A 59,936-nucleotide genomic window follows, 5' to 3' on the forward strand; every position below is an offset into this window, starting at 1 on the left:
CTGTTTGAATGCTAATGTAATGAAAATTCCCAAGGGTGGAGATTTTTGTCTGATTTTGTCATTTTCCAACTTCAGCTCTTTAAAAAGACAATAATCCCTCATTTATCGTGGGGGTTATGTTGCATACAAGCCCCGCAATAAATGAAATCTGTGACATAAGGAACACATATTTTAGATATAATATATACACAAATCACCTGACTTAGCGTTTTTCAAGATAAGAGATAATTGAACACAAACAGTGAACCAACAAATGCATATTGACGGACAATATCACAATACAGGCATATATTCTTTATCCTCTCTGAAAAATGACATCGTTGCATCTTACTGAGTCACTAAGAATACTGGCATTATGAACACACAAGCAAAGGAGAGCCACCCTCATGCGTTTGTCTGTATGACTGTGTTATACTGCCCCCGGTGGCAAAGGCTGGCACACTAGAAGGAGCAGCAGAATGAATTGAATCACTGAATCAGATGCACAAACTGTTTAATTATTTTACGTTCTATTTATTTTCTTGTAAAGTGCAATATGCTATTTTCCTCATTACAATTTTTTTTTTTTTTTTTTTTTTTTGCGAGAGTAACGGATTAATGGCATTTCCATTCATTTCAATGTGGGAAGATAATTTGAGGTGTGACTGTTTTGACTTGAGAGCATGGTCATGGCATGACTTTAAGTCATATCTCAAGGCAGGCAGGCAGAGACTAGATTTTCACGGTTGTGTAATTTCACACTTGCTGGGCGAGCAGGCACTCCAGACACTTAACTGAAGGTGCAACGATGAATCCACAACTAGTCAATTATCAAATCAATCGATAACGATTTTTGTTTAGAGACCTTGTTGCACTTAAAATTGTACAACTCCTTTCTGCCCCTCAACAGTAAATACTAATAATTGTATTTATTATAATAATAAAGCCGTAAATATTAATAAATAAGAGGGTTTTCCTGACTTCGCCGCATGTGCGAGCTTCGATGAGGACGCCTGCAGTACCACGTGTAGCCATTGAAGGAGAAAAACACGTTTGGATTTGGTGTGGGAATATATGTTTTTCCGGGCAGAACGTCTGCCTCGCAGTTCTGAGGTTCAATGTTCGTAACATGTCTGTCACATGCTTTCGTCATACTAAATCCCCGCTTACTCATGGTTTGACATTTGCAAACTCGCCGAGTCACTGATTTGGTCAGTTTAAGTCATCTGTTCCCTCAATTTGGTAAATTGAAGGTATAGATTAATTAACTGAAGGAATAGATGATCAATTAATTTAATTTTTAGTCGTACCTTGGCACCATGTGGGTCCCGTAGCTTCAGTTCAAAAGAGGTTGGTTTGGTGGAAACCATTTTGGTTTTTTTCCATGCACTGCCACCATTAGTATGTATTTTTTATGGACACGTTTACAGGCCAGAGGGGATAACTGCGGTTTCATTCTAAAAAGCTCCCACTTTATTTTGTACTGTGTGATGAGTTGAGGTTGTCAAGACTTTCGGATGGATGCGGAAATGTATGTAAAAGAACCTAATAGTTGTTTTATAAATTGTCCTTATGTCGCTCCACTTTCATCTGTAAATTGCACGTGTAAATGGGAGGGGAAAAAAACTGATTTATAATACTGTTGAAATTGCAATCTCTGTTGTCAAGAAATGTCCCAAGATAATGGCTCATAATGATCTCCCAAGATAATAATCAATAAATGTCAATATCTTCTGGATGTACTTGTAATTATTTATAAAACAATGGGAAGAATTTGGCATAGTTGTTGTTTATAGTTTATTCAACCACGGATATACTCGTCCGGCCCGCTTGAGATCGGTAAACGTGGCCCGCAAACTAAAATGACTTTGATGCACCTGCTCTGAATTGTCAATTGGTGCGAATGGTTGTTTGTATATATGTGCCCTGCCATTGGCTGGCGACCAGTCCAGGGTGTGCCCCGCCTCTCGCCCAAAGTCAGCTGGGATAGGCTCCAGCTCACCCGGGACCCCAGCGAGGATGAGCGCCATAGAAAATGGATGGACGGAATGTGTTTTTCTCGGTTGGATATAACTCGGTATCCTGTCCGCCGAAGGTGGCGACTAATTGAGAAATTTTCCGCGCAAGGCCGATGTTTTCCCGCCTCAGGTCTGGACGGAGGAGCCCTTTCGACACCGTCTCGGCCGCTGCGGATCGATAGCGCGTTAGCGTTTTTGTTTGCGGGTCCGCGGCTTTATTACAGCTGAGTGGCGTCACGGGGGAGTCGGGAGACAGAGGAGCTCCCGCTTGTTTGCCAAAAGTGTAATCCTCCATTGACCCGCCGCGACCCGGCCCACTGAGGAAAGCTGCTTAGACACGAGTACGCGTCGGCGTGAGCTCCTGGCGAACCCTCGCCCACCTTTTTTTTTTTTTTATAACTCTGCTGCATGCTCACCTCTGTACTTTTATCTCTCCTTTTTTTTTCCTCGCCACTTTCACACAGATTCTGCAAAATTGCCGCGTCTGAGCCATAACACATCTTGCATTTGTTTGTAGAGCCTATGAAGGCGGAGATTGCTGAAGCAACATCCGACAGTCAGTAATTAGACGTCATCGCCAGCATCTGGTCTGATGTATAAAACACCCCAAAACTGGCAAACGCTTTCAACACAACAGAGATTAGTGTTAGTGTGTTAGTGTTATGGCTCCAATACTATCTCCAAAGGCGGGAAATTGCCTGGTCGACGCAGCAACTATGGAAAATGGCATCCACAAATTTTGGGCAGGTCTTTCTTCCACTTTATTTGTGCATCTCCAACTCAAACTTAGTACGTCCGTGTAATAAGATATAATTGAGTTGGTCAAACTCGTCCTTATCAAATGCAGCCAAAAATAAAAATATAGACAATTATTTCACACTTTGGATTGTGGAAAGAAGCCAGAGGACCTGGTGAAAACCCAGGCAGACACGGTGAGGACAGAGCCCAGATTTGAACCCACGACCTATGAACTGTGCGGCAGATGTGCTAACCAGTGGTGCACTGTGCTCCCAGCACTGCTGCAATTTGCGTGAAAAGAAAAACAGGAGGAACAGCAAGCCTCGTAATGACATTTGTGCGGTTTGAATTGAGTTTGTGAAAGTCAAAGTCAAATTATGACTTCAGTTTAGCAATCGGTGCATCCATTCATCCATTTTCAACACCGCTTATCCTGTTCAGGGTCGCCAGAGCCCATCCCAGCTGACTTCGGGCGAAAGGCGGAATACACCCTGAACTGGTCGCCAGTCAGTCGCAGGGCACATATAGACACGGACAACCATTCGCACTCACATTCACACCGTCACTTGAGTGGCAACTGAACCCACGTTGCTCGCACCAAAGTCAGGCGAGTGTACCGCGACACCATCAGTGACCGATAGGTACAAAAATAGGTCATTCATTTCGGAAAATTAAACTACCAATAAATGTTACATTGAATTTTTTTTTTTTTTTTAGTGCAGTCTATTTTGACATATAAAACACTTGTCAGGCTAGTTTGACATATAAGCTTTCAACACAACAGGGCGGCAGAGTTATGGTTCTGATACTACCATCTGAGAAAACGTTTACACAGGCAAAAAAGGGGTAGAAACGTATTCGAGGCAGCGTCTTGTGTGACCGGAGAGCAACAATCGCTTTCAACGCAACAGGGCGAAAGAAGTGAGAAAAGCCACCCTGGTCGCTCGTTCCACACAAGCGCCGTTCCGCCTCCGTTACTCTTGTCACATTTGGGAACGCGTCGGGTTGACTTTGCCCCGCCATTTAACGCCTGCTGCGCCTCGGTAGTGCCACGTCTCTCAGCGGGGCCTCAACAGATTCGCAAATCACAGCGGGGGGGGGGGGTCGGGATGTTTGGGAGAGCTGACCCCGAAAAAAAGTGTCCAAAACGCCCGGGGGCGGGGGGGGGGGGGGAGCGACTAGCACTCGGGTCAGACGACACGGCTGTTACCATGGCGATGACCTGACTACCCCCATTCCCCCCAACGTGGCGTGTAGGAGCTGACATACTTTGTGAGTTTTTGTTGTTGTTTTTTTAAGGGAAGAGGGAGACATCTATTTGAGGAAGGTGGATAATGCACCGAATGACTTTGTTCCCTCCCCTTGCGACACACTGTGCTTGGCAGACCACTGGTGTGTTGCTACTACTCACATAAATACAATTACTCCCCTTTTTTTTTGTCCTGTAGGGGGGGGAAGCGAGACGTTTCCTTGAGGGAGGCGTTGAATTTGTTCTCGTGCATCTGGGATGCATCTGGGACTTTTTCCAAGCGCACAATTTCACAGCGCCCCTCTGGCATTTATGAACTGAGACACCGAGCGCACCGGTGCCTTGAGACGCGAGTGACTCGACCGACGGGTTTTTGGCGAGCCGAGCCGTCGTTCGACCGCTTGAATTGTGAGCGCGGACTTGAGATGCGAGCTTAATATGGTGGCAGTCAACTCCACTCCACTCACTTTAGAATACGCAGCGGTTTGGCACATAGCGAAGTAATTCATCCCAAAAAAAAAACATAAATAAATAAGAGGCTTCAAGCTGTGTAATGCCACTCCCAAGTGAAGTTCAAGTCAAACTAAACAAAATAAAAAGAATAACACCTTGTGTGTCCAACCAACTGCCCTAAAGAAAGGCCCCGCTAGCTTAAAGCTAATGCTAATGAGCATCTACGTTGCAACAAAATGCTGACAGGCCATAGAACAGTGCTCGCAGTCATGTACTCGCTGTAACCTGTGTAAAATCATATTAGTGGCGTGCTGATGAGCTCAGGAGTTGAGAAATTAGGAATCCCATAAAACGACTCAAAAGAATCATTGGATTCCCTCCAAAAAAAAAAACAACAAAAGATAGAATTGGAATATAAGGAAAAAATAGAACTAGGATAAATACTTGACAACAATCCTGTTCAAAAGGGAGAGGAAGAAGTCTTGAAAAACTTGCACTTCAGGCAGGACACACGCCAGCCATCGCCCTTGCCAACACACGATTTTACCAACTAAGCTCGGCGCACCTCAACAAGTTCCAGGAGAGATTAACAGAAGACTCCGAGGTCAAGACCACACTAATCAAGCTCCTCAATTTCCCGCACTGACTAATGAAGTAGAATGCTGACACTCCCTTGGCCGACCTGCCCCCCCCCCCCCCCCCCCCACCCACCACCTCGCGGACCCCGGCCACCACCAAACGGGATCCGCAGCACAAAGCAAATGGGGATAATCATAAATGTGCCCATAAATCAATCACGGAAAACTCCTAAACAGACGGGCTTTACGCTAGGTACACGGCGGGCGCCTGAACAGCCTTCTAATGATTTAATTAACGCTAACTGAATCGGCTATCTTCCATCAATTAAAGGAAAAGCTGCACACTCATCCATCTTCCAATCAGATATCCCTTCATCCGTCCTCATTTGAAGAACGCTGGCTCGCATAAATTCAACGGCATCCATCCGTGCCTTTCCCTCACATTTCGATTTTATCTTCGGGTGGGGAGAAACTATTCTTCCGCATTGCTTTAGTTTCATCTTGGTGTAAAATCATAAATAAATTGGCAAAAGAGCCACAAATCTGTTTGCCGCCATTTGCCGGAAAGCGACGGGAACATCTGCGAAACGAAAGTTTTGATCACAATAAATCACGTCAAACACAGGCTGAGCCAGGAAGGCTACATAAACAACTACACCACTTATCACCCGCTTCCTGATACTTTATCTCCTTTTCCTGCTCGAGGGCGGCATAGATAGAACTGTAGTCAACCATATTGCGGTAGTTACGATATTGTGACAAAACGGTGTTGCAAGTTGGTCCACAATTTGCACCATATCAAGATCGCATCGTATCGCAAGTTAGTCCGTGAGTCCCAAACTTACAGTCGTTGTTAAGTGCGAGTTGTAGTTACAACATATTGTATCAAAAGTCCTCCGTGATTGTCATCCCATTGTTCAATTCAATACCGACGTCGTTACGAGGGCCGATATGAACCTTGATACTCTTTCGAGGTATCGGGTACTCACGAAGGCCGCCAGTACCAAACACCGATACTAAAAAAAAAAAAAAATGATATTAAGTCCTCCTTGTCGGTAGGTGGCGCTCCACTCCGGCGGTTTGACACATCGTGTGCATCAAAAAAAAAAAAAAAAAAAGGTATTTTTATTCCACAATTATGTCATTGTGTTTATTGAACTTGTATGTATCAAAAGTACTAGTGGTATCGGTACACCGTTCGGTATCGGTCAGTACTCAAGAGGGAATACTCATTCTGGTATCGGTCTGGCAAAAGAAGTAGCCTGAAACATCCCTATTCTACCGTATTGCAAATGTCTCTCATCAAATTGACGCTGTCACAGTCATGATATTGCGATGATATTTCATCACAAGGGACTTCCCTAATTGCGGAATTGAAATCGTCCTGAAACTATCGTCCTGCCTCTTACGGCCAACGCGCAAATCCTGTGATTGATACAGTTGTCGTTACGATCGTACTTGTAGGTACAATACGTCGTTAACTTACTCCTCCTCAATTCCCACGCTGAGTTGTTACATTGATACTTTCGTTGTACGATGAAATATTATGAGTTACGACGCCACGATTTCCACCCCATTTACATTGATACTGTCGTATCTGGGATATCGTATTACAGGTTTTCTCGGAAAATATCCCCCCCCCCCCTCCATTTGTTACACTGATAATGTCATGGATACGATATCACGATATCGTATCGCAAATTGCACCTCTGTGATTCCCACCCGAGCTGTTAAAACAACATTGTCATAGTGAAGATATCATCCTGCCTCTCCCGGAGTGAACTCCAGTTCATATTGCCGACACGCGCCACCTGTGCCTCCTTCAGTCATGCCAGGGAAGCCCGACGTCTGGCCGACAGTCGGCGGGGCCAGCGGTGCGCCTGGCTTCCGAGCGTCTGGCGCAGACAAGTCGCCCATCTGCCCGACACGTCCGTGCGTTCGCCGCTGCTTGTCCGGCGAGGACGGAAATGTGTCACGGCGTCCTGGCGCGGCGCCTCCGAAATGTCGATCTGGCGTGACAAAACCCCGCGCCGCCCGCCCTCCGCCCTTCTCGCAGGGCTGCTGGCGGCTGGCCGCGATTAAACGGGTTAGCCGGGCGCATGCCACGGTCAGCAACAACCTGCGGCGAGAGCATCTTGTCCTGGGCTAAGAGGACGACCGGATGACACAACTGGCAATTAACGAGACAGCTGCCATACAATAACAAAACATTGTTGCGTCGCTGGGTACATTTCAGACCGACTCACAATCTGGAAATCTGTCATACAGATTGATCATCACTGAAATGTTTTTTTTTTGCTTCAATTTCTCTGTGCGGCCCAGAAAGCGATGTTTCATGAACCGGTACCAGTCTGTGGCCAAGTGGTTGGGGGGGGGGGGGGGCAACTGCAGTAAACCGGTTTACTCATACGCCAACCTTACCACCTACTGTTACGTTGTGGTTCAAATCAAGCCAAAATAAATGAATAAACAACTAACGATTTCAACCACAGCGGACGTGGTTGTGATCATGGAAATCAATTCAACTTTGCATCTCGTCGTGTACTGCATAAAAATAAATAAATAAAAGGTCAAAGCAAATTGACTCGTAGGACAAACACATATTTCCTGCGTGATGTATTTCCTGTCGGGGGAGAAAAGGTTATTGACAAGTAGACCGGTAATCGATAGCCACCACCTCCAGCGCGCTAAACGGGACCTTCCACCCGGTTGCCGTGGTCGTTACGGTCCACAGACCTTTGAATGTACACGAATACACAACTGGTTTATATAGGTAGACACAATTTGGCACAAAAGTTACCAATGGTCAAAAATCAAGAGAATCGTAACAGTGAATGTTGAGGGACCAATGGTAAGTTTAGAGCAGGGGTTCACAAGCAGTGGAGATGCACCAAAAAAAAAAAATATATAGTTGTTTTTTTTTACTGGAAACTCCACACAAATTTTGTTTCGCCTAAAAAGCAAAATAATTACAACATTTGGAGATATTGCAAAACTCCAAATTTGGGGATACCTGCTTTTCATTGGACAGTGCCGTTTTACTTGTTCATTCGTACCGGTATCGTTTTTTTGTTCCACACCGGGCAATCCTCATTTATGCCAAGTGGTATCGTTTTGATGATTACATTTTATGGTTTACGTTTCCTAGTGTTCATATTTTGCTTTTACTTCAGTGGTAGTAACACCAATGAACACAGAAGGTATCGCGCTGCTGCGATGTCGAGACATTTTCTATAGCTGTGGAAACGCAAACGAAACGCGGTCCAAATTTCCAAAGCGAACCGTGACGAACGACGTTGCGTGATCGAGAAGTGAGATTGCGAGGGGATTGCAAAAGGAGGAGCGACAGGCAGAGCCGCACATTAGCCGGAGAGCGTACGGCTCGGCGTTACCTGTCATGACGGGCACCAGCGCGACTGGGCCGCCGGAAATAATAGAGACTGGCAAGAGGGCAACGAGGGGTCACGCACGGCAGCGGAGGAGGAAAGGCGGGCGTGACAGGAGGGTGACGGCGGCGGCGTGCGAGGGGTTAAAGGAAGGTTAGGAGCACAACAGCAAAATCAAATCTGCGAGACGTTTTGCTCAAGCGTTTTAGAATTTCACGTTTTATGGCCGATCGTCAAATTTCGCCCACAAGCTCTGTCCACACGCCGTGACAAAAACAAAACAAAAAACACCTCAAATGTTTTGCAATTGAATGTTGTGTATCTGCCATATATGCCAGCTTGATATTTGGTGGCGATCGGACAAGTCCGCCTTTGAAGAACTGCTGGAATTGGGCAAAATGACCCTGCTTAGAATCAATCACATTTACTTCAAGCCAAATGGCAGACTTGCGGTGTCTTTTCAGCTATGAAATCTGCAGACTTTTTTTTTTTGTGGGTCTACTCATGATAGACATGTCGACCAAATTTCACATGGCTTCATGGAAGTGGCTTCAGGGGCTGAATTCTCAAAGAATACCTTAACAAATGAACATCTGTTGAGTTCGATGTCAGGTTAGTCCAACTTTGCTGCCGCTCTCAGTCCACACACGATGCCAAAAACTCCAATGTTCCGCAATTTCGAGTCATCCATCTATGTAAGTATACGTGGTTCAAATTTGGTAGCAATTGGACAAATCTCATAGACGAGTTCGACTTTGAAGGGCCACTGGAAATGACCAAAATGGTCGCTTCGAACCAAAATGGCAGACTTCCTGTATCTTTTGGGACATGAGTTTTTTATCTATTCATGATTGACATGCCTGCCGAATTTCACGCTGTTGAGTGAAAATGGCTCCGGGGGGGGGGGGGGGGGCGATGTTTCAAAAACACCCGACCAAGCAGACATTTTTTGCAAAAAATACTGCAACATTTGGTGAGTTGCTGGCCGCCGCGCTCCATCTAAAGCAATGACAAAAATGTCATTATATTTTTTGGGGGGCAATTTAGCGTCGCCAATCTGTCAATTACACGTGATCAAACTTTGGAAGCAATCGATCAAAATGTCTTTGCAGGAATGCATTCCTCCGACTTTTTTTGTGGGTCTACTGATAGACATGCCTACCAAATTTCTTATTCGGATGCCGAATTTTTAAAGGGGGGAAAAAAAAACTATGGCAGACTTCCTGTCTTTTTGGAAATGGCTTTTAGAGACTTTTTGTCGGAGTACTCATGATGAACAACGTCCACCCGATTTGACATTGCCGAGAGAAAAGCGGTTTCGAGGGTTGACTGTTCAAAATAGGGAGAAAGAAGCGCAAGATTTACAATTTTGTCACCCGGGTTATCGGACGAATGAGGGTCTCGGCCGCCAATTGACGCTTCGGATTAAGGCGTGATTGCCTTTCGTGTCCTGAGGAGGCGCTGTCATTAACATGGCTGCCACGAGCGATGCCACGGGGTCTTAAAAGTAATGGGAACGTCATCGAGCGTAATGTCTTTTACCGGGACCGGGCGAGATTTTATAAAACCTATTGTAACGGGCCACGGGCTGCCAGTGGCGCAAAAAGGGGGGCATTGGGATGGCGATAACCCCCCCCCATCATGAGCAGACCTTCTGTATGCCGTGTGGCGCCCGAGCAGCTGGATTTCATTAATTGAGCGCTGGCAGCGTTGGCGGCAGGGGTGAGTCACTCCCGTCCACGTCAATAATATCTCGTAACCATAACTACAAATAATTATACACTCAAATCCATTACCGGGGGTCAATCAAGCTCCCCAATCAGTTCTCAAGTCCAATTACCAGCGCCGAGGCTCAGTACGTGCCTTTCTTGCCTAAGGGCCAGCTCGGGTAAATTACACACTGGTAACAGCAGTGGCATGGGGGCGTCTAATAAAGCGGAGGTGCACGCTGCTGCCTCCCCGCAGCGTCATCGCCTCAACAGAATTAACGCACGCCGCCGCACATCCTGATGCTTAGTCCATCACCGTAAATTGTATGCGAAGACATGTTGCCGCAAGGAGGATCTGCACACTGCGGGGTGTTTCAAAAGCCACTCGTGCTTTTGTCCTGTTTAGTGAAAATGGAATTGAAGCAGGAACCGGATGAACTCGCAGAGTCGAACCTACTTTAACTGACAACAGGGGCGTCACTAGGTTTAAGGGGTTGGGGCTTCACACCCGGGAGTGTCGCACCCCCAAAGATTATTTCGTCGACGGGGGGGTTAATTTTGGGAACAACCAAATCATCTAGGGGGGGCTAAAGAATCATTTTTCAGGGGCTATGACACATTTTTGACTAAACACAAACAATGATATTTTGGACACTACGGATGGAAATTAGCCCTGTGCTAAATGTGGCACTTTTACAGTTGAATCATGTACTTTGGTTAATTTGTTTTATTAAGGTGCATTGTCCCGTCCAAATTAAGGAAAGAAAAACATTTGCGGGTTGGGGGGCTTAAAACATTTTATTACATAGGCCTCGCGACACCACTGACTGACAGTATTATCTTTGATTTGGAATGTTCATCCATACGTCAGTGGTACTCGACATGTACAAACCCTTTTTTTTTAATTATTATTATTATTTATTTATTTATTTTTTTTGCAGCAATCAAGCCAGCGTTTGCTAAAGCACTTTTGAAACGCCCTGCATTTCAAAAGCTTGCATGGGAGAAAGCCTTATGACCATAATGCCAAATCCCAGAAAACAAAAATAGCAGATTCATCCACACCCCGTGATGAAAAGTCCAAAGTTTTTTTTTTTTCTTATTTAGAGTTGTTTATCTGTTTAGAATACCCACGTTAACAGGGGTACGCGTACTGTAAGTGGTGTGTTACAAGCGCACCAGATTCAAGTGTGTCACGGCGCATTTGCATACAAGGATTTTGCGTGTACTTTTTTTTTTTTTTTTTTTTTAGGCTCGAGTGGTATTGATTCATCCGCGAACAACCCGGACAAACGTACGAATACTCAGAAATATTATTTATAGAATTCATATTAAATAAATATTATTTCTGCATGTTAAGTTTCACTGCGAAGCCAAATTGGTCGTTGTTGTGGTCTATTTAAATAATGATTTGATATTTGATAACTTTAATAGATTTGGATAAATATTCATACATATATGTACATACATACCCTAATAGTACGATTACAAAATTCAGAAGCTTCTCTGCTGGCCTCACCCTTATCAAAGGCACTAACCTACATTTACAACTTCCATAAAATTGTATGAATTTATTTCCAACAGTCTACTCTTGTATTTATTTCATCGCGTGTGTCTTAGCTGAACAACCTCCAGTTGTTTAGGGCTCCATTTTTTTTCGGGGGTCCAATCAGATTTCAGCTTCAAAGTGTGTGGGTTGCCATTAGAATGTACGTAATCCTCCCAGGGCCTTCGGACTCTAGATTGCTGGCCGATGGCAAATGCACGCAATAGAAATGTCAGCTTCTATTTATTTAGTTATTTATTGTATCTCAATCCGATTCCTGATTCAATAAAGAGCGGCAGTCTTTAGGTTTGGGTCATGTTATTCGTAAACTAATGATCGTGAAAATGCTGTAGTGGGAGAGGTTTGTGCTCAGAACCGCAGTAGCACTTTTGCCGGTTTATTAAAAATGTGACCGCGTTGGGCTGAAAAGTGTCGCTGATTGGTTGTGGCCTAACGAACTGCCTTTGAGCAGGATTTCGACAGCAGTGTCGAGAGTCGACCGCACTTTTATACAATTTGAAACAATGACATCATAATTAATTAGCCCGGTCGGCTCGAGACAGACTTGAATGTTTTAATGGAAGATAAACAGGGCTTGAAATGAAACGTTTTCCGCCGCAATTTTTGGTTGTAAGTTTTCCCTATGCAAGTACATTAATCAACGGGGGAGGGGGGGTGTTCTGATGGAATCCCCCCATAGATGGACATCCATCAACGAGGCCCACGTCTGAAACGCAAAATTCTAATCATTTGTTTTTCCTCATAAAGAGGCTCCGCCCATCGCAAGTAGCTTTGTAATAAATATGTAATAATAAATAAATAATACATAATAACTGTAATAGGTCATTAGAGCTTTTGTCAATTTTATTGTACCTCATCTCTCCATTTTCCAAATAACTTACATACTGTACATACTCTACAGTAAGCTTGCTGCCGTCTGCTACACACGGGCACAGATACAGATACACAGTATGTTTTTCTTTGTTGAATACGTCCCCAAACATTTTTTTGGGGGGGGGGGGGGGGGGGGGGATATTTTTAAAAATGTTTTTATTCTATGTTCGCTCACATCCCGCGCATAACTTGGGGGCTAAGCCCCCGCTGTCCATAAAACCTAGTGGCACCCCTGTCACCCTCAGATTGTTATTTGCAACTTGCACGTCAACAACTCGTACATTTGTGTGAGTCCGCAGCTGCAGCAGTGGCAAACGTGTGCCTTTTGTGCCGCGGAGATGGCGGAGATGGCGGAGATGGCTTGCCAGGTCTAACGAGTCCATCTGCATTCACCAGGCACTCTGCTCAACAAGCGACCCGCCGTCCACCCCAAGGGAGTCAAGTTGGAGTAGGTGCAGGGCACTTGTGAATTTCCAGACGAGGTTTGCTCTTGTGCAAAAGGAAAGCCTACAGCACAAGCGCCATTGATAATATGGCGCTTGTGCTGATTGACCCAAATAGAATTGACGGAACCTGGCCGCTTCAGTATTTGGGACTTTGGCTCCATCTCGGCATGAGAGGGGATAGGGTGACCTCTATTTGCAAAAATACAATACTGCTACGGCCAAGGAGCTGCCAGGATCGAATCCGTAATAACTTTGGGGGTGTTTTTTTTCTGCAATTCTTCAGTATTTGTAAGGAATTTCTTCATGTATGATATACAGTGGAGCCTCAAAAAGTAGTACGATTTTCACCAAATCAGGTAATGGAACTCAATGCGGCACAGGAAAGGGCCTGGCTGCTAAGTAATTTATGTATTATTCTCAATGATTCTATGGGGATCTAAATGGGGTTCAGTGTGTTTTAATGCATAGTTAAGGGTGTTTAATGTCATAACCATAGAGCAGATTATGGAATTACAGTTACTGTCAGTGTTGGGAAAGTTCATTGGAACCAGTGGAAACTACAAATCACTTTCTTTTTTCTTTTTTTTTTTAAATGTTTAAATAGAGAGCAGAAAACTAATACCATCAGGAAAAAAGATCACAATCTTATATCAGTAATAGAAAAACAAGACAAGAAAAGAAAGAAAATAATAAAATGTGAAAATACAAAATCAATAAAAAGTTATACACAATTTGCACATCCGCCTGAGGTGAGAGGTCACGGGGTCAAATGTTCTCTCTGTGCCCGCGTGCGTTTGCTCCGAGTTCTCCAGTTTCATCCCACATTTCAAAAACATACACGGTAGCTTCAAGACTCGAATGTTTGTTTGTTTGTCTATATGTGGCCTGTGATTGGCTGGCGACCAGTCAGCAAGGATAATAACAGTAGTTATACTATTTAATAAGATATCAAATAGTATGTTATACTTAGTAAAGACATAATACTATATAACTCTATATTATACACGCTAATTGAAGGTAGTTTAAATACCTGGATAAAAAAATGGTTTAATCCATAAACAGTTGATTTTTTTTAATTCAGATACAAACTTTTTGGCACATTGGGGAAACTAGCACATATAGATTGTGGGGATCACTGTCTCTCAAATAAACAAAAAATAATAATAATAAACGGGAAAAAGATGAACATGAATAAATAACAAATAATAATAAACAAAACAATCTGTCCAGTCTTCATCATTTTGTTATTATTTTGGGGGGCATGATGGCTGTTTAAGATATATTATTGCATTACACTCATCTGAAAATCAGTTTATTAATCGCAACAAGACAATCATGTGAAGTATTCAATGTGAAAATATACATAACCGATCCCATGTTTCATAATTCTCTGATGCCAAGCCTCAAACACGATCTGATGACAATCATCAGAAAATATTAATATTTACACCAGCGTCCACTCCAATCAACCCTGTGGGTTGTAACGTGCATTCTAAGGCGCTTTTGTTTGATGGCAGCAAGAAATGTTCCATTAAATCGTTATGCCGGACATCTATTTGTGTTTACGCGTATCACATTTGTGGAGCTGTCACAATTGAATCCTTTAAGAATCGATTATCCTATAGATATTTTCGAGCACTTGCCCCATGTAATAGGGCTACTCGCACTACAACATGCATTTTGTTTGTCATTTCTGAGGGCTTAAACTGCATATTTTGGTACTGAGTGTATGGTCTTAACTCTGTACAGAATGTGAGACGAAAAAAACCCATTTGCTAAAGGGTTAGTATTTGGAATGAGCAATTACCATTTTAGGTCAAATGGGAGGGGGGGGGGGGGGGAAGATGATTCAGCTCACTCATATACGTCATGTACATTACACATCTAATAGTCTTAAAAATCACTTTTCGATTCTTTGTCGTTTTTGGCAAAGTTCATCAGAGGCCCAACGCTGCGTCCTTCTGCAATAAATGTCCATGTGAAACATTGGTTGCAAACATTGTTCTGGGTGGAACTTCTTTTTTTGGTTGCTCCGGCGCTTGGAAGCAGAAATTGTGCATCGACCTATTTTTGAAGTCGGCTTAGTTGATTTCTTTCCCCGAGCCTACTTTTGCCCAAATACATCAGTGATAAAGAAAACAATGTTAGCAAGTTCGGGTTCAAACCATCAGCTCACCAAGCTGTAGTTAACAATAGTTATGGCCACAGTCGCAGCACACACGGGAAGTCTGCTAACCTGTTTTCCGTTCTTCATATACTGGATTGGTATTGAAACAGTCCTCTTCATCTTGCTGGTCGAATTTTGAACATCATGAGACCAAAATGCCACTTAACATTTGATGTGTGTGTCATCAGCAGGCTGCAACAGAGACACCGGAAGAGTCACAGAAAGGCCGGCTTGGAAGGTTCATGGATTGAAACGCCGCTTGTGAATTGTGCCGTTCAGCTCCTTGTTAGAGAACAACAAGTTGTGCGAAAAAGTACTGAAACATTCAACAGTTGGACATGTGCATTCAAAAGTTTACAGGAGGACAAATTTAAGATAACCCCTAAAGGTCTCATGCATTTTAGCCTCATCCAGAAATGTCACCCAAAAATTGCCCTATCCCTAACTTGTTGTGAGTAGTGTATTTTAAGAGTGTTATTGAGATGTTTTTCCATTGAAATCTCTTTGTTTGTCTCATTTTCACTCTCCAAATATCCATTTGAATAGGCTGTCAAGTATTAAAAAGTTTCATAGCACGAGCGCCCCCTGCTGGAGGAAGGCCTCCACTCCCCCCCACCGACTACAAGGACGACGACAGAAAGGCTTTGAGGAGCAGATCGGATGCCAGGCCGGGGGAGATGTCCCCGCGGGTGACCCTCTCCTCCAGGCGGGGCAGGGCCTCGCGGACGGCGGGGTGATGCCGGAAGTGGGCGAGGACGTTCTCCTGGATCAAGGTCCACATCCACACTTTCTGCTGGGCCCGGCGGCGGCCCTGCAGCTCGCCGCTGGCCAACACGGCCCGGCGGTACGACTGCATCTCCGCCCAGACCTCCGGGATGCCCTCAACGCTGTGCGAGGAAGCGTGGACCACCTGAAGATAAAAGCAGTCTGAGGAGGGGGGATGTCCGCGTGAAATCAAAGCTTCCTCGAAAATCACGGCTGACCGAGAAAGACATAATTGACCCCGACCGACTGGCATATCCAGAAACTTCACTAAACTTTTATTTAGTAGTTGTTAGGGGTGTAACGGTCCGCCCAAAAAGGAATCACTGTTGGATACGTGCCTTGGTTTTAAGGTCACGGTTCACTTTACTTTGTTGTAGTAACAAAAGGAAAAACATAAAAGGGCTTTTCTTTTGTGTTCACAAGTACAGCTAAAATAAATGAACAATTCTCAAATAAACAAAATAAAGTCAATAAAAAAATTACACATTTAGTAATAAATAAAAGCGTAAATGTTTGCGTTATAGAAAACGAGACATCAATAGTTTTCTTGTTGTTAAAGTGCTACATTAATAAATGTGTACCATGTTAAAATAAAACAAAATCCAAAAATAAATAAAAGCAGTACTGTACCTTACAGCGCAACAATAATAATACTTGATTTTTTTCTGTAAAATAAAAAATTGTAATATATGCAATCTGTATGAAATATGTATAAACCTACAACACAACAATAGTCACAACAAAAATAATGCTTTTTTTTCTGTTAAAAGCCGGTGTTTTTGGTGAAACCAACCCATGTTTTACTGTTGTTAACTAAACTTCAAAAGCTACAATATATTTTTTTTTTATTCTGGTGAAAGAATAGAGTCTACTCTTTTCTTTTGGAAGTTTTGGTGCTTGTTGTCATGAAACAAAATATTCATGTGGGTCTTGAAAGATGAGTGAAAATGTTCTAAAATGGCTGGCAGCGTGGAGAACTCGGCTTGGAAACAGCTGCCAGTGAATGAGTTCACGTCCACAATAGTCCATATTTGTGTTTAATGGAGAAAGAAAAAAAAGTTATTTCCTCAAATATTTCAAAAGAATACATTTTAGAGCTGTAATTGCAATACCGCAACACTGTGATATTTCTGCTCAAGGTTAGAATCTGATAGCGGCCCATGCGTACTCCGAATACATGTGTATTCCCACCTTGGGGTTCCAGGACTTGGACTGCCTCCTGAGCAGCTTCATAGCGCTGGTGTATTCCGCCTGGATCCTCCTGGCCGGCACCACCAGGTCGCCGTCCGACTTGGTCACCACCACGAGGTCGGCCCTCTCGATGATGCCCCTCTTGATGCCCTTCATGTTTTAGATCATACAGATCAGTAAAAGCTGCTGTAGAGTTAGAATTAAGTAAGCTAAAGACAACATTAGGATAATACCTGCAGTTCGTCGCCGCCCGCTGGCGGAATTAGCAACACAAACATGTCAACCATGTCCGCCACTGCAAACTCCGACTGGCCGACACCTGACAACAATCACGACACATGCGATGATGAACATTTTTCATGTAATCGGTGGCGGCTGGTCAAAAGAGGGTGCTACCCTACCGCTGCTTACTCACATTGAAAATGACAAAAGGGAATGAAATGCAACGGCATTATTATGTTTATTTTTTTTAAATAAAAACAAGTAGACGACTGTCATTATTATTCAATACAAAAAGTATTTATGCTTAGTCAAAAAGGTTATTTTTTATTTTTAATACAAATATTATGGTTAAACATTATTGTTAAAAAATGCACTTTCAATAACGTATTGGCAAAAAAAAAAGTTATTTTTATGTTGAGGTGATGTGGTGTTGTCGGCATCTGCTGAATGTAACTAACAATGTTCCTTGTAATCTAACTTTGTTACTTTTTCATGGTAACTGTGGCAACACTGCTCACAAGTCGATCGTCACAATAAAAATGACAAGAAGAGTTGACAAACTTTGCGGTGGACCGCTTTAGGTATCTCGGTTTCCAACTGAATCAGCCATATTTATTATCTCTTGTCAAAGAAACGAGCGCCTTGACAATACTCATTACTGCCATCCGTAGGATTGGAGTGGAACTTTATCTACAGCAACTTAATACTGAATTTTGTTCGCCGAATAACATGCATAATTGCCCAAACTAATTTTGAACTCAAACAAGAAGAGTCCAATTGCCTCGATTCAACCTTTGTGGATTACCATGACCCGGATAACTGAGAATCTACACAGAATCAAAGGGGGGGGGGGGACAATTTTAACAAGCACATTGATATTTTGTATTGATATTGTGACAGCAAGTTCAAAATTACTTAGGCAATTATGCTATTAGACGTAGCGATTTTTAAAAATGTACTATTACGGCATAACTGAGATGTCTTTTGTTCCCCTGACATTTGGCATGCCGCTAAGAGGTCGAACTGTACAGCTGTCTAGCACCCTTTTTCGGCCTTGGTTCAGGTCTTACGCTCGTCTGACTGTTCTTGTTCGATGCACCGTGCTCCAAATTAGCGGGCACGTGATGTTTCATTCACCACAATAGAAATGACTAGAAAAAGAGTTTGCCACCGCAATCTAGTTACAAGATACGCCAGCAGGTAACCCAGCGGCTTCGATTTCTTCTTCTACTACTACTAATACTAATTCGGCAGTCTGGATGCCATGTGGCACATTGTTGCCTCTCACAGGTCATTCTTGATACTATGACAGATATTGTTTCGCGTGTCTACCACGCTAAACTCATCAAAATCAAGGCGTAAGAATCTAGCACGTCGTACCCACAGTCTCTACGAGGACGACGTCGTAACCCGCCCCTTCGCAGAGGACGACGGCTTCGTTGGTCGTCCTGGTGACGCCGCCGAGCGTTCCCGACGTGGGCGACGGCCGGATGAAGGCGTTCATGTCACGGGAGAGTTCTGTCATGCGGGTCTTGTCGCCCATCAGGGACCCTGCGAGCAGGAAGTGGACGTGGGCATGGACAGGGAGTACCGAAGTAGGTACTCACTCCTAAACTGGCCATTACTCATATATTACGCTTCCAATTTAGGTGTTTTTGACATAGATACAAGTCTAATGAGTTAAAAGAAAATGTAATGGCATGAAAGGAAGCTGTCTTCTGCTCTCTAGTCTACTCATTCCTGCGTGTTCGCAAAAGTTCAAAGCGGCTTCCGCTATTTTGAAGTCAATGATTGTCTTCCAATTTCTTCTGCCAACTCATCCAACTTTGCCGCACGAACCTCATCTTTGAGCCACTCACATGTAAGAAGAATCCATTGGCGTGAGGTCTACGGAACGTGCGGGTAATTCAACGTTACCTCTTCACCCTATCATACTGTCTTCTAAACTGTCTTTGCACTTCCGTGACGTCTTCGTACTTCCAGTATCACTTTATGACAATGTTTTTTCTTGTTCAACAATTTCAATTGTACGTTTGCCATTATTTAAGGTTAGGCTCAGACATTACCTCCCGTCGTGCAGGAGGACGGGTCGACGGCCAGCACTGACACTTTATGCCCACGTCCCGTCAGCATCTTGCCCACCACTTCGATGAACGACGACTTTCCCGCTCCCGGAGGGCCCGAGAGACCTTTAAAAATTGCGAGGGGCATGGGGGGGGGAAAGCATATTATACGTCTCCTCTATATCTCCTTTATCGAAGTACAGTGGTGCCTTGACGTAAGAGTTTGATTCTCGAATCTGAAATCATCTTTCCCCACTGAAGTGAACTGACATGCCATTAATCCATTTAAGACCCCCAATAAACAATATTTTTGTCATGTGTTTTAATAATAAAAATTGCATTCTACGGTAATGCACTTGATAGAAACATACCGGAATAACAAATATAAAGTAAAGAATTAAACAGTTTGCACATCTTGATTTTCTGCTGTGCACGCCTTGGCCCCTAAGGGGCAGTATAACACAAACATACGACAGTTTTGATGACGAAACAAAGACGATATTTGTCATTTTTCGCACAGGATAAAAAATACTTGCCCGTCGGTATTGTTGTATTGTCTGCATGTGTTACTACCATTTGTGTTGACATATAAGTTGCTTAAAGGCTTATGAATGCACCACTATCAATGCTACTACCTTTTAGCCCATCTACGGTGTTTCTCATTCTGTCATTAAGCTAGCTGACTTTGTAATAAAGTAATGTGGTTTGCTTAAATACACATCATAACACTGGGCGATATGGCAAAAAGGTTTTTGCGGTATCTTATTTAATATTGTCAAATCTCAATTATTATCTTTTTTTATATTGTCTTTAAACTGATCGTTTTAAAACATCAGTACTGAAGACTATAGAAACTAGATACTGAGTACTTCAACATTTTCTTAACATGTGAAGTACTGTAAATACAAAAATGAAAAAGATGAAAATAGAAAAATATTAAAACAATTTTACCCAACATTACAGAAAAAAAAACAATTAAATAACACAATCGGGGAGCGGGCATTCTAGAGCAAAGCAGAGGCACACGCCATAATGGAACAGCGGTGTATAACAACGTTATAAACAAATGCCAAACTTCTGTGTTTTACAGATAAAATATCATCTGAGACAGCCTGAGACAAAACGTTTTTGGACCGCGGTACACTAACAAAAGTGGAGCAGGAAAAGGTTGACTCCGATCGCCTCTTGTCATGCATAATTTCCACAATGGTTGATTGAGTAAATATGCTCACAGCTGATCACCGTGATCAGCCTGAAATTTTTCATGACCACTAATTGCGATCATATAATCGGCCTATGATGTCAGCAAGTGTGTCGTATAACTGCCACATAAGAGACAGACGATGTAGATAGATCGGTCAATAATAAAACCAACCACACACACCTACTCTAAAGGACACCGGCTTCCCATCATTGCGGCTCTCCTGCTCCCTCCTGTAGGCCAGCACCCTCTGCAGCAGCACTTGGGCCAGCTCCTTCTTCCGCGGATGTTGCGTCTCCACCAGCGTGATGGACTCAGCCAGAGAAGCTCGATGACCTCCGATCAGACCCGCGTAGAGTTTATTCAGCAGCCTCTGCTCGGGCCCGCTCAAATCCCGAACGTGCTGATTCAAGGTGGTGCGCACAGCCCGCCATTGTTGGCAGATGTGGTTGGGCACTGGCTTGGCGTGACAAAGACTGTGGCCAATGAAGAGCTTGTGATGGAGCGAGTTGGTTGCTGTAATGTGGCGGAAGAGCGGGGAGTGCAGATGTCTCATTTTATCTGCAAGAGTGGGACGTGAGTGGATTTAAAGAGAAACTGAACATGAAACAGAACATTTAACCAAACATACATACTTTCAATGTACATATTTACGACAAGCTAAAATAATTAATCAAGTGGAACATCCAGGCATGTTGTGACGTCACCATATTGATTGGAGAACCCAGCGCCAGTTGTGGCATGTTTTCGGCTTTAATAACAATACAACTTTTCAACAATACAGCATTAGCTGATACTCGTTAGTGTAGCCAACAGTAAAATCTGTATGTAGCCAAAATATTTTCTGTTAATTAAGTGTAAAACTAAATACAACGCTGACCTTACGGCGAGATCCATGGACGTATTGGGCGCATGTTTTTCCTGGTTCCGGCGGTGATGCTTTGTTTCCGGTGACGTATCGTACCGCCTTCGACATGTTTTAATTTTTTTAAATTTTATTTTTTGTCATTTTATAATTTTCAGAAATACGGTGATAAAGTTTTCACATTTTATCATTAGATAACTTGTATGTATTACGTAAATCAAAGACAAAATTTAAAGCTCACCTCATGGAAGCGTTGGGCTTGTACTTTCTGGTTCCGGCAGGGACACGTTGTGTTTCCGGTGACGTAAACACCAAACATGAACATAGATATAATATAGAACACGTGTTGTACTTGTATATCTGTATGATTATGAGTCCCGGGTTCTAAGCAGGACACACCCTACTGCATAAACGCCAGAAGACGTTTTAAAAAGTTTTTTTTTTTCGCCATTAAAAATAGCTGCACGGTGACGCTCGACACCAACAGATGGCAGCAGAGGCTCCCTTTTCTTTGTACTAAAGCGGCGTAATAGGCCCGAGTGTTCATCAAAAACTAGACCGCTTTCTAAAGTATATGTATTATTTGTACTGTAACAAAAAAATTGTACCTGAATGAATGTATGAAAACAGTTTTTGAAGATAAAATGCAAATGTGTTGCATTTAAAAGTTCAATACAACTGAACTGTACTTAATAATTCAAAAATATATATATATATGGACAGTTGAAACATTTAATCCACTGATACCTTTGCGTACCACTAGAGGGAACCGCGTATCACACCTTGAGAACCACTGCAGTACAGTATCGACTTGAAATTTTAAATGTACTCTTATATACTAGCAGTTTTACGCGATGTTTTTTGGATGTGCCATTGTGCATATTTTAAACATAGCTTGTGTCCTTTTCCTGAAATTAAAAACACACGCATAATATACCCTCATAAAAAAAATAAAGACAAGAATACATAGTACTGAAACATTTATTTGAATCCTCCAGTAGAGTCTTGATATTCATGGAATAAAACTGCTTTTCTGGGAGTTTGACCGAGTCAAAGACAATAAGAGGAAAAACAAAAACATAAAAGAGGAGGCAACGTGTGAAAGTGCGGACAAAAATACAAAAAGAATGTAAGGAGTATAACAGTATCAAAGCAAGTAAGAACAGAGTATTTTATTTTAGAAAATTATATAGGTGGGCACTTTTGTGAAATGAATTAAAATCAAGCATTTTCACGTAACAGTCACTTAAAACATCAGTCCACGGTTGTATCTTTACTTTTGCGGAATACATGCCGGCCCATGGCAATGCGACGTGTAGCACTACACAAACCAAACTACGCGTGGCCAAACCGGACAACACTGCACCATAATCTAAAGATGAATATATGTATAAACACTATTTGAACCAAAGTTCATGAGGGAAAACACGAGCATAATACATGATGAGAAACATTTATCCAAACATTTATCTTTTCGTGCAATTACCCGCCACCCCAATCCTAAATTTCTCTAATATTCTCCCAAGGAGATGCTGAAATTTCACACAGATCATCCTCAGTGTCTTTCTTACATGTCAGGAGTAAATTCTAAGCCAAGGTCTTTGCAGCGTGACGGCCTACTGCAATTCCAGTGACCTGGAATGTTGCAAAAAAAATTATAGTAACAACACGTGCGGCGCGTACGGAGACACAGTTCCACCAAGCGGGACGGTTCGGTTCAGACGGTTCGGAACAGTAAACTCTGATCTGGTCTTTTGTGTCGAAAGCAATTGTCGCTGACCATGTTTTCTACGTCACTTCAGACCGCTACCAACGCCTACGTGAGGGAATTGCGACATCAACAACTCAGTTTAAGGTGACATATTATGGAAACATTGACTTTTTAATAGCCATCTGAAGTGCCTGCTGACCCATCTAATGTGAAATTAAACAACCAAGTAAATCTATTGTTAGCTGCACAATTCCCAAAATGTGTCTGTGAACGAGACTTTCTGAATTTCTTCCCTTAGTGATGTTGTAATACAACTAATTTACATAACGCCTCCACACAACGTTTCTCCACCCATTACATGACAGCTCAGCTGGGTGAAAATCCGCTAATTTCCGAGATGGATTAGACAGAAACAATACAAAGTCAAAGCCAAAAGCTACGCGTAGCTGCAGTGTTAGCACACACTAGCATTAGCGAACAGCATTTATCAGCCTAAGTGGCACGTAGTGTTTGCTGCATGTGCAGATCCGCTGGCTACACCAATTGACTGGTATAATTTGGCGGCTCGGTGATGAAGTCTGGCTTTCTCTTCTCGCTTTACTCTTCAGACTCAGGCCCCTTTGTGAACAAGAAGAAGCCCGCTCATCTAGTCGCAATCCCCTAGAGCGGGGTGGGTGAACAGTGACTCGTTTGGTCTGAAGCCGAACTAACCCCCCAAAATGTTGTAATTTCAAGTTGACTATCACAAGTCCATGTTAATGTTGCTGTAATTCTTTATCCTTCGCTATATCTACCAAAAACTGCTGCAAACGATTTTAGTAAGTGATTGTTAATCTGTTGATTATTTTCGCGATGAATCAGATAAAAAAAATCCATCCCTTCATTAAAAAAACAAAACAAAACTGGATATTTCAAATTGACAGTGCAGAAAATGCACAAACAGATGATTTAGTTACTGCTTTGGTCCGTAAAATGCCAGAAAATGGGCAAAAAAGTTTATCATTGTTTTCCAACATAAAAGCAGATGATTGCAAATGTCTTGCTTTTCTTTTTTTTTTTGTTTAGAAAAAGATAGTCTGCTTTTATAGAGGACTACAGAAATCTGAGAATAATTACTTTTGAGAGGCTGAAATTCCTAGTATTTGGACAATTTTGTTTAAATTGTCTCTAAAAGATGAATCGATAATCAAAATAGTTGATCAATTTGATAATGAATTAGTTATTGATTAATCAATGAATTGTTCCTTAAATAAAGAAAATGCGTAATATGTCTCCTTTAAATTGTCAGCTGTGACTTAGTCACGTAGGTGATTAACGCAAGAACAACAAAGGCCACACAAATAACAGCAGTCTCGGGGAATCCAGCATTTCATGTTTTTTCTTCATAGCGCGAAGGTGTCTTGCCACGCTGTCACAACTGGCAAATGGCAAAACCGAGCTGAACAAGGCCGTTTGGTGGTAACCAGTTTTAAAACCTGGATGTCTCACAGAATATAGTATGTGGATGCATGCATGCGAGCAACGGCGGAACTACAGGAACATTTTTTCAAAAAGGAGACGAGTTTGGGGAGGACGCCTACGCTCACCAAGAGTATGACGGTTGGATTATTAGCGTTGGTCACAAAGATCAAGTTTCTTCCAGTTGGATCATGCGCTGTTGCTCGCTCCTCTCCCAGTCTGCGAATGTGCCCACTTCAGACGTCCTTCAAGTAGAAAGCCTATGGAAACAATCTATCCTACCTTGACAGATTCCAGATCAGTCGATTGTGCTTCAATCAGACAGTTAATCTAATCGAGGCAATAAGGTATCAACTGTGCTGGGAGCTGCTCTCCTTGTTATTTAGGCAAAAAAAACAAAAAAAAACGCTGGGCTGACCATGAGGGAGGTCTAGGACACAGACGATATGGGGTTGTGGGGGGAACCCATCTGCGTTAGAACCTTGTCCAACCACTGCAGGGGGCCGTGGAGGTGAATCTCGATCCAGCAGGGGGTGCTGGTCACATCCTGGCGGTGGTACTCGGCTCCCCAGCCCTGAAACATATTGGAATCCTTTTTATTGACTGACTTCATAACAAAATGGACGACTTCTTGTTTGTTTTAAGGCATGAGTTTGAAACATTTTTATATGCATCTCATTGTGATAGACATGCCTACCAAATGTCATGTGTATTTGTTTAACTGATGTCCAGGTACGGTCCTGGTATTTTCTTAATTCCCATGGGTGTGCTTGTGAGTCAATTTGGCGGGCAGGTCACGCAGAATACGTAAATGTTCAACGGGATACATAGGCCAACAAAATTCTGTGAAATTTCGTGTCCAGAGTCTGAGGAGATATGGAGGTCGTTTGAGAAGTGCTGTAAATATCAATGAAATGGTTTAAAGTGATCCATTATGGCGAAAATGAATGACCAAATGAATCTTGCTCGGAATGTTCTGAACTCCCGTTTCAACACTAATCTTGTATTGAGTACAATAATGCTGCCCTGAAGTGTTGCAGAATGGTCATGTCGTTTTTCTTTAGATCGCAAACCACTCAACAATGAACCAACAGTGCCTCTTCAGGTTACAGTGTAGTGGTGCACTCTATTTGAAAATGAGGATAGAATAGAAAGCCTTTATTGTCATTGCCTGGGCAGATACAATTAAATTTGGGTACGACTCTAGGTTTGGGTTTCAAGAATGGAAAAACGAATAATAATAGAATAGGAAAATAATTGAAAAGCTACACTAAATTAATCTATATCCTAAATCATGCGCTGCAGTGACCCAAATTGCACCAAGACATGGTGCAAATTCACCACTGCCATAAACAGTACCCACCTTGACAAAGCTCATGCGTATGGTGCACATCTTGGTGAGCTCGTAGACAGCCTCGAAGCCGTGGTTGACGGACTGGGCGAGAAGCTCGGCGAACTCCTGGTTGTTGAAGATCTTCAGGCTGCAGCCGCTGGGGATCTTGCACACGGTGGTGGGGTGAAAGCCGTGGTGGTAGTTGCAGTTGCGACTCTGGACGAAGATGCTGCTGTCGCTTAGACACTCGGCGTACACCTCACCGCCGACGTAGTACAAGTGGACGCCTGAGAGGTGCGCAGAAATCAGAGATTACATTACGATATATTAACATTCAGTGTGTTTACTTCCTCGCTAAAGCTTTTTTCCTTCAGTTGTCAATAACAAATCGATTTTGTCTCACTGCAGCCATTTGATTGACTTTTGCGCACTGCACCTTTGCCGATGTGCCGCCGGGTGTTCTCGATGGTGGAGTTGCGGTTGACATTGGAGAGAAGGCCAAGGCAGAAGCGGTTGCGGTTGTTGGAGGGATCCGTGAAGCCGTCGACGAGCACGCTGGTGGACGACGCCTGGAATGCCTCGCCCACGCGGTTGTTGAGCTCGTAGTAGACAATGGAGCACCAGTGCTTGGGCTCCTCGTATGCTACGGGCTGCACATCTGCTGTGGGGGACACATTTAAAGGTCATGAGCAGCGCGCATGCACACTCTCAAAACAAAAAATACTATCCTTTCTCAAAGATACTGCTTAACACTTGGCTTTAGAGGCTTTCGGACATCCTTAAAGAACAGCGAAAGGTCCAGTTAGTGTTTCTACTGTATCTCTAACTTCTCAACCTAGCTGAAACCATAACACACATTTTGCCCAAACTGTAATGACCAGGCGCATGCAGACATTTTTGGGGCCAGGTACACAAGCCATAAAAAGAGCACCCGTCGCCAAAATTATTCAACAATTATGAATAAAAACATTTAAGTTGTGTTTATTTCTGTTAAGACAAGCAAGATAGTCAATAATACAAACTATTAATAAAAGGAGTTGAAGTTAAGCTACAATGGATACAAAAAGTAAAATGGCAGGTTTTTGGAAGTAGAAGGAGAGGGCCTGGGTGCAAAGGCAGGAGCAGGTGTAGAATTCTTTCAAGGTCTTAAATAAATGCCCGTCAGATTTAAAAAATTGATGACAGAGAGGGTCATTTTTATTTTTTTGGTTAAGTATTGATGAATGAAGAAAAAATGTTTTTCCATCCAGGGCAAAAGGCCAGATGCCTGAGTACCACGTCATAGCTATGTGTGCACATGCCCATTAACGACTGTAAATTCACAAAGGTAAGAGCTCAATGGTCACTTTGGCTTAGCTCCAGAGGTCCTGAGGGGTGATGGATTAAAATCCAGGATATTGTGAATAACACCAATGTTGTCGTAAATGCAGCCTGCTACTTATCCTACCATGTCACCAGTACAGTTTAAAAGCTTTCAAATGCGGTGAATCTTGGTTCTTGAATTGACCGCTACTGAATGGCCTTCCTAATGGCAGCAGGTTTTATACGTGACTGAGACAAGCTCTAATTACTGCCCCACATATCAAAGCTAATAAGTGACTCTTTATTGTTAAAACCTCATTAACCAAACCGAGGTGACATCATAACTTTTATGAGCTTCATAAAACTGCTGGAAAGCCTGCACCGCAAACACAATCTCATTGCCTAGCCCCAGCCCATGCATGTTTTTATCTATTTTGAGAGCACACTTATATAGAACTCAATTTCCAAGAGGTTTTTGCACTAGCAGAATGAGTAGAGCAGGTGTACACAACACTATAAGTGTATAATATTGCAATTACCAGCCCGGTTGTTACTCTCAATAGGTAAAGGCGGAGCCATGAGGTTGGTCTCCATCGGCAGGGGGCAGTCTTGAGTGATCTGCTCCTCCGGGGGCATGTAGGCAGGAGGGGGCGTCTCTGTGTTATCCCCCGAAGAAAAAAATACATTAGATGTCATGTGGAAGAAGAGGCGGAAAAGTGGCTGCAAAAGACTCACCCGGCATCTGGAATGGGCTGCCAGGCTCGGAGCTGGATGGCGAATGCGGGAAAGTGGCGTTGCTCCCGCCCCCTGGTGAGTTCGGGAAGCTGTTTCCAGGTGAATGAGGGAATGGCACAGGGTTGGCCTGAGTGAAGGACTCAGGGAAGGTGGCGTTCTGCGGCATGTGCGGCTCGTTCTGCTGCAGTGGGTTGCGGAAGCGAGGCAGCATCGTGTGCTTGGCGTTGAACTCGCTGTTGCGCGGTACCAACACGGGGGGCAGCACTGTACACAAAGGTGTCAACGCGGTTGAAACATAAAGTGATTCACTACGACCTCTTCAAAACCGTTTTTGGTCAAGGACTACAGTGGTGGAACGAATTACGAGTTGTTCAGATATGAGCTGTCGCTTGGCCGCTTAATTTCCCCATTTACTTGCGAGCAATGACTTGAGTTACGAGTGCGCTTCAGGGGCACCACTCCTGTGAAGTCAAAATAAAGTCGAACCTCTTAGTGGAACCTCTGTTACTAGCAAATCAGTTTGCTAAGACTTTTTTTCAGAAAAACATTGCATGGTTTCACAAACTGTTTCCTGACATCCATGTGGAAAATTCGTTGGTGCTTTCTTTCACACCGCAGAAACTCATTCGCTCCACGCGCAACATATTTCAGATTGTTGTTTTTTTTTTTAAATGTAAATTAGCCCTAGAAATGGAAAAGTGCAAGTGATTGTCACATAAAACGCTTAAGTTTTTGCAAAATGGATGGATGGATGGATAAAGACAGACAGCAAGTACTGTGGACAGCAGGGACAGAGAGTGGAGCGTGAGCTACAAGGGGAGAGAGTGCACACACTCGGCCACAGCAATTTAAAGGCACAACACACTAATGTACGACAGTGTGTGTGTGTGTGTGTGTGTGTGTGTGTGTGTGTGTTTTATATTCTACTATACAGTGTGATTTTTCATTATAAAAAACATATAACAACAAAATTTAGTTTTTGAGGGTGCTGGAAGAGATTAACGACATTTCCAATTATTTCAATGGGGAAATTTTATTTGTTTTTATATATGTTTTTCATATGAGCGTGGTCACGAGCATGGTCACAGACAGACTTAAACTCCTAAATCAAGACACCACTGTAATCTGAATTCTGTTGACGTATCAAGCCAGGGAATGAAGAGTGCACATAGTCATGGCCAAGGTCGTATCCTTAGGTAATTTCAATACAATCACCTTGACAGATAGGGGGAGTATTATGTCCAACACTGATGCAATACAGTGAAATTACAGCAAGACTGCACGTTCTTTTGAAGTTCTTTGTTCGCTTTCTAAGTAACATCCGCAGTTACACAGAGAACAACACTCATCGGCCACAACGAGGTAACCGGCACAATCTATCCATCCATCCATTTTCATTTTGCATTTGTACTCATTGGGGTTGCGGGTGCGTTGAAGCCGATCCCAAGTGACTTTGGGCTAGAGACAAGGTGCACCCCGTTGTGGTACCCACTCAATCGCAGGGCACTGTCAATTAGAATTACCCGAAACAAATCGCCTCTTTGGAGGCTTTAACCAGTCAAATTTCAATTCACCTGTAATGCATGTTTAATAAATGTGGGATGAAATCAGAGTTCCCATAAACTCCACACAGGAAAGGAACTGAGATTGGAACCCCAAACCTCATAACTGTGAGGAAAAGGTGCTAATCACTCACACCTTGCTGCCCCTGCAAAATCGAATGAGATACAACAGAAGAGTGGTATCAAAGGTGTACAGTTGACATTGTCAATTGCCCTGGCATCCCACCACTGTTATGGCTCTGATGCTGCTAACAAAGGCAAAACAAATTGCAGTGCCAACTTTGTCCACGGCGGCACGGTGACCGAAAGGTTAGAGCGTCTGCCTGGTGACCGACTGGTTAGAGCGTCTGCCTCACAGTTCTGAGGAGTGGGGTTCAATCCCCGGCCCCGCCTGTGTGGAGTTTGCATGTTCTCCCGGTGCCTGCGTGGGTTTTCTCCGGGCACTCTGGTTTCCTCCCACATCCCAAAAACATGCTTGGTAGGTTAATTGAAGACTCTAAATTGCCCGTAGGTGTGAATGTGAGTACGAATGGTTGTTTGTTTCTATGTGCTCTGCGATTGGCTGGCGACCAGTTCAGGGTGTACCCCGCCTCCTGCCCGATGATAGCTGGGATAGGCTCCGGCACGCCCGCGACCCTTGTGAGGATAAGCGGCTCAGAAAATGGATGGATGAACTTTGTCCACCCATTCATTTTCATTGATGTTTTTTCCAGAACGTTGACATGGATGAAAAACAGAAAAATGTTTTGCACTGGTGCGGCATACTTTTTTTCTTGGGTGCACCAGCATACAAGTTAGGTGCACCCCAATTTTTGATCGCATTGCATTACTCTGTCCTTGCTGACAGGCGAAGAGCTTGCTTACGAGACGGCGGAATGGACATGGAAGTACACAAATGTAAGTAAGCATGATTATTGGTATTCATACTAATGACAGTCATGTTTTTATCATTGTAAATGTAAGCCATGTTTTGAATTGTTGTTTAAACGGCTCGTTATGCCGATCTCGCGTATTCTCGCGATGACAAATTCCCAGCCAACACACTTCACTACAATGTACTGCATTGTATGAACGATTAGAAAGAATTATTAAACAGCCACGCTACATAGCTAATGTAGCGTGGCTAATGTCGCTTCTGAGTATACCATAGCCTCATCACTCATGTAATGCAGTATTTCATCGGCGTGAAGCAGTTAGCAGTGATTCCCCGTGAATATCCTCCTCTGACATCGGGTTTACTAAACACACGAGTTCAATGTAATAAATAAGCGGACGCCTTTTCTTTTCAAAGAAACACAAGACAACCATCTTCTACAACTGTACACAACACTCCATAGTGACAAGCCCAGTGCCAAAATGACAACCGTCAAAAAATGGAATTATAAAGTTCCTTTTAGAGCTTTTACAGCTTTACAGTTAAAATTAGATACTGTATTTAAATGTGTTGTTTATCTTTTTAATGTTATTTCTATTTCATATGTATTTATGATCATGTTTGACACTTATATACATATTTTAAAATTTCCAATGTAAATAATCACACTGCTACCATATCATATCAAAATTGTTCAAATGCCAATAACTATATGTTCTGTAAATAAGTGTCTCTTTGATAATTGCATCCTTCTGTTTTAGCTCAATGCTGCAAATTGTGAGATGCCTAATAAAACTCACTGTTCAAATGATAATGTTATTTTGTATTCTATTCTGTCTAAGATATTTTCTTTTGTGTGTGTGTGTGTGTTTACAAATGTTTGGTTCTGTGTTTTGTGATGGTTATCTGTGTTATTTATTGGCTGATGTTAGGCTTGGGTGCACCAGTGCAACCTCTTCATCACCCCCCCCCCCCCCCCCCACCCCCCACCCCCGCCGCTCACCATTGAAAAATTAGGTCAAGTGCGCAAATTGGTCGCACTCTAGAGCCCTGCGCATTGTAAAATCTTATCTGCTTAGTGAGAATCTGTACAACTTTTGAAGCGTCTGCCTCCTCTAGCTCTATTTGGCCTAGATTTTCACAGGGAGAGGACATTCTGAGGCATGCCGTTCTTGAGGAATTCGTCACCAGAGAGGGGAAAGGCGTGAGAGGCCCATTCAATACAGTACACACAAACCAGTACACACAAACAGCGATATCCCCTCTCGCCACTTGTGGCTTTACATAGTAGATGGCTGAAAAATAAAGCCTGTTGCTATAACAGACATGTTCTGCATGGTGTACTTTTTACTCAAAGGCTTCAGATGGAGCGGGATGACAGCTGAGGCGGAATAGCGCAGGGAGATTGACTGGAATGTAGGTGTGTGTAGGCATGTGTTATGTGTGTGTGGGGGGGTGCGTGGACAGACAGGTGCTCTGGGGTTGAACATCTCCAGCCTTCTGCTGCTAAAACAAAAAGTGTGCAAGGCAGGCAGCAACTCTTTCCTCCTATTGTATTGGGATGGTGGCGGGCTTCCTGTTACAGCCATGCTCCAAAAAAAGAAGAAAAAACAAGGGCCCTTATTTTTATGTTTAAGAATCAAACAGTGTTCGATTTGTCTCGCAGATTTGGTCAATTATCTAAATAAAAAAAGCTGTTCATGTTAGTAGTGTGTGGTTTTGCCCGCAAAAGTATTGAAAACTATATACACTGATGCTATTAATGAATGAAGTTGTGGATTTATTCGAAAAAGAATAAGACTATCCATACTGTTACTTGTATATCCACATGACTCGACGTTCTTCATCTCTAAATGTTTTGTCTCGACCTACTGTATGTACTCCTCCTGCATAATGCTCATCGTGTTCAGACTGAGACACCACATAACTGAAATGCCTTGTGTTACAAATTATATGCAGTATAAGTGAAATGTGTAACGAGATACATAAAGATGAAGGCACAATTGGATATTAAAATGTCAGTAATGACAAGTTGTTACACTAAAAAGTGTGATACAGTGGAACCTTGGGTTACGAACTTAATGCGTTCCATGACTCTATCTGTAACCCGAAACGTTTTTTTTTAATACCGAGATAATGTTTCCCTTTGAAATGAAAAGAAATGCAATTAATCCTTACCAGCCCGAAAATTAAGTTACACTTCACTTTTTTTAAATCAGTGTGGTTAAAAATAAATACAGTGCAATATAGAAAAACTAAGTGAAAACACACTATTATAAAGAAATAAAACACTAAATAAACATGATGTTTACTGCAGCTCCTCCATTGAAGAAGAGTCTTTTTCCATAATAACGCGGGGAAAATTCTGATTCAGGTGTTTTTTCTTGTCTGTTTCTTTTTTAATTAGTTGGTTGATTTTGGCACAACAAACCGATTCAGGGAAACTTGCCTTTTTCTGTTAAAAAAAATATTTCCGAAAGTGGGACGTCACTTTTGTCATTTAAAAGAAATTGCTCTGTTTGCCAATTTGCTGCCTTTTTCTTACTTTGGTAATTTTTTGATTGCCTCGCTCACACTATCACCAGCTGGCGACTTTACATTTTTTGTCAATCTAATAATGAGCAAAAGAAAACAACCTCAACAAAGATTCAGTAACCTTACTTGCATTGCGTGCCGCAGAGTCAATGATGGTTACAAATTGCGAGAAAAGCACACAGATCTTTCCACTTATCTATGTGAAGTGCTTTCTAACACTATCCTTAGCAGAACGTCCACAGGCGGAACTTCCACCCCGTGAACACATGCGTGGACAGCTATTTTGACGTGATTACGCCGACAATAACCATTTGTTATCTTAATTAAAAATAATCTACAATTCAATAAATAACATACATACCATAGATAGTATTCTTTGGACGAAAATAAAATGACTGTCAGACTTCTTTTACAGCGTCAACCACAAACACGGCCACTATTAGATTTGTAATTGGATGATCGAGGATGTGGAGGCGGAACGTCCGCCTAGAGACAACATGCGTGGACAGCGATTTTGACATGATTAAGGTGACATTAACCGCTCGGTCTTAATTAAAGAGAATCTACTATTCAATAAATAATATACATACAGTAAATAAATATTTTTTGACAAAAAAAATATTTTCAGACTACGTCAATCACAAATGCTGCAGCTATTAGATTTGTGATTGGATGATCTAGGATGCAGAGGTGGAACGTCCGCCTACATGCACAACAGCTTTTCAGCCTTGTGCTGCAAAACAGACAACTAGTTATCAGCTTACAGTAATGTGTTATGCACAAAGTCAATGAATCATTACGCATCGTAAGAAGAAGCACAAGATAGATTGTTTCATTCGTCCACTCAAAGATCATTTGAAAACCAAAAACAGTAAGTAAATAGCGGTTAATTTTTCGAAGAAAATTTTGGACGGAACCCGAATTGTTACCGAAACATTCAAAACCCAAATTGTTTGTAACCCATGGTTCCACTGCATTTCTGTAATAGTTATGCTAGACTCAAGAAAATTTGCATTTTTGTTGTTGTTGTTGACCAATATTTGATTAAATAAAACATTTTCATCACAATTGCAAGAGGTAATATCAATCAGTAAACGGCATCAGTGAGTATTCAAATGTAAGTGCTTGTTCTTGAACTCGGTCTGGAAAAGTGGTAATGGTGCATCCCTAATTTTGATCTTCTGTGACTGGTATGGTTCATTTCAGTCCATCTGTTTGTGAGGTTAACTGATGTCACAGAATGGATTGTTGTCGACACCTTTGTACAGTAATTTTGCTGACCTATTGTATGGTGCCCATTTCAGACGCCCACTAAAATTACTGAATAACGTTCCATGCCTAATAAATAAATCCCACTTGACTGACATTGTGCATTGGAGTCCATCTGTTTGTGCTGTTTGACAAAGTGACGTGAGTGAAAATGTATACTGCTGTTAGCTCCTAGCGCCGATTGGTTAGCCACTATGTATCCCACTTGTACAAAAAAGGTCGAGATTTTTATGTCTCGCAAATTTTGAAAAATTTTGCTTTGAACGTCAATCGAATCAGAGATTAAATGGACTCTGGTCCACCTATGAGGTACCACTGTACTGTAGTTTTACTGGGTTGACGTATGGTGACTGTTTTAGACACCCACCAAAGACCGTACTGACCTGGGCTGTCCACACGTTTGTAGTGGTAAGGGTTGATGCACACATCCTTCTGCTTGGAGCCGAAGGGATACTCGCAACACTCCAGCGCCTTGAGCTCGTGGTGGGACTGTAGGTCGGGCCAGCGCCACACGCGACAATAGATGACGTGAGGCAGCCCTTTCCTGTGGGACACCTGCAGCCGGCCGTCCAGGGAGCGGGGGATGGTGACGCAGCTGCTGGGCTGACCGGGGCAGCTGAGCGCCCGCTCCAGCTCCTCCATGGCGCCCTTCTTCTTCTTCAGCTTCTTCACCAGGGCGTCCACCGCCTTCTCGGCCCACTTCTCCTCCTCGTCGCCCTGCTTCCAGCCCAGCAGGCGCTTGACGGCCGGGCTGGTGAAGGAGAAGAGCGAGGTGACGTTCATGATGGACGGAGCAGGCCAGACGCCCGCCTTCTCCGTTGGGGCGAAAGAAGGTTGGAGCGGCAGGGGTAGGTCCAGCTTCAGGAGGGAATCACTGGTGCGTGTCAGGAGATAGTCCTCAGATTTTCTGAAAGGAAAAGTTGGAGAAGTTGATCAGCATCTTTTAGTCAATCGCGAGATCACAGTAGACGGGGAAACAGAACAACCAAAGAGGCTGATGATGTCACCAGATCATTGGTTGATTTAGCTACCTAACTAAGCCACCCCCATCTTAAATCATTCTGCAAAAAACAGAAAGTAGCCATCAAACTAACAAGCAAATAGACAAACAAAAATAAATTCACCAGCGAAAGGGGGTGCACAGAGGAGAGCTTTTAACTCATTCACTGCCATTGACAGCTGTTGAATTCAAATATCCATGTTAACATCGAGGACTGGAAGTGAATGAGTTAAAAGATGGTGTGAAGCTCTATCTTTTTTTTTTTTACATTTTCTGCGACTTCAACTGTGTTCATAAATGTACAGAGAGTGACTCACGGCTCAGAGTGCGTCACTGACAGCAAAGCCTGCAGTATATTGTATTTCCCACAGGCAGGAACAAATAGATCATTAAGAATGGCGTTAGTTATTCTTGGTCCACTCAGATTAGGGGATTACATTTCGATTGCTATCTTTGTCAGACAGGACACATGGAGACAATATCGTAATGACAACCAGGGGGTTAAATATGGCGAGAGCAGGTGCTTTTTATGGGTTGTGTTGGTCACTTGCTAAAAAACAACCATCCTGACAAGAAAAGAGCTATATTTAGCCAGGCCTCCAAAATTACTGTACAGTGTTTTATCTAACAGAGTGATGCTGTACAAAATTGCAAGGAGAATGTGTATCAGTAGCCTTGGCAGATGGTGAACATGGCAACAAAATAAAATAAAAGCCGGAGAAATGCTTACAGGCAGTGTGTGACAACAGTATCACCTCCACTGCGAACATCTGACATGTTCTAATCTGCCACAGTGGAGCAACAGGAAACAGACGGCGTAGTTGTGTCTTTGTGTCTGTCATCACCATCAAAACAACAGCATCGTTTCCTTCTGCTGAGTAGTGCAGAATTTTCCACAGGTGCAGGATGATGTGTGGGAGGAGGGGAATGTCCCCCCCTTCCCCAAACGGACCACTGCCTCCCTAGACCAGAAACATGCTTGTACGTCAAATTTTTGTGATACTGCCTCATAACGTCAAAATCAAACAGAGCTGTCCAGTTGCGATCGATTCAATGCCCTGAGAATGAAATGACATGGATGAAGGAGAATATTTACACGCATGCCTCATAACGTTTATCTATTACAGTAAAAAGGACTTCTATAACGAGGAGACCTGGATAAGATTAAAGATGATTTTAATTTCTTGCAAAAAGGAACAACAACTGTACATCAAAAGCAGCATACGCCGTGGTTATTGAAAGAATAGAAAATGTATATGATTGGTCAGCCCCCAAGTGGGTCTGTAACTTTTACAAATTATTGACCGAGTCAAGTTTATTTGTGGCGGCACGGTGGACGAGTAGTTAGCAAATCTGCCTCACAGTTCTGAGGAGCAGGGGTTCAAATCCGGCCTCGCCTGTTTGGAGTTTGCATGTTCTCCCCGTGCCTGCGTGGGTTTTTCCCGGGTACTCCGGTTTCCTCCTACATCCCAAAAACCTGCGTGGTAGGTTAATTGAAGACTCTAAATTGCTCGTAGGTGTGAATGTGAGAGTGAATGGTTGTTTGTTTTATATGTGCCTGCGATTAGCTGGCGACCAATTCAGAGTGTACCCCGCCTCTCGCCCAAGATCGCTGGGATAGGCTCTAGCACGCCCGCGACCCGGGTGAGGATAAGCGGTACGGAAAATGAATGAATGACTGAAAGTATATTTGTACAGCCCTTAATAACAAAAGCCTCTAAAAGGGCTTAACAGGCCCACAGTTGACAAAAATCAGCGATGTCCCCTGATCGAAACCAATTTAAAGTTTTGAAAATAACTTTCTAACCACAGTCAGTATCTTTGGTTTTGGTTAGCCTTTACTCAACACCACCGCAGATTTTGATGAACACTGCTGAGCAGCGCCGTCCATGTCCGTACCTTTTTAATCAAAGACAGTGTACTTAAATTTACGATTAATTTTTTTTAGCTAATTGAATTACTGATGAAACATGATTTTGTGGAAATGTGTTATATACAGTAAGAGCAATGAGTTACAGTATAATACCAACTTCAATGATACAATAATTAGTAACTCGAAAAAATATGCCGTTTTGGAGATGTGAGCATTCCTTACAACAGGAACAATTTGTAGATCACGCCCAATTAGCTTCACTAAACAAGGATTAAGCGCTGAATACCATTGTCTTCCCTCCCAACCCAGGAAGATGCTCCCATCTGATTTTGTCATCCTCTGACTGAAACAGGAAATATCCCCCCCAAACACAAACCTACTCACTCAGTAGTCGCTCACTCATTAGCCAATATGAAGCAAGTCAGAAAGTGTTATGTAAGATTGTACAGAAACCAATCTATGATGTATACATTTCCCATCACTATCCAGGCCGATTATTCTTAGTATGCAGTTGGGGGGGACTACGGGACTGTGGATTTTTCTGTTGTCTCTTAAACTATTTCTTTTGCATGTGACTTATGTTCAGTCATGAGAAATATTCCCAAATAGAATTAATTCATAATAGAGTAAAATTCTTCCCAACCTTTTAAATAACAATTTGAATGCAGTACATGTAATGTTTCAGTGATTCAAGTGACAATTTATTTCTCCCACGTGGCCCACTTCAGATATGCATCACAACAACCCAAGTAGAAAATCCCGCATGGAGGCTTCAGATCTGAATCATATCTTGATCACATTATTAAAAATAAGATAGGAATGGTAAGAGGATAGATCAGATCAGTCGTTTCAAGTCAGAAATGCGTTGAAAGATGGTATATACAGTAAATGCCCGTGTTAAATGAAAATGACAAAGAATGCGCAGTTAGACTGTTAAATCGTGAAACCGATGTAGACTAATGCCAAAGTTAGCAGACTAATGAACCAATGGTATATACTGTACAGAGGTTAAATTGAACTTTTTTAGATACATTCAAAACATTGAGAAACAAATAAATAAATAAAATCTGACAACGGTTTTGGCAGTTATAAAACTACACACCCATAGCCAATCCCAACAATATTGAAAAGGAATAACCCGGGAGTATTACATTCACCGAACTAGGAATGATAATGATTGCCCCGAATCACAAATAGAGAACTATTTAGTTTGGGGAAAAACAACGACCATTGTCTGGCTACCAGTCCAGAGTAAAAACACTAAAATAGAAGTAATTCCTGTAGTTTTCCAGCATTTTTTTGTAAGATAAAAACACCATTATCACAAATCATTGTCGACCAATCAACGGACTACAAAGAGTCTTAACTGTGCCCTTTTGGTTCTTTATCTCTCTGGCTAATAACCCAGTAGGACGGTGACAATTTTTTTTTATTTTTGTACACTTCATGAACCCGTCTAATGTACTTCAGATGGAAGAGCTCAACAAAGGGCTGCACTGTAACATCTGGAGCACACTTCCGTGTCCTCCATTGTCTTGGTGCTACAGCTGGCAGCCATACTCCAGGGACATTCCCACCCGCCCTCAGGCAGTTCATAACATGTGACTGCAGGCTGACGTTTAGGCCCTGATATGGCTTCACGAGTGTTATCTGAGAGGCATTCAAAATGTAAACACGGCATTTTCCTCCTATTCTATAATTAGATAAGCACGTTTGGTAATTTTGTGCTGAGCATTTGACACAGTCACCAGACACCTGAGGGTGGAGATGATCCAAAATTCAGTTTTTCTACATTTTTCATTCATTTCATTTGGTTAGTGCCTGTGAGCCCTTACGTCCTTTAAAACAATACATATTTAACAGCACAGCATGTCGCCTAACATCATCATTCCAAGATGAGTTCATTCCAAGCAATGACAGACATGGTTAATGTAATACAAACCGATTAGCATATTAATCGCTGTTGGGCAGAAACATGTTCAAATTTGGTCAATTTCATATTTTTTCTCCCCACAAATCTATACTTTCAGTTAGTTGCCACGTTTGTCGGAATTATTGACCAATCTTAAGTTTTGAAAATGGCTTGGTCTCTTTGATGATGCAATGTTAATGGTTCAACAAACATGCCCTGACATTATTACTTCCAAGAGAGATTCAAAGAAATAGTTGTGTCATAGAGAAATGTTTTTAATATTGTATCACATGTAGCTAAATAAGGTTACCAAAATAAACTATCTTCTGAGGACCACATTGATAAAATGCACACAAACATCTCTGTGGATTTTATCAATATGATTACAGTTACGCAATGCTATTTGCAAATACCTCTGAGACACACAAACAACTTTGAACTTTAAAATGAATGTAAGCTTGCCTTTAATTCAACTCAATTGTTGGTAAATAGTAGGGCTTGGACTCGCTGTCTAAATTCCCATTCGCTATTTGCATTGACAATAACAAAGGACGAGGGAATCACAATCAAATCGTTACTCCTTGTACTATTCTTAAATAAAGATGTAATCCTCCAACAATTGCAAAATCCAATTTGATGATTTGAAAACTTTATATCCATCTACAGCCCCCTGGTTACGCCCTGGTCGCAGTTTTTTTGGGGTCACAGATGTTGTCAGAACACCAGAAAAGACTGGCGCGTTTAGCAACCACTTTTCGCTCCGGAAAAAAAGCTGTTGCCAAAACGCTTCTTTTTAGTTTAGAATGGCTTACTTTAACCAAGATCCCACACCGTATCGTGGCCATGGTCTGTTGTGCGCCAGTATCGGTGCCGTACAATGTGCAAAGGCCTTTTCACATTGCACTTGTTCAGTGTGAAAGGCCCCCCACCCCTCCGAGTCAAAGCGCAACAAGGACAGCAACGGAGGCGCGGCCAGCCCAAATTTGGAAGTGGTGACGCAATAGCCTGAAAGTGAAAAGTCTTCTTATATTTTTCTACATGTATTTTATTTGCTTAGTAAGTATGCTAATATCATGTTGGGGTGACTGTTTTAATTATTGACTACGGGGAGTGTTGTGCACAAAATGCGTTAATAAAATGTTGAGCTACTTTCTAGCTTCTTTAGTTGTCAGTACAGATGCTTTAAAACTGGCTATTTAAAAAAAGTTTTAAAATAATTTTGAAAAAACATGCTAATTATCGAGATCGGATGGTATGAAAAAATTAATCGTAATAATTTTTTTTTTTGCCAGATCATTCAGCCCTACAACAAACACAAAACAGGTTTGACAGTAGAAGCTAAAAACAGCCAGATAATGTCATAATACAATAATCAGCAGTTTTACTAAGCAAAATCCAAACTCTAAACCAAATTAAATGAAACATTGACAGCCTGATGTTTCAGCCTCCAAGTTGCTTAAAAGTCCTTTAAAATTGTTTAATGATGAAAAATTAAACAGACGCACACGTGCCAGGGAGTAGGATCCCACGGAGGCTGTAATGCTGTTGGACGAGGACTGTGTGAGGCCAGACCTTATGGATGTTAAATAAAACTATTTGTTCTTATTGCTGTTCTTTAATGTTGATGTGACGACTTCGCTCAGTTTGCGTCCAACATAATACTGTATTATAGAAATATGTGTTAAATTAGGGTTGCACACATATACACATAATGCACATGCCATTATCGCGATGACGATATTTCTTCGATATATTGTGCAGCCCAATGTAAAATGATTTCATATTTTGGCTGGTAAAGAGTAGTCTTGCCCGGTGGATTTTTAAACGACGGGCCAATCTAGCCAGTGAGTCAAAAAGTTAATTTCGGACACTGTATTCAAGTATAAATAAAAATGTGTTTTGCCATAAGCAAACATCCTTGCAAAATAGACAGCTCTCCTTGCTCTAATGTGAAGGTATTACAGTACTTTAATTAATCCATAATTGTTGTTGGTTTTTTCCACATCACTTGAGTGGCGGCAAATTTCTATCCAGCAACACAAAGAAAAATTCGACCAAGGGACAGCTCGTAGTAAGTTTCCTATTAAGAGCTGATATTAATTTATATAAATTCCTCTCTTTTTTCCCTCATTCATTACCATTGAAAGTTTCAAACTTTGAAAAATCCTGGGGTTTTCCAACTTCCACATAAAATGGGTAGCTCTTATGCCAAATGCATATAGGTTCTCTGGTCTAAAAGTAGTTCTCAGTTGTACACCGCTTGAAACCACAAAAATTTGCATAGTCATTAAATCGCTCAGGTTTGCCTACTTGCCTCGTGTGAGTAAATGTTACACAGATGCCGACGGCGGCTTTGGCCTTCTTTATAAAAGCAGGAAACACACCGTAGCATTTACTCAGCAGCCTCATAAAAAAAACACTCTGACATTTGCTACAGCCGTGCGCTTTCCCTCTCTTACTACATTTCGTTAGCGGTAGCTTCGTTATGGCCTAATGGTCTGCGACTGCGGCTGATGGGCACGCAGAGCAACACTGCCAGGCGGCGTGTTTCGACCAGCGTGCGAGCTCTGCGGATCACTTTGCGCCGCTACAGTGTCTGCTAATCAATTTAGGTCCAGCCCTGCGCAGGACGAGGAGGCACTAATGATGCTCTGCAGCCTCCCCCCCGGGAAGGGAGGGGACGGACGGAACATTACAAAGAAGCTACATTATTTATCAGCGGGGTCCTGGACAGGGCATCCATTAGCCCCCCCACCCGACCCCCGCTCAATGGGGTCACTGGCTATAAAGACAGCAGAGCAGGAAGAGAGAGTGATGGTGGCAGAAAGGTTTTAATGCGAAGAGAAAGGGGAGGAAAGTGAAAGTGACAGTAATGATGACACACATCTTAAGACACTCAGTGGGAACACTACAGTATCTGGTCTCTGCAATAAAGACCCTTCAAGCATCAATAAACTGTCACACTGAAATGGATACATATATGCCGTATTATGAAAAATGGCTTAGATAAACAGGGGTGACACAGTAAATTATCCAATTCCCTTAATTGGTCCTAAAATTAGTATATATTTAGTAAAAAATATCTATATGTATATAAATACAAATCATGTATCTTTAAGGCTGCTGCTACATTATCGTCTTAGAGCCGGGTATTCTGCCAATTATCCCATCGATTAATCGAGTCGAAATTGGTGTTTTCATTATAATTCAAACTAATCAAAGAAGAAAGAGACAACATGAGCCGGATTAATTGCACATTGTTTACCCTATGACAAGAAACGAGCCCGGTGGAAGGCAATCACGGACGGAGTCAATCGTGCTGAGCAACCCAAAAGCAGCGATTTGTCCACCATCCAAATATTTGACCCGAAGTATGTGCTCACAAGCTGCAAATATTTTGCGGTGTTCGTGGGACATAGTCCTGCTGCGAATAGTAAAAATCTCCAAGTGACTGAAACCATCCGAAAAGGTTTGTAATTACCTACAGATGCCACAAGATGGCGGAAAAGCACTTTTTTTCTATGGGACAAGTCTACCGCCTGATAAATGAACCTCCTTCCCTCACTTCAACACAGTTCCTTGGCCCCAAGGTTGTGCAATGTGTTTTTTAATATTTTAGACAATCCTTTGGCTTGAACACAAAAACAGCAAACTGTTTTTTCAGCAAATAACGCCAAATAGGTAACGGCCCTTATAAAAAAAAAAAATAATAATATAATAAAATTTTAAAAAGTGAATAGGTGAATTTGGGAATGTCGAAACAATGAATATGCAGGGGTTCACAGTATCTTTGAAAGAATTCTTAAGTTAACGCTTAAAAAAAAGCGCTTCCCAAGGTTATTTGGTATCAGGGTAAATAAAGCAAACCCCAGGAGGGGAAAAAAAACAAAAAGCAAAACATGTTCTGAATAATGGCATTATCGTTTGCTTTGGGGGGTAATTGATTAAAATCAGAAAATTACCTGTTTGATTGATGTTCATATGAAAGAGTTCTGTTAAAACAAAACAAAAAAAATGAAATAGAAATGAGCATCACTGGATACCACTTTTTTTCAGACCGATACCAGTACTAGTGTTCACGCACGTACTCACCGATACTACTACTTTTGAGACATACAATTTCAGTGAACACAATGACAGATAATTGTGAACAAAGACCTGTCCTTCTTTCTGACGCATACAATGATTCACCCATGTGTCAAACTGCTACAGCGTAGCGCCAACTACTGGCGAGGAGGACATAATATCAGATTTTTGTTTTTTTCCCCCCCCTAAGTTTCGTTTGTTGGTATCAGCAGCCTTCACGGGTACCCGATACACCTTGAAATATGGCCTGTATCGGTTCAATATTGTATCTGTACTCGCCCGTCCTTTGTATAAATGTCGCGTCTTCTGTTACAGTTCCGATGCAGCGATTTCGCTTTTATCTGTGCGAAAGCAGGACCGAAACACGATTGGCATTGCCTTTGACGGGGGTCGACCGACGCATCAATGCGACACAACAACGGTGCACTGGTGCCAAATCGAGTCATCCCAACTACGCTCGGCACTCAAAGTGGGGGTTAGCCTCGTTTTTGGAAAGGGGACACCGCAGTTCGGCGTAGGCAGTCGTCTGGCAAATGTTGTGACTGCCACTGACCTATATTTACACTGGCTGAAGTACATGTTTTAAATGGTTTCTTTCGGGTACTCGGAGACAACTGATCGTGTTTTGCAATCACACGGGGATGATCATTCGGTCAACGAAGGTCCTTTGGGTAATCTGATCCGTCACCTTCGATGATGTCAGTGCTCACGCACTAATTCAGTGACACATGACGAACACACACGCACGCACGCACGCGCGCGCACACACACACACACACACACGCACACACACGAGGATGTTTTAAAGAGACACACATTAAAACGAGAGGTTACAATTGCCAAAATTCAAAAGTTAAAACTACAATTAAGTGCAATGCGGGCTGTTTTGGTGCATTTGAAAGTGTCTCGCAGGTATTCAAGTGACTTTACACACACACAGTAAGGAAAACCCCGCGTGAATTCCTAGTATTGATGTTATCGTATCCAAATGCCACTTTAATTTTTATTTAAAACCGGGACAATCGTGGGACGACCCTGGGTGGGTGGGTGGGTGCTTGGGGGAAAAAAGTTTCAAGTGCCGCCGCTGGGAACCGTTAATGCGCTACTGGGGTACAAACGACGAGGTAGAGAGAGGAACTGAAGGCTAAACGTTGGCTTCGGAGCGCGTAACGTGAACACAAAAGCATTTGAAACAAAGTTGTGGTTACCTTATGCGAGTGCGGAGGCGGCGGTCTTGTTGTCCCCCTTCACGTTCCCCGAGCTCCTCGCGGCGGCGTGATGCGGCCTGGCGTCAGCGAGTCGCGGGGGCCTCGTCACCCTCCGCCCCAGCGCCAGTATCACGCCGCGGGGCCGCCTTCGACAATAACAAGGCCTACTTTTTTTTTTTTTTTTTACCCAAACGCGTCTTCTTGGTTTCATTCACATGGCGAACGTTTTTGCAACTTTTTACTGTGGCTCTCTCTTCTGGCCAAGTTTTAAGTGGTTGGCCCAGTTTGGGAGTTTTTTTTTACCCCCTCCCTGTTTAGTGGTTAGTCACCGTTTTAAAAAAATACATTTAAATGTGGGATGCGCTGTCTTGTGCGTGGAGCGCCATTTGGTTGTTGTAGTTGCTTTTTGTTATGTTTTTTCCCCTCTTTCAAGGTGACCCCTAATTAAAGAAAATCACATCCTCCACGAATACGCAAGGTGTCCATGAAGTGCAAAATTAAAATATATACAATAGTTTATTTTAATAGTAAAATAATAATTCATTCTCATGTTTTATCAATATTGTTTCTCATTCATTTCATATAATTAACGTAAAATACATACAAATACATAAATATAAAGAGGTGTATGCTAAATTGTTTATTTATTTTTTTATATAAATTAACAAATTATTGAATGGGATAAATGAAAAACTAAAACACATTTTAAAAATATTTTTAACTAACTCATTTTAGGGAAAGAATGGCTAAATTAATGTAACAAATGCAGTGGTGCCTTGACTTACGAGTTGAATTCGTTCAGTAACCTAGCTCGTAACTTAATTAACTCTTATATCAAACCAATTTGAAATCCGTTCCACCCCTCTCCAAAAAGTATTTTCTTGTTTTTTGTAAACAAAAAAAATAGCACTGTATTGTAAAGTAGAAACATAAAAACATAATAAAACATGATAAAAAAGATTGTAAATAAATAAAATCGTTTTCTACTGTATCCATCCATCCATCCATTTTCTACTGCTTATCCGGGTCGGGTCGCGGGGGCAGTAGCTTTAGCAGGGACGCCCAGACTTCCCTCTCCCCAGCCACTTCATCCAGCTCTTCCGGGGGATCCCGAGGCGTTCCCAGGCCAGCCGAAGGACGTAGTCCCTCCAGCGTGTCCTGGGTCGTCCCCGGGGTCTCCTCCCGGTGGGACGTGCCCGGAACACTTCACCGGGGAGGCGTCCGGGAGGCATCCGAATCAGATCCCCCAGCCACCTCATCTGGCTCCTCTCAATGCGGAGGAGCAGCGGCTCTACTCTGAGATCCTCCCGGATGACCGAGCTTCTCACCCTATCTCTAAGGGAGAGCCCGGACACCCTGCGGAGGAAACTCATTTCGGCCGCTTGTATCCGGGATCTCGTTCTTTCGGTCACGACCCACAGCTCGTGACCATAGGTGAGGGTAGGAACGAAGATCGACCGGTAAATTGAGAGCTTCGCTTTTCGGCTTAACTCCTTCTTTACCACAACGGACCGATACAAAGTCCGCATCACTGCAGACGCCGCACCGATCCGTCTGTCGATCTCCCGTTCCATTCTTCCCTCACTCGTGAACAAGACCCCAAGATACTTGAACTCCTCCACTTGGGGCAGGATCTCATCCCCGACCCGGAGAGGGCACGCCACCCTTTTCCGACTGAGGACCATGGTCTCAGATTTGGAGGTGCTGATTCTCATCCCAGCCGCTTCACACTCGGCTGCGAACTGCTCCAGTGAGAGTTGGAGCTCACGGCTCGATGAAGCCAACAGAACCACATCATCAGCAAAAAGCAGAGATGCAATACTGAGGCCACCAAACCGGACCCCCTCTTCGCCTTGGCTGCGCCTAGAAATTCTGTCCATAAAAGTTATGAACAGAATCGGCGACAAAGGGCAGCCTTGGCGGAGTCCAACCCTCACCGGGAACGAGTCCGACTTACTGCCGGATATGCGGACCAAACTCTGACTCCGGTCGTACAGGGACCGAACAGCCCGTATCAGGGGGTTCGGTACCCCATACTCCTGAAGCACCCTCCACAGGACTCCCCGAGGGACACGGTCAAACGCCTTCTCCAAGTCCACAAAACACATGTAGACTGGTTGGGCGAACTCCCATGCACCGTCGAGGACCCTGCCGAGGGTGTAGAGCTGGTCCACTGTTCCACGGCCAGGACGAAAACCACACTGCTCCTCCTGAATCTGAGATTCGACTTCCCGACGGACCCTCCTCTCCAGCACCCCTGAATAGACCTTACCGGGGAGGCTGAGCAGTGTGATCCCCCTGAAGTTGGAACACACCCTCCGGTCCCCCTTCTTAAAAAGGGGGACCACCACCCCAGTCTGCCAATCCAGAGGCACTGTCCCCGATGTCCACGCGATGTTGCAGAGGCGTGTCAACCAGGACAGCCCCACGACATCCAGAGCCTTTAGGAACTCCGGACGAATTTCATCCACCCCCGGGGCCCTGCCACCGAGGAGCTTTTTAACTACCTCGGTGACCTCAAATCCAGAGATAGGAGAGCCCGCCTCAGAGAACCCACACTCTGCTTCCTCATGGGAAGGCGTGTCGGTGGAATTGAGGAGGTCTTCGAAGTATTCTCCCCACCGACTCACAACGTCCCGAGTCGAGGTCAGCAGCGCCCCATCCCCACTATACACAGTGTTGGTGGTGCACTGCTTTCCTCTCCTGAGACGTCGGATGGTTTTCTACTGTAATTAAGCCAAAATCACACACACACATGTATTTATGTGTTGATGTGTGCTTTTAAGGGGCGTGGCCTAGTGAGTGACGTCAGGAGCTGGAGTCAGTCGTGTTGGCCGGCTCTTTTCAGAGTGCACTTGTTTTGCTTTTCATGGTGTTCAAGGCCTTGAGTGTCTTCTCCATGCTCCCTGTGAGTGCTTTCATTTTCTATTCGCGTGGTTCCCATTCAATAAACATGTGAAAGTGTATCAGTGATTGTTGATCTCTTTTGTTAAATTTATTTTTTATTTTTTTCTCGTTACTTCACTCGAGTAGTGGCCTATCTAAGGCTTGTCTGTATGAGCTGCCAGTAGAATATTATTAAAATGATCTGTTAAAAAAAATCATCCCTCTCCGGGCCCATTCTCACCAGGTCGTCAGGTAAGTTGATCACATCTCTTATATTTTTAATCGGTTGTACATTTAAAAAAAATACAACGTCAAACCGATACAATTTGGTTTGGCAATACGCCATCGTTATTAAGCCATGCTAGCGATGTAGCTTTCTTGCACGGTAAGGTAGTGAGCTGGGGGTGTTTCTGTGGGCACAGACGTGAGGGGATCGAAGTGAGAGGACACTCAAATTTTGCTAGCAGTTTGAAAACGACATACTCTACCTTTAAGTCAAGGTACGTTGTATTACAGGACTCTCGATAAATGCTCGGTGGCCCGCGAGCATGGTGGAGGATGATGCGGGCGAAATCTTCCGATTTCAAGAGTGAGACACTTCTTCAAAGGCATCTCATTAATAATGCAGGCTAATGCACGAAAATAGGCTTCAGGCAGCGGAGAGAGCTGCCTAAACGTGTCTCCAATGCCCCCAGAAAAAAGCTAAATCACTCGAGATCCACGCATTTTTGAGACAATATACACTCGCTTTGACATGCTATGTTATTGCTTCTCCAATCGAATAATATGTAAAGAAATATTATTAGCACTGTGCATCAAAAATGTGCATTAGTGTCTTTGTCAAAGGGTAAGATGCATGTGGAGGTGTACCTAATGATATGGCAGCAGCTTACAAAAGTTGAAATACATATTTGAAAGATCGTAAATGATGTCTGATATTAAAAGAAAGACAATGCTTCTTGGGGGTTGACTGCTCTGGGGCGGGGGTGGGGTGGGGGGGGGGGGACTAGTTTCGCTCTCGGGGATGCGGAGGCCGCTGCTGCAGGTGACGTCACGCGGATGGCGACAGCATGTCTGAGTGCTGAGTGAACGAGGCGGGAACAAAAGCAAAAAAAAAAAAGAAGAAGAAAAAAAGAAGGAGGAGAAGAAGAAGGAGGAGGAGGTGGGGCAAGATGATGTTCAAGACGATGACAAGGAATCATTTTCAAGTTTGTTTTTAGAGCTGCATTTTCTACTTGTAAATACTCTGACAATGTTTTATATGTTATTTTGGAGAGTTCCACTGCAAAGGAATCCTTAAAACGCCTCCCAAGATTAACATTAGCACCCCCATTAGACACTGTAATAATAATAATAGTAATAATAATAATTTTGTTGCACCATAGTGTACATTGCATATTGCATAAACGACAGGACTTATTGTGTAAAATCCATGAAAAAATACAAAATATCGGTTGACGAAAAGGACATTACTTTTTACGCAAAATCCAACTAAAGGTACAAAAATTCTGCTGACAAAAGTACATTTATTTTTGTATGAAATTCTACTAAAATGACTAAATATAACACAAGGACATGACTAATCCAACTAAAAGTACAAAATGACTGTCGACTAAAGGACATTACTTTTTGTGCAGAATCTTACTAAAAGTACAAAATGACTGGTGACCTAAAGACATGAATTTTTGTACAAAATCATTATTATTATACAAATTATAATCTTTTTTTCATGCAGGACACAATTTATTTATACCTTTTATTACATTTGCGTTTTTGTTTTTTTTGGGTGTTCATGTTCTACGCGACACACTCCCCCCCAAGTTATGACCCCCATGGAGGGCGGTTTTCCCAGTGTCGCAGTGCAGGGTGGGACACATCTGAGTGACAGCAGCTGTCATAGTCACATACCGGCTGGGACAACAAACACACAGCAGCTGCCATTCAAAGCAGTCGGCTCACGACTTGGAGTGGGGAGCGGGGCGGGGCGGGGGGTGCTGAGTTTAAACCAACATGGGGGTGCGGAGGTGGTTGAGGTCACATGGTGGTGCACCTGTATCGTTAGCAGCTGTCCTTCGCTCTACAGGTGTGTATCCTGGAGTTATCTTTAGTGGTCTACAGACATTTTTCCGGGGATAACATCTAGCCCGAAATGGACAAATTTCAGGGAGTGCATTGGGGGTCCGTAGGCCGTAGGTTGTCCACCCCTGAATTATGGGATCCATCCATCCATATTATCATCATTATTTTGTAATAGTACAATTTAATAAAGGCACACAAAAATTGCATTGTAAAAACAAAACAATACAAACCAAAAAAGGCAGATTTAGTAAGCGATAGTCAACATATTAAGAAATTTAAAAACATAAGGCATAAGAACAGGACACATTTTTTGGCTTATTCTGATGAGTAGTTATTTAAAGGTGTGAAAAATGTGCAAATAAATGCAGAAAATTATATAATATAAAAAAAATAAGGACATGACTTTATATATATATATATATAAAATTATGCAAAAAGACACTTCAACACGTGGGAAAATGTTTTATGGTCCAATGTATTGAAGTCAGTTACTGTTAGCAAAAAAAAAAAAAAAAAACTAGGCTTCTGCTAGAAGGCAAAAGAAGGTCAAGAAAAAGGCTACTTGAACAGCTGAACTTTATTTGGGTTCACTCAGGGGCACGTTAAATGGTGGCAGGTGTGTGCCGACTCCTTGGTTAATTGTGAACACAGCCACATCCCAGTTTTTAGAGGGTGTGCACACTTGTGCAACCAGTTATCTCAGTTGTTTATTTTGACTTCCCCACTCTAAAATTTGTTCTTATTATTATTGAGTCGTACAGGTTGTAGGTCAGTTAATGGTGGAAAAAGCTTTGAAATTATTTATTTTGCTCCAATTGTCATTTCAACAAGGGTGTGTAGACTTTGTATATCCACCATAAATATAGACCGAAAACGCCCCTTATTGATCTGACAGCATTTGTAATAGTATGCGATACAACGGACAGTCGTAACGTGCTGAGTAGAAAACAAACTCTTGCAATGTTTGACATTTAGCAATTGTATTTCTACTACCACCACACGGCAAATGCTGGTCGAAGACGTGATGGGCGGGGCAACAAGGGCTGACGACTGATGGTGACGTCACACACAGTCGGCGAAACTGCGCCCGAGATCATGTGACCAGAGTGGACGATTGAGTGGCATCTTGTCGACGCGCAAGTGCTTTGTGCTGTCACGTGTTGCTGCTCAGTCGAAAAACGAACATTTGATGCAGCAGTCGCGCACATTTTACGTTCGGAATCACATACATGAGAAATTGAGTGCATTTTTACATTAGATATAGCCCACTATACAAAATCAGAGCATTTTGGATGCGTTGTAGCTATTTTCTCATCATTCACTGATTTGTCAAGTTCATCTCTAAGTATACCGCGTGCGCCATCTAGTGGCAAAATTACATCAGTACTTTTCGTTGAAGAAAGTCCCCACATGGCAACATTTATATTTGGATTTACTTCACGTGGTTATTGTTTTATATAACTTATTTATGACTTGAGTTCGTCTCAGTGTGAGGCTTATTTTTTTAAATCGTTTTTTTGTATTTTTGTAAACAATATCCTATAATAGTATAAACAAATTTTTTGGACGAGCATGTTGCAAGATTAACAAATGCAAATTTTCAAGGATTGCGCCCAATTTATTTGTAGACGTGGTCAAATTTGATATATTTTTGTAAGATTATAATTTTCTATATTTTATATGTTTTCATAGTTTTTTGCCGTACATACAGTACATTGTATATTTTTTTTATTTTTGTATGACCATAATTGTTTAGAAAATGTTATATTACAGCAACAACAACATGATTACTTTTCTTTTATTTTATCCTGGATTAAGGTTCGTTAGAGTAGAAACGGATGAAAAATCTCCTAACATGAAAATTGTATTTGACATTGTACTCGCTTATATAGTGAATGCTTTATTTTCTAAAAAGTAATCATCGTCGTCATTTTCGAGAAACCAACATTCGGTTTAGGGGGGGTAAGACCATAAACACATACGACCAAATAATGTTAATTATATAATATATATAATACTTTTCTGGTGACAGGTGACCCCTGAATTTAAGTTTTGAGTTTTGTTTTCTTTTATATACAAATATATATATATATATATATATATATATATATATAAGCATGATGTTATGACATGGTACAACATTTTAACATTCTGCATAACATTTGAACATTTATACAGAGTTTCTTACGTTTTCTTTTTTAACAAACCAGACTGATTTGGACATTTTCCTCGGTTTTCTTCTGGAACCAGATCATTGTGCTACTGTCCACAGCAGGTGAACCGATCAATCATAAAGTCCACAAACAGCAATGACTGTTTTTTAAGAAACTACAGAATGGTTAAGTGTCGAGAGCTCACTAAAATTGAAAGAATCTGCATTAAAGTCCTTCATAATGCTTGAGGCTCTCTTTCTGACTGATGGTCTAATCACAAATCCATAGGCACTGTACCGTAAGAGAGAGAGGGTTCATGATGGCTATTTTATGCACCACCTGCAGATGTACCACAAGATGTCACTGTCGTATGTATAAAAACTGCTCCAAAAGAGAGTCTGCTGGTCTGATGTTGTTGGCAAAGCACCTGCTCGGACTCCGAACAAAAACACTGGAAAATCCAACACAGCATGTCAAATGATGTAAACACTGCTGTCATTTTAATAGCAATAAAAATGCTCCACGTGCATGCACGGAGGCCAAGTGAAGAGTCAAATATCTGCTATGATTTAACCTCAACAATGCAACGGTTTTGGATTTTTTTCATTGTTCATTGTGGTCCAGCAGTCACAGAACATATCAACAAGAATGGTGTTTGTGTGCAAACACTCCCTTGTCAGTCCGTAGATGTGAACGCAAACAAAATCCATGCGAGGAGGTTTTGGAGCGTGCTGCAGTGATCTGGGTGGGCCAAAGTGCACATGAAGGTAACATAACACATGAGCACCATGTCCCCCCACCCGATACTGACAGCGACTTGGCTGCAGTGAGCGGGTGTGATTTCGGGGTCCCGAAAACCTGCCAGGAGGTGGGGGCGAGCGAGCCAGCGGATCCCTTTTAGACATGGCTGCCAGCGTGGCCTGCCCGTGGGTGGGCGTTTAACAAATCTCGTGAGACTTTGGTATATAATGCGAGACTTCAGTTTGTCTCAACAGACTTCAGAAAATCTGGGGGGAGGAGACTTAAATAAATCTCGTGAGACTTCAGCGTAAAACACAAGACATCAGTAAATCTCAAAAGCCTGCAAGTGTATTTTGACTTCAATAAATTGCTCGAGACGAGTATATCTCATAAAATGTCATTAAATCTTGTGACACTTGATTATACCTCGCGAGACACCAGGACACATCATGAGACTTGAGCAAATCTCCATGGTCAGTAACTCCTCTGAGACTGCAGTACATCTCGTGAGTCTTCAGCTTCCCACAAGATATCAATAACTCTGACAAAGACTTCAGTGACATTTCCGTTTGTTTCGAAGAGTGCGCCTTCAACCAAAACATTTATTCCTATTCTTCTAATCTTGGGAGAGTTGTTATCATGAGACTCAAGTAAATCCCACAAATCTCTTGTCATAAGACTTGAATAAACCTCCAAGACCTTCAATAACTCGTAAGATTTCAGTATATCTCGCAAGACGCTGGGAAATCTTGTCGAACGTCAGTACATCTCGCTGAACCGAAAGGCTTTAGTGAATCTTACAAGACTTTAGTAGGTCACCAAATTTCAGTACATTTCACGAGACAACTAAATCTCGTGGAACGTCAGTAACTCTTGCAAGCCTTCAGTCAATCTCGGAAGACTTCAGTCAATCTCACGGGACTACAATATATTACAACACTTCGGACATCTCGTGAAACTTCAGTTTTCTGTGCGGGACTTAAGTCCATCTTGTGATACTTCAGTAAATCTCACAAGACTTCACGAAATCTAGTGAGACCAGTATTTTACAAGACTTCTGTACATTTGTCAGGATTTCCGTATCTCATAAGACTTCAGTCAATCTCACGAGATTTCAGTCCATTTTGCGACACTTCAGCACAGCACACGAGACTTTGGTCCAACTCGTGCGATTTCAGTATATCTCCAACTCGTTTCATTTCGACCATGAAACCTCAGTGAATTGCACAAGACTTCAGTATATCTTGCGAGACTTTAGTCATTCTCGTGGGACTTCAATGTCATGCGAGATTTCAGTAGATCTTAAAAAAAAAAAAAGAATCGCTCACAAGACAAGTAAATATTGTAAGACTTCAGTAAATCTCATCTTTGCTTGTTACTTCCTGTTCTTGCTGCCTCCCTCCCTGTCCTTTTGCTGTTGTGTGGGGCAGCAAGGACTTCTGCCCCAAGTTGTCAAGGAAACAATACAAACTTGCCTCGTGGGCACAAATGATCGTGCCCGCCAATCCTGCCTCACTGTCCGTACTAAAATTTACGTTCTGTTGTAACGTTTCTATAAACAAAATAAAATAAAAAAAATTTCCATAGACCATTTGTTAGCCGTCTAGTTTGAACTTTTTCCCGCTCGGATCTCCTGGCAAGAGGAAAGCGGAAACACGAGATGTTTCTTCCCTTGTAATTGGCGCACAAAAGGAAGAATAAAGCGCACTCCTTTGGTCCCTCTCACTTCCCTTCACCTTGTCTTGAGTGGGGCATTCCTCCGTAGCTTAAGCAGGGGGAAATCTTTCCTGCTTCATCCGGGATAATCCTGTCCTCGAACAAGGCGGCGCAGCTCTCATATTAAGAACGATTTATTCGCCGTGAATTCCGGTCAGGTCAAGTCTCCCGCTTTCATGCCCCCCCCCCGTGCGGCGGTGGGGGTGGGGGGGGGGGGGGATAACTTGTGTGTTCACTTCAAAGACATCATGCGGATTGGAAACATGAATTAAGGTCACTGATAAACGGTAGCTTGATGTTTAAGTGTGTTTTTTTTGGGGGGGGGGGGGGGAGGATGGGGTCACACAGGAGAGCGTGTGGAGCCCATATAATATGATTTAAAAGTGACTCAGAGGGCACGGTCGCATCTAAGATAACAGGAAGCTTAATTATTCTCCGGGACCAAAGTGACTTTGAGCCTATTCGTTTTCATTCATGAACAAATTAGACCTATTTTTGTCCCTTATATGTAATACAGAGCAGTCAATTAATAGCAATGTTTGTGTAATTCCAGCATCTTAGTAAGCTCACTTTTTAATTAGCCAATGGGGCAGTCACAATTGTGCCCCACGAACTCTGCTAAGATACAGGCGATGCAACCACACAAAGGTAACGGTACTGACAATAATAGCACTTACCATGGCTAATGGGAGCAATTTTGTAAACCAATTTTTCAATTAGCCTGTGGGGTGGTCACGATTGTGCCCGCATACTCTGCCTGGCAACAAGTGACCATGCAAAAAAATTATCTAGCAAAACATCAATAAATCGGACGACATAACCTTTCAGGTTTTTTGGCAGCCGTTTTCTATATTTATTTGAGTGATTATGTGTATTTATTTTCACCTATGTTTTTGTTTTGGTGTACATTTTAGATATTATTTTAGCATTCATTTGATATATTTTATGTACATTTAGCCTGTATTTTATATATTTTATCGAGCAATTTTATGTAGTTATTTTGGCATATATTTATTTTTGGTGTACATTATGACACGAATTTTGGCATGAATTTTAGATAAATAGTTTGTTGCTCATTTACATATTTATTTTTGCTCAACTCAACTTGATTTATGGAGCACTTTAAAAACAACCGCAGCTGTAACCAAGTGCTGTACATGTGATCATAACAATCCAAAAGTTTTGAATCCCTCTTGTTGCACAGTCAAGTCTGTAAATTGATTGAAGTTGTTTGCCGACGGGAGAGAGGAACGCGACTCTCCGCTGGCCACTGAACGTTGACAACTCTGCGATTACGTGTCGTCCTTGTCCACGCAGCGACGTCTCCGGCGAGACTGTCATTTGTGCCACGTTGAAAGGGAACGAGAGGAGCCGCTTCGATTGGTCGGCCCGAAACATGACCAACACTGGTCTAACCGGCCACGCGGGACTTACGCCGTTTATGAAAATAGGTCCTTAAATGGTAAAAACATTTGGAAAAGTACAAATAAAGTATAAATCAAGGTGAAAGTAAGTTCTTGTAACAAGCTGCCGGCTCACCATATCCATTTTTGTTGCTGTACATGAGAGATATTTTATGTTTATTTTGGCATATATTTTATACAGTTAATTTCGAGTAAGGCGGCACGGTACACAACTGGTTAGGATGTCTGCCTCACAGTTCTGAGGACCGGGGTTCAAATCCCGGCCTCGGCTGTGTGGAGTTTGCATGTTCTCCCCGTGGCTGCGTGGGTTTTCTCCGGGTACTCCGGTTTCCTCCCAAAAACACATCCCCAAAACACGCGTGGTAGGTTAATTGAAGATTCCAAATTGCGCGTAGGTGTGAATGTGAGTGCGAATGGTTGGTTGTATGTTATATTGTATGTGCCCTGCGATTGGCCGGCGACCAGTTCGGGGTGTACCCCGCCTCTTGCCCAGAGTCGGCTGGGACAGGCTCCGTCACGCCCGCGGCCCGAGTGAGGAGAAGCTGTGTGGAAGATGGATGGATAATTTCAAGTCCATTTCAAATAATTAATGAGCATAAATGTTATGTATTTATGTAAGAGTATGTTTTATTGGAAGTAAATGTATTCATTTTTAATGTAAATGTATTTTTGGTGCACATTTTAGATCGATGAATAGAAAATAAGAAGTTACAAGCCCGTGGTGTAGCGCACTCACCACTTGTTGTCGAAGCGCTTTTTTCCCCCCCCTCTTCCCTTCCCGGGTAAATAAAGCAGTTTTCTGGTCGGAATTACACCCTGTCTTGGTGTGAGGTCCTTTTCAGCGAGGGAGGGGTGTGTGTGTGTGTGTGTGTGTGTGTACGTGGGGGGGCTGCCTGCTCGCTTTTATCTAAAATGTTTTCTATTTCTGCCGTTTGGAGAGACACTTTGGACAGAAAGAAACCAGGGTTTTCCTGCTTTTTTTTCCGAGGGCGCGCTGGGGACTTTTCTCAGCATTGTGATGAGATTTATTCGAGGAGGCTGCATTTTCCCCTGATTTGCGTCTTTGTTCTCGGTAAGTAGTTCCAGGTCCCCCCATAGCACCCAGACCCCACAAACCCCCCAACACTGACTCACACACACATTTTCTGACTCTGTGTGTGTGTGTGTGTGTGTGTGTGTGAGGCGGGACACGACGTGACACCTGCTGCTGGGATGAATAGGGTCAGTGGCAGGGCCCTACAGCAGCTGCTTGTTCTCACCACGAGACCCCCAGCGTGCAGCAGCACACGAAGCCCCCGAGCAATGCCATCTCTCATTCCGCTTATTATGATTATTCATTATTATTATGATGATGAGCCATCCCTCCCATTTTCTGTACCGCTCATCCTCAGTAGGATCACGGTATTATTATTATTATTCCATATGTTTATGTATGAATTATTATTTCTTAATAGAAATACTATTCATATTATCAACACCATTGATGTTCTGTAATTGCTCGTTTTAAAAAAATATATTTCAAATACTATTCATATTCATATTACATGGACAATAACATATTACATGTATTCTTCTTATTATTATACAGTTGTGCTTATTTCTACCCTTTACTCAATAATTTTTTTAGTCCTTATTTTTCTCAAGCAGCCGCGCCTCCGCTGAAGTACTCTTCCGACTCTCCACTTTCTCTCTTATATGTTTTCTTTATTTTTGTCAAGCTGATGGTTTTCTGGACAGAAACCCCAAAAAGTTGACCCGGGGATGAAGCATCCCAAACAATCCCGACACAGGAAAAGCGCTCCAGACGGAGATTCGCGGCTGGCGGGTGCTTCTGACCCGTCTACGCTCTCTCCTTCTCTTTCTTTCTCTCTTTCTTAGTCCAGCCGGCTTGCGCCTGACATCCGAAAACATTTACCGCCCTTGGCAGAAGACGGCGAGGTATGAAAACATCAGTCTGGGGAGCTTTTAAATCCGGACAAAATGACTGGTTTCGTGCACGTTTATAATTGAGAGATTAGGATGTGGGCATAATAAAATAAAATAAAAAAACATTTCCAGTGTCTGGAAAATACCACAAGGAGTGGTTAAAATTATTTGATGCCTCGCCGCAATGTGCCCCTCATGGGCGGCCATCTTTAGGTGCCCCCCCTCCCCCTTGGGTCACAAATAGGAGTAGTTGATTTGATCCCTTGTGCTTTACACTTAAATTGAATTTCATCCGTTGTCCCACCCCTCCGAGAACCCGCCTATAGGTTGCTTTCCCATTTTGCCTTGATGTGTCTATTTCATCAAAAACACGTGGTAAGACTGGCATTCCCAAAACAAGAATATGAATTTAATTCGTACATCTTCTGTAAATCTGCGCTCAAAATGATTTGGTCACCATCATATTACAGTACCTATCAAAATAGTCCAGCAAGTTTTTATCGGGGTGCTGATAAAGTCCAGTCACATTTTGGGTTTGGACCACGTCTTGACAATGTCGTGGATCCCCGGGGAAGACGACAAGGGTGGACCCGTCTTGGTCCTTCTGGAGAGTTTCTAATTGAAGTAGAAGGCAGGCTCCGACCGGGCGTCTCTCCTGGGCCAGCAGGTCCGTCCGTCGCCCGCGTAGGTCCGCAGACACCGGCAGGCGTAGGAACCGTCTGTGTTCACGCAACGAGCGTGGCGGCTGCACCCGTGGGACCCGGTCACGCACTCGTCCTTATCTGTGAGGAGGGGGGGGGGGGGGGGGGGGGCACACACAAAAAGAGAGAGAGAGAGAAAAAAGAAGCCAGATTTTATGAAAAGAAGAAGTCAAATGTTAATAATATTAAGAGATTGAAGTCAAAAGACAAAAATCCATAAAGGGCCAGGCATGAAGCGCCTTTTTAAGGTCATGCCACAGCATCTCAATAGGATTCAGGTCAAGACTTTGACTAGGCCACTGCAAAGTCTTCATTTAGTTTTTCTTCAGCCATTCAAACGTGGACTTGCTGGTGTGTTTCGGATCATTGTCCTGCTGCAGAACCCAAGTTCGTTTCAGATTGAGGTCACGAACGCTCGGCCGGATATTCTCCTTCAGGATTTTTTGGTCGACAGTAGAATTCATGGTTCCATTTGTCACAGCAAGTCTTCCAGGTCCTGAAGCAGCAAAACAACCCCGGAGCATCACACTACCACCACCATATTTTACTGTTGGTATGATTGTCTTTTTCTGAAATGCGGTGTTACTTTTACACCAGATGTAATGTAATGGGACGCACACCTTCCAGAACTTTGGTCTCATTAGACCACAGAGTATTTTCCCAAAAGTCTTCGGGATCATCAAGATGTCTTCTGTCAAAATTGAGAAGAGACTAAAAGTTCTTTTTGGTCAGCAAGGGTTTTCGTCGAGGAACTCTGTCACGCAGGCCATTTTTGCCCAGTCACTTTCTTCTGGTCATGACCACTAATCATATCCGAGGCAAGTGAGGCCTGCGGTTCTTTGGATGTTGTTGTGGCCTCTTTTGTGACCTCTTGGATGAGTCATCGCTGCACTCTTGGGGTAATTTTGGTCAGCCCGCCACTCCTGGGAATGTTCATCACTGTTCTATGTTTTCACCATTTGTGGATAATGGCTCTCACTGTGGTTCGCTGGAGTCCCAAATGGCTTTACAACCTTTTCCACACCGACACATCTCAATTACTTTCTTAGTCATTTGTTCCTGAATTTCTTTAGATCTCGGCATGATCCATTTAAGTGATTTCTTGATTGAGAACAGGTGGGGCAGTATCGGGCCTGGGTGTGGCTTGAGAAAATGAACTCAGGTTTGATAAACCACAGTTATGTTTTAACGGGGGGCAATCACTTTTTCACAAAGGGACATGTAGGTTCGGATTTGAATAAAAACTCATTTAACAAACTGCATTTTGCGTTTACTTGTGTTTTCTTTTTACTAATATTTAAATTTGTTTGATGAAGGGAAACATTCAAGTGTGACAAAGATGCAAAAAAATAAGAAATCAGGAGGGTGCAAACACTTTTTCACACCACTGTATATAAGAAAAAAGGTTTAATATAACAAGAATAAACTCAGGCTTTTCTGAAAAAAAAGTCGTAATAGTCTGGGAATAAGGTCAGATTTTTCCGAGAAATATTATTAATATACAAGAATAAAATCAGAATTTTCAGCATTTCACGTTTCACTTTTTTGTAAGAGAACATCTTTATTCATGTCAAGTTAATATTTTTTTTTTTTTTTACCCCCGTGATACTGACGTTATTCTCCTATTTTTTAACAATATTTTTTTCGGAGGAAATTACGACTTTTATTTCATTGATGAAATTCAACTTAAATTCTTCAAATTAGGACATTTTTATATTATTTTATAAAAGCACAACTTTATTTTCCTCAAATGAAGATTATTTATTTTTTTTGGGCTTGTAAAAATGATGACCCACACAACAATGACAACAACAACGACACCGTTGCGCTTATTACAAGCCGGTGTCGCGTCAACATGAGTGCAAGTGCAATACCCTCCAATGTTTACATATGTTGTTTTAATCTGCAACTCAAATAAAGATCCGCACCTCGACATTGCACCGCTCCGTGCAGCGTGCCCATCACGAAGCCCTCGAGGCACA

General features: G+C 42.6%; 2 protein-coding genes across 3 annotated transcripts; both read right to left on the reverse strand.

Moving 5' to 3' along the window:
• Positions 1-13,120: 13,120 nt before the first annotated feature.
• On the reverse strand, positions 13,121-21,536 carry mmaa (metabolism of cobalamin associated A). Its single transcript, XM_061679622.1, has 7 exons — positions 21,486-21,536; positions 20,789-21,166; positions 19,408-19,530; positions 18,722-18,892; positions 17,353-17,438; positions 17,120-17,269; positions 13,121-16,073 (listed from the first exon to the last, which is right to left on the reverse strand). The coding sequence occupies exons 2-7, from the start codon at positions 21,159-21,161 to the stop codon at positions 15,783-15,785; spliced, it is 1,194 nt and encodes a 397-aa protein (XP_061535606.1). The 5' UTR covers positions 21,162-21,166; positions 21,486-21,536; the 3' UTR covers positions 13,121-15,782.
• An 899-nt stretch (positions 21,537-22,435) lies between these two features.
• smad1 (SMAD family member 1) lies at positions 22,436-44,439 on the reverse strand. 2 transcript variants are annotated; one of them, XM_061679719.1, is made up of 8 exons: positions 44,329-44,439; positions 42,997-43,026; positions 34,633-35,156; positions 28,010-28,273; positions 27,814-27,930; positions 26,409-26,633; positions 26,003-26,259; positions 22,436-25,213 (listed from the first exon to the last, which is right to left on the reverse strand). In XM_061679719.1, exons 3-8 carry the CDS (start codon positions 35,030-35,032, stop codon positions 25,070-25,072), a joined length of 1,407 nt encoding a protein of 468 aa, XP_061535703.1. In that variant the 5' UTR covers positions 35,033-35,156; positions 42,997-43,026; positions 44,329-44,439; the 3' UTR covers positions 22,436-25,069. The 2 variants fall into 2 exon arrangements, with proteins under 2 accessions (XP_061535703.1, XP_061535702.1); XM_061679718.1 differs by lacking the exon at positions 42,997-43,026 and having other exon boundaries at positions 44,329-44,438.
• Positions 44,440-59,936: the final 15,497 nt, after the last annotated feature.

The sequence above is a fragment of the Phycodurus eques genome, chromosome 6, assembly GCF_024500275.1.
Source record: "Phycodurus eques isolate BA_2022a chromosome 6, UOR_Pequ_1.1, whole genome shotgun sequence".
Taxonomy (NCBI): domain Eukaryota; kingdom Metazoa; phylum Chordata; class Actinopteri; order Syngnathiformes; family Syngnathidae; genus Phycodurus; species Phycodurus eques.

What these genes read in the sequence shown, in the direction of transcription:
- mmaa (XM_061679622.1), bottom strand. Translation starts at nt 21,161, where the DNA reads ATGAGACATCTGCACTCCCCGCTCTTCCGCCACATTACAGCAACCAAC. An exon ending in GCCGGTGTCCTTTAGAGTAG is followed by an intron (nt 19,531 to 20,788) that starts GTGTGTGTGGTT and finishes CAATTTTTAAAG; the next exon opens with GTCTCTCGGGCCCTCCGGGA. An exon ending in CGTCCTCGTAGAGACTGTGG is followed by an intron (nt 17,439 to 18,721) that starts GTACGACGTGCT and finishes GATTGTTGTCAG; the next exon opens with GTGTCGGCCAGTCGGAGTTT.
- smad1 (XM_061679719.1), bottom strand. Translation starts at nt 35,032, where the DNA reads ATGAACGTCACCTCGCTCTTCTCCTTCACCAGCCCGGCCGTCAAGCGC. An exon ending in CAAACGTGTGGACAGCCCAG is followed by an intron (nt 28,274 to 34,632) that starts GTCAGTACGGTC and finishes CTTTGTGTACAG; the next exon opens with TGCTGCCCCCCGTGTTGGTA. An exon ending in TACGCATGAGCTTTGTCAAG is followed by an intron (nt 25,214 to 26,002) that starts GTGGGTACTGTT and finishes AATATGTTTCAG; the next exon opens with GGCTGGGGAGCCGAGTACCA.